This window comes from Physella acuta, unplaced genomic scaffold (genome assembly GCF_028476545.2).
Source record: "Physella acuta isolate Inbredline_101_S28 unplaced genomic scaffold, ASM2847654v3 ptg001937l, whole genome shotgun sequence".
Lineage (NCBI taxonomy): Eukaryota > Metazoa > Mollusca > Gastropoda > Physidae > Physella > Physella acuta.
The window spans coordinates 1-60000 of NW_026733442.1; the positions used below are offsets into that span (position 1 = coordinate 1).

General features: G+C 36.3%; 2 protein-coding genes and 1 non-coding gene across 4 annotated transcripts; 1 reads left to right on the forward strand and 2 right to left on the reverse strand.

Annotated features, from left to right (window-relative positions):
• Positions 1-3407: 3407 nt before the first annotated feature.
• On the reverse strand, positions 3408-13526 carry LOC131931289 (interleukin-1 receptor-associated kinase 4-like). Of its 2 annotated transcripts, none has more exons than XM_059288030.1 (10): positions 13439-13526; positions 12787-12984; positions 12255-12375; positions 11094-11374; positions 9594-9706; positions 8752-8915; positions 7716-7890; positions 6803-6900; positions 5451-5625; positions 3408-3818 (listed from the first exon to the last, which is right to left on the reverse strand). In XM_059288030.1, exons 2-10 carry the CDS (start codon positions 12960-12962, stop codon positions 3535-3537), a joined length of 1587 nt encoding a protein of 528 aa, XP_059144013.1. In that variant the 5' UTR covers positions 12963-12984; positions 13439-13526; the 3' UTR covers positions 3408-3534. The 2 variants fall into 2 exon arrangements, with proteins under 2 accessions (XP_059144013.1, XP_059144012.1); XM_059288029.1 differs by having other exon boundaries at positions 13327-13520.
• Positions 13527-13648: 122 nt separating this feature from the next.
• Trnal-cag (transfer RNA leucine (anticodon CAG)) lies at positions 13649-13732 on the forward strand. Its single transcript has one exon. It is a non-coding gene; the product is annotated as a tRNA-Leu (tRNA).
• Positions 13733-18161: 4429 nt separating this feature from the next.
• LOC131931286 (AMMECR1-like protein) lies at positions 18162-24053 on the reverse strand. Its single transcript, XM_059288026.1, has 5 exons — positions 23578-24053; positions 22268-22378; positions 21360-21474; positions 20858-20948; positions 18162-19985 (listed from the first exon to the last, which is right to left on the reverse strand). The coding sequence occupies exons 1-5, from the start codon at positions 23793-23795 to the stop codon at positions 19819-19821; spliced, it is 702 nt and encodes a 233-aa protein (XP_059144009.1). The 5' UTR covers positions 23796-24053; the 3' UTR covers positions 18162-19818.
• Positions 24054-60000: the final 35947 nt, after the last annotated feature.

The window sequence follows — 60000 nt, forward strand, 5'->3', positions numbered from 1 at the left end:
AAACCCGGCTCTACGATTTGTAAACATTTTGCGTGAACCACAGCTCACCAGACCATGTGGGGGTGGTAGTGATAGTGATAGAGAGGAAGAGAGGGGACTGCAAAGGCGCGCTTGCAGCTTGTTTCCTAACTGATCCCAGAAGAGAATTATATATACGAGCCGGCCCGCGGCATAACATACGCCGCTATTTAGTTGTTTTATTTTCTACTTTTCAGTAATTCATAATTTGTGAATTCGACAGTACCATTACCAATGCTGCCACTGAAAACATTTGCTTTAAAACACTACCCGCCCCCCTTCCCCTACCATACACCCCCCCTCTTAGTTACCTCCTGTTAGTTTAAAATCGTTTCAAACTAGATTATCTGCCCCTAATAGCCGTCACTAAACCCGGCTCTACGATTGGTAAACATTTTGCGTGAACCACAGCTCACCAGACCATGTGGGGGTGGTAGTAATAGTGATAGAGAGGAAGAGAGGGGACTGCAAGGCGCGCTTGTCGCTTGTTTTCTAACTTCTCACAGAAGAGAATTATATATATAGATAATTATTCTACTCATTTTAGTGAGGTTTTTATTCCTATCCAGAGGTAGACTGGAAGACCCCTTTGTAAAATAATATTAAAAAAAACACTTCATATCAGGACTATTAATTACTGATGAATAATGTAAGTAAAAGAAAACGGCCTAAACAACAGAACATTATTTTCTTTTCTCAGGTTCGCCTAACTGGCGTATTCGTCAACTACACCGGGTTCAGCCTTGACCTGACAAACACCGCCAACAGATCGGACGTTATCCTGCAGGTCAGACCTAGGGAAGACTTCAACACCAAGGTCCCAGAGGTCATCGTCACCAACAGAAGAGCAATGACCTGGTTCACTAACCAAAGCCTGCGAATCTCAGAATTTCCTTTCAACTTGGATCAGGAGTTCGACATCCATATCTTGGTGAAAACCGCAGCGTTTGATATTTTTATAAACGGGTTGTATTTCGTCAACTACACAAACTACTCACCGCTCTCCAAAATTAACTTTATTATAATCATAGGTAAAGTTAAACTTATCCAGTTAAGTTACTAGACTGAAAATGTTTAAAATACTATAATGGGATTAAGTTCAGTGTTTCTTCCAGATTTTTTTTCTCAGCGGCAGCGGGGGGCACTTGAAATTTTCGGGGGGGGGGGGGGAAGGGGGGGGCAGACTAAAAGTATATATATACTTTAAACAGTGACCGCCCCCCCCCCCCCACTCTATTTCTATATAAATTCCATTCCGTTCGGGGGGGGGGGGGGCGGTAGATGTTCTACCCCCTTCGAAGAGATGCCTGGCAGAAACTCTGATTAAGTTCAACGACTAGAGAGCTAATGGTTAACCCAAACGTCTAGAGTTCAAATCTCACTTGGAAAATATTTTACGTAACAGTAGATAGAAAATATTTTTTAATTTTCGAAACAATATAATGTGTAATTCATCTGCGGGAATGAACAGAGATAAAAGAGACCAACTTAAATATGTAATTTTTTTTTGTTAAGCGCGGGGCAAAGGGAGAGGGAAAGAAGAGGATAAGGAAAGAAGGAGAGAGAAAAAAGTGGAGGGAAAGAAGGGGGAGAGTATGGGGGGGGGGGGGGGGGGGTAAGCGCTTGCCTCAAAGAATTCAAGATTGGACCATTTTCTATTCTTTCCATGTTTTCAAGATATAAATTAGAAATAGGTTTTTAATTATAATTGAAATGTTTGTTTGAATGCTATTTGGTACTGATAAATAAGGGTAGCCTAACTGATAGTAGACAAGGTTAAAAATTAAATGTATCTTATGTATCTTACATTACATTAATCTAATGATCACCAGTGTTTCTTCCAGACTTTTTTCTCCGGGTGGGGGGGGGGGGGGGGCTTTTGAAATTTTCGGGGGGGGGGGGGGGCGGTAGACTTTCTTCGGGGGCGGACACTGTTAAAAGTATATATTCTGTATATAAATTTCATTTCGTTCGGGGGGGGGGGGGGGGGGGGTAGAATTTTTTTTTTTTGCCCCCCCCCCCCCCCGAAGAGATGCCTGGAAGAAACTCTGATGATCACCCTGAACCTAGTTAACATCAATGGTCATTATTGATCCCATTGAACCAAGTTAACCTCTCTAAACCTACTTAACCTCACTGAACCTAGCTGACCTCAAAGAACCTACTTAACCTCACTGAACCTAGTTGACCTCAAAGAACCTAGTTGACCTCACTGAACCTAGTGAACAACACTAAACCAAGTTAACCTCACTGAACCTAGTCGGCTTCACTGAACCTAGTTGACCTCAAAGAACCTACTTAACTTCACTAAACCTTGTTAACCTCACAATACCTTGTCGACCTCACTGAACCTAGTTAACCTCACTGAACCTAGTTAACCTCACTGAACCTAGTTAATCTCACTGAACCTAGTTAATCTAACTGAACCTAGTTAACCTCACTGAACCTAGTGAACAACACTAAACCAAGTTAACCTCACTGAACCTAGTTAATCTCACTGAACCTATTTGACATCACTGAACCTAGTTAACCTCACTAAACCAAGTTAACCTCACTGAACCTAGTTGACCTCACTAAACATAGTTAACCTCACTGAACCTACATGAACAGACCTAACAATGTGACTTACTTAATCTTAACACCCAAAAGTTAATAAAAAACATGCACAACTTTATTATGAGCACAATTTTTTTATTCATTTTCTATGTACATACATCAACATGTGTAAATAAATAAAGTTTATGCGCTTTGACAACTTTGATAATTGAACAACTTTTAAAGTTATAACATAAGTTGTTTCTTGATCCACAAGAGCTTTTTGTCAGCCATGACACATCAGATGTTTATATCTTGCCAGTAGTTGTGTATTACAATAAAATCCTAATCACTGTGATGAAATACTTTTCATGAATTCAAAGTTTAGTTAATTATTACTGTTTATAATCACAAAATTTCAGGCTAAAAAAAAAACAAAAAATATATTTAAAAAAATTAAAATTGTCCAATGAAGACACCATTTTTCCTTAATGAGCCTTAAACTCCATTAAAATTTTAAACATCTTAAAGAACACTTTCGGCATGAATTTTTTATATTTAATTAAAGTAAACATGCAATGCATTCAAAAATTTATCATCAATAACAGTATGACTTTGGTGCTCAGTAACATCGAGTAGACATTTTTTAAATCCAAGAAACAATAAGTTTTAACAAAAACTTTATCTTCTAATTTGAAAATTAATATTATACTTTTTTGTTTTACAAAAACTGTAACCAGAATTTTTAATTTGAAAATTAATAATACACTTTTTTTTTACAAAAACTATAACCAGCATCTTTTAATTTGAAAATTAATAATGTATTGTTTTTTTTTTTATTACAAAAACTGTAACCAGCATTTTTTTATTTGAAAATTAATAATACACTGGTTTTTTTTTGTTTTTTTTACAAAAATTGTAACAAGTAGGCCTATCTTTTAATTTGTAAGTTAAAATTACAAATAGTTTTTTACAAATAATTTAACTATTATCACTGTTAGCTGCTGCCTCTCCTGTCGCGCCTAAACTCTCCAACTCTGTTAAAATAACCGACATTTTCGGCCGTAGCTTGCGGTTACATTCCAGACAGCGACAAGACAAGGCGTACAATTTCTCCACAACGTCGGCATCCCACTCACCCCCGCGTTTATCTAACAGGTCGTGTATCGTGCCACACTCCTCCTCATCCTCCCCACAACAGCAGAACTCCTGCACGTACAATTTCAGATCTGCTGTTTCTCTACCAGGGTCACACACTGGGAGACCTAAACAACAAAAAGGCAAAAAAAAAATGTTAAAATTATCTTGGGGATGGCGTGGTCTAGCTGTAAATTTCTCCATTACTAGGCTGACAGTTGTGAGTTCGAAACCCAGGCTAGAGACTGTATTAGGTCCCCTAAACAAACAGTCCTTCATATACAAACCAAGTGCTGTGATGAACTGGAGAAGGAAATTAAAGCTCTGCAGTGTCTAGCTGCCCACAATATGGGTGTGTGAAAAGCCCATATAAAATAGAGAGAGAAAGTAAGCAAGGGGGCCCATAAGTTTGACAAGCAACTTTGCATTAACTAAATTTCATTACGATCAAGGAAGAGAAAATTCGCCAAGGTCATTGAAGTAGATTAACTCTACTTAATCTACCCCCATGTGTCTTGGATATGAACAGAAAAAGGTGATGATGAAGTGAAAATTCACAGAGAGTCAATAATTTTAAGCAGTGGACTAAATTCTTCAGATAGGGTTTGAATAAATAGGGAATATATGTATATGTACATAACAAGCTTTTTACAATGAAAAGAAACTTTGAGAAATAATTTGTAGCTTGGCTTTCTAAATATTTGACAAAGTATTAATGAAATTGTTTATTTTCCCCTAAACATAGTTGCTTCTATCAACTACGGTGTCAGAGCTTTGCAATCCAGATTTTAACCAAGATTAATACATTTTTTTTTAGCCATGACAGTTTTAATTTAAAATCTTCGTCATTACAGCTTCAAGAAATACAAAAGCTTGTATGTATGACAGCATTATACACGCTAGCTATGTTTACTCAATACAAATCAACAAACACTACCATCGCTTATTTTATATCATACTGTCAAGAAGGGGAGACAAGAATATTATTCATACCCTCTTTTTATACTACATTTTCAATGAAAACATTTACATACACTATCTTGTGGGTTCAGCACAGTGGCGTAGCGAGGGGGAGGGCGGGGAGTGCGGACTGCACCGGGTGACACCATTTAGAGGGGTGACACCAAGGCAAAAAAAAAAAATAGCAAAATATATAGAGAAAAATGATAATTCCACTTAATTAAGTGATTAAATCGAGTGTTAAATAGTCTTTTAAGAGCAAATTTGAAAATCTGACAAATCCTGACAAGGTTGGAAGCGGGAGGGGGGGGTGCAAATGGAAAGTTTAAGGGGGTTGATCCAGAGAGCCCGCCAAATTGAAAGTTTGTTCCCGGGCGCCGGGAAGGGTCGCTATGCCTCTGGGATGGTGACACCATCAAGTGCCGCACCGGGTGACACCCGACCTCGCTACGCCACTGGTTCAGCACTAATTAGAATCAAACACTAAAATTTATCTAAAACACTTCCAAAGAGAAAATTCTAATTCACTTCAGTTCACTATATAAATTTGATATCTAACCCCAGCTCACCTGTTAAGACCCCCAGTATGACCCCCAGCTCACCTATTAAGACCTCCAGTATGACCCCCAGCTCACCTGTTAAGACCTCCAGTATGACCCCCAGCTCACCTATTAAGACCCCCGGTATGACCCCCAGCTCACCTGTTAAGACCTCCAGTATGACCCCCAGCTCACCTATTAAGACCCCCAGTATGACCCCCAGCTCACCTGTTAAGACCTCCAGTATGACCCCCAGCTCACCTGTTAAGACCTCCAGTATAACTACACCAAAGCTAAAGCAATCCAGCCCGTTGTGAAGGGTAAAGTTGAACGCCTCTGGGGCCAGGTACGGGGCCGTGCCTATAACTGTGGTGGCCTTCATCACCTTTGTTGTCATGCCTGAGGGGGTGAGTTTAGCTGTAGCAAAGTCTCCTACCTGAATGGAGACACAGGGTCAGGTATATGTTAGGTAAGATTTAGGTAACCTTTAGGCAAAATTTAAACAAAAATTATATATATTAGGTAAAATTTAAACAAAAATTATATATATTAGGTAAAATTTAAACAAAAATTATGTATCACAAGGAAGGACAAGTAAGGTAAAACCACAAGCAATGTGAAATATGATCAAGGTAGTTGAACAGGTAAAAAAAATCTCTGGCTTGAAGTCTTATCAAAATAAAAAGAGTAGAGTTTATCTTTCTTCCATGTTCTTAATTGTAATATATTGAAGGAGATTTCCTCTGTCGCAATTAATTATTATGTAAGTCCGATTTCAGCCTGCTGTATTTTATTTCCAGCCTAGAACAATCTGAGCTGTGTGTTTTTTTCATTTTGGAGTTTTCTCTCCTTGAAAGGGTTGCTGTCCCTAGCTAATGATCCTGATCTGTCCAGGAGTCCAACTCGGAACTTTTGGTGTCAAGTAATTCGCTCTCCTGCTTGACCACACCGTCCCTTAGAGTTTTCTGTTTTAGCGGTTTTAGCGTTTGAACAGACTGAGTGGTCAACAATAAAACTTGAAAACTTTAATTTCTTCGATGTAAAATAACTTACAATATGTAATGTAGTATGGGTAAAGTCAAGGACTTAAGCACTGGAACTTAAAACTTTTGAGTTAGTTGAGCACTGGTGCATTTTACCACTTTGCAACTCATTCTCAATTATGCCACTTTGCCTCACAATCACACAAATAAAATGCCACTTTGCCCCACAATCCCACTAATAAAATGCCACTTTGTCCCACAATACCACAAATAAAATGCCACTTTGTCCCACAATACCACAAATAAAATGCCACTTTGCCCCACAATCCCACTAATAAAATGCCACTTTGACCCACAATACCACAAATAAAATGCCACTTTGTCCCACAATACCACAAATAAAATGCCACTTTGTCCCACAATACCACAAATAAAATGCCACTTTGTCCCACAAATAAAATGCCACTTTGCCTCACAATCCTACATATAAAATGTCACTGTGCAACTCTAATCCACAAAAAGATGAAAAAATTTCATAAACTACCACACAATATCTTTATGAATAAAACATTTTTACAAGTGTGATAAAGAACTATAATCAGTGCGAGTGTCTAGTGTAATTCATCTCACCCTAGGGTTAAACTCTGCATCAAGTAGAATGTTGGCACTTTTGATATCCCTGTGAATAAGACCCCCCTTGTGTAGAAAGTCTATCCCTCTAGCTGTGCCTGGGGGGAAAAAAATAACTTTTTAAGTAATAAATTTTAAAATTTAATCTTGGAAAACAAACAAATTTAAAAAATGTTTTTTAGTAAAAAACTTGTGTGTATTTTCAAAGTCCTATGTTACAAAGTCAGAAAAAAAAGATATGGCAGCAAGATATCTTTACCACTGCAAGTGTCTTTTATTTTTGATAATAGAATCTTTGCTAAAATTATTTGTGTATTTAATGTTGTTGAGACAAACATCCTAATACACACAAATTGCTGTAAATCCTTTTCTACGTCAAATACAATTTTTGAGAATTGATTACCCAGCTCAAAGCCTGACAACTATTTACTTTCAAATCTGGATAATAGATTCTCCTGTTCTTATAAGGTCAAGGCTACAGTGCTTTGAGTTTGCTAATCATCCATCATACTACATAGGCCTACATTAACATAAGCGATTACTAAAAATGTCAGCTTTAATTGCATGGTTTATTTTTTTTTTAAACCAAAATAATTTTTAGCAAAAACAGATAGTGAGCAAATGATAAACTAAATCAGGGGTGCCCACACTACGGCCAGCGGGCCGGATGGGCCTGCGAGGTCCTCTCATCCGGCCAGCAGAGATCATTTTGTCAATGGAAAAAAACATTTGTTGGTGATGGCTGAGGAACTTCACCCAGAAAAATCAAAGTCATGTCAGGAATAAACTGGCACCTGAAATTTGATAGTCAATGTGGCCCTCGGACTGAAAAGTTTGGGGACCCCTGAACTAAATAATAAAAATAACCAAGAAAACGAGAATGTAAAAAAAAACCAGCATAAAGGGAACTAACCTGTGAGAATGTGTAGCCTCATGTTATTTGACAAAGGGGGAGAATCAAACAAACATGCCAGCCTGTCCTCTAGAGACCCATTAGACATGTACTGATATATCAGGCACTTGGTGTCCCCATCTAAGCTGTACCCCAGCAGGTAGACTAGGTTCTCATGTTTGAACTTGCACAGGGTCTGGTAGGGACATTTACAACAGTGTGAGCATCATTGGATATTTAACTCTAATGTCAAGGCAGTTCTGCTGTATGGAGCAGAGACATGGAGAGTCTCCAAGGCAAGCACAGCAAAGATACAGACCTTCATGAATAGATGCCTTAGACAGATACTGAAACTGAGATGGCAGGACAAAGTGCCGAACTTGGAACTATGGAGGAAAGCTAGGCAGGAGCCTATAGGTGTGCAAATAAGAAGGAGGAAGTGGCGCTGGGTGGGTCACACACTGCGAAAGGCTCACACAAATGTTACACGCCAAGCGCTTGAGTGGAACCCCCAGGGAAAGCGGAAGAGAGGGTGCCCAAGACAGACCTGGAGGCGGAGTCTTCTTGGGAGATGTCAAAATTAATAGCCGAGGATAGGAAGAAATGGAAGGAAATGGTGGAGGACTAAGTAAGTAAGTAAGTAAGAGCATCATTGGAAGGGAAGGACACAAAATATACAGAAATTTAGAGTAAACTGTGTGAGGTTTGTTTAAATTAACGAAATAAATTTATAACAGTGTAGAATATCTAGTAGGTTGGTGTAAATAATTATCATCATCATTTCTGTCGACCCCTTGTGGAGCATACAGGTGTAACCACACCTCTCTAATGTAGTCGGTTATGGGTGATTGCACCAAGTTGCATCCATGACATTCCGCAAAAATTAGGGTCCTCGATATGTTAGGTGAGGGTCAATAAATGGCTTGATGTTTGGTATAAAGTAAGAAATAATTTAACAGCAGTTCAGAATATGTTGTGAGGTTTAGTGTAAAGGAAAAATGTATTATGTTAGCTCTTATGTTTATGGTGTAGGTAAGACTGACCAGCTTAACTTTACCTCCACTTCTGTTTTAAACTGGCCAGAACAATCATCAGAGTCATCTTTCAAACATTTAACAGCAATCTTAAACCCAGTGTTGAACATGCCAAGAAAAACTGTCCCAAAGCCTCCCTCTCCGATGAGGTTACCCCCATTTTTCAAGTTCCTTGTGTCAAAGTTATCTGTAAAACATCAAGCAAACACAGGTTTAATATCCATAACTAATTATTACATTTCTTAATTAACAAAGAGAATCTTAATTATACTATACTATAATAAAAACTTTTTCTATTTTTAATTATTACATGTTTTCAAAATACTACAAAGACTTCAATTACAGTTGTAAGAAAGGACATTGTACAATGATAGACACTATAAATATCCAAAATTTCTAGGTGAAATATTGGAACATGTGGCTACGACTGCTAACCCTAGATAAAGTCCAAAGAACGTCCCCAAGTCCACCCAGCCCTGATAAGCATGTCACTTTTGTTAAATAAAGTAAAGACCTCATGTCGAGGTCACAGAAACAGGTGAACTCTACTTTATCTGTCGCATAGATTGCCGCGTTCAGAAGTGTGACTACTTTTTCTTTCTTTTCCAGGTAATCATAAATTGAATGTGGTGAATCGATAAAAGTTATAACACTTTCAAGCTCAGATTATGTGTCTATTATAGATAGGGTGTTTAAGTAAAAAAAGGACACTTAATAACTTACCTGTTTTAATCAACAAGCTGTAAGATTCTATTTTATTCTTTATTTACTGACGCTACTTTAAATTTAAAGTTACACTAAAAAATAAAATTTATAATAAAAACAAATTCTAAACGGACAGAAAAACTGACAAAAAAAGACATACTTGTAATTTGGCGAAGAATATCATATCTAATTTCTTTCAAATCTATATCAGTGTAGTCAGGTACTGTAGGTGACTCCATTGGGGCACTGCCTTCTCCTTTCATATCACCTTCACTAAGTTAAGTTACAGGCATGAGATATGAACAAAAGGATTAAAACATTCCTCAAGAAATTTTAAACTATTAATTTGAAAATAAATTTTAAATATGTAGCATTTAGGTATTTAATGAAATGTAACGTTTTTAGCGCAATTTCCATTCTGGAGAATTGCGTTTATTAACCCGTCATTTCTGGATGGATGGATGAATGGATGAATGTGTGTCCGCAGCTTTAAGCCGTATCTCCTCCTCAACGAAGCAATATCGATGACTAGTTCCAAAAGCAATTATATTAAGCAAGTTACGAGGATGAACATAGGCCATAAAAATTCCGGGTTTCTTTCATGGATTTCCCGGAAAAGTCAAAAAACCTCGAAAAGAAGCAGTTTTTGGCCCATATCTCGGCAACCAGACCACTTAGCGACTTGAAACATGTACCAATCGATTCCTGCCTTAATTTAGAACAATATTGCAAAAGAAAGTTTTCAAAAATATCCTTTCGTTCGGTCACAAAAATTTTTTTGAATTTATTAAAATTTGGACCGAATTAGTAGGCATTTTATGCAACCACACCACACGCGTCATCACGTTCAATAGCTGCGCCATCACGCTCAATGGCTGCGACATCACGTTCGGTAGCTAGGCGCGCAATGGTTTTTAGTCATGTTACTCTATTGTAAATAAAACATTTAAAATACTGAAATTTTTTTTAATAAAAAACGTTTTAATAACTAACCAATGGTTTTACTAACCCTGCTCTTGATTTACGCTACGACAGAGCTATTTTTAGATAACATAAGGAAATTGCACTAAAATTGTCAATAGACTTTTTTTAATTACTTGTTTTTTAAGTATTTGTATATATAAAACAATTAAAAAATATGTAAATAGTTATTTAACAGTATTATCTGTGGTTAGGGTTAGGTTTAACGTCTTATAATTAACCATACACAAAAATAAAAGGTTTATTCATGATTCTGCAAAAAATGATATCTGGAATTCAAGTTGGGACTATATTTGCAGATGAAACATGAGATTTTGTTTAGGGATCATACTGATACAGGCAACTCAGTCTGACTAATCAATAAAATTGATTTTGTTATTCTTTATCAATAGCATGCACTATTTACATTGCTTAAATAAATGTCTATTTTTTTACGGTTACACAATCATACTCCATTTCAATGTACTTTCACATAAAAGATATTGATTACAGCTTACTAAACATAGCTATGTTAAGTATAGCTATGTTAAGTAAATGTTCCACACACCTGTATTATTCTATAGATATCGTTCTTGCGATTAGCCACCCCCCACCCACCCATCATGTAACCCAATTTTTCAGGAATGTTGGAAACATTGCCCATCTTAAACTATCAACTCTACACATCCATAGGGCCTACCTTTTAACAGATATTGTAGTAATTGTCTGCCCAACAGGATCATTGTAGTTGTCAGGTATCTCAGGTACGCCCTGTGACTGGCCGTTACTGTTAGGAACTGGACGACAAACACCTGTCACTTGCTCATTGTAGTTTGACGCATTGCTGGACGGCAAGCTAGGGAGGGAACGGGTTCGTTCACTAGGGGATGGTGTTACACTACTGGACATCTGACCATGGCCTGCTGTGACAAGCTTTCTTAGGTAATCAGCAGCACTCACAAGCTTGGCTTGGACTAAGGCCTGCAGTGAAGTTATTAAAGTGTGTCAGGTGCATCTGTTTTAAAACATAAAGACATACAATCTGTTTATAGCAATCTTTCAACAGTCTTTTAAACTTGTTTAATAAATGTGTGGGATGGTGTCCCTGAGTACATCCAGCGCTGATGGGTAGATAACTCACATTAGGGAAAGTAAAGGCTGCTGGACATAGTGCTGAACACACTATCTTTTCATATGCCGAGGTCAAAGAAATTCTACTTCTCTTGCACTGAGGACTGTTTTTGAAAAGGGATCTTTACTTACTTTACTATGGGATAGTGAGGTTGGGTGTTGGAGCAATCAATTGCCTTCTGAAAAGTGTCGAGTTCAGATCTCAGGCTTGAGGCTGTAGGATGTCCACCCAGCTCCGATGGGTACCAGACATAGACTTGGGGAAGTTAAGACAGTTGGACATAGAACACTAAGATGAGGGCAGTTCAGTCTCCAACCTAAGTTCCGAAAACATAACTTTCCAGTTAACAGCATGCAGTCCAATGGGACTGCATCACTGAGTGCTCGACTGCAAGACTGAAGTAATTAAGAATGGATCTCTGCCCGTACACATGATTATAGCATGTCCCTGAGTCCACCCAGCTCTGATGATTACCTGACTCCCTTTAGGGAAAGTAAAGGTGGCTGGGCATAGTGCTGACTACGCTATCCCTACATATGCCGAGGTCAAGAAACTTGCTATTTACTTCAACTGCACGATGGATCATTAGGTCTGAAAGAGGAACTTGTAAGCGCACCATCTACAGCTATTACATGCCATCTCTGGTCATGCTTCACTCTACCATGGAGACAAGATCATCCATCTACCCCATTAAGTTTATGAGTGGTCTACATTTACCGACTCACTAACCTCTATTAGATGCTTGACCTTACAGTTCTGTGTCCCCCAGTCCATGAGAAGAAACTTTGTACAGCTTCCACCCCTTGAGTAATTTGTTCTAGAAATCTTCTCAACATGGGCTTGTGTATATCTAAGGATTTATTTAAAATCATGAGCCGACAGAGAAAAACAAAATCTGATCCCATTTTCTTCGGTATGATATCATTTAGGCACTACCATGACGCCTCTTAAAAACAGGTAAAATCTACTTCACCAGCCCTAACAGATGACCACAAACTTTTCTAGTTAAATTAAACTGACCATATAGTACAACACCATGCTTATGAAACCACTGACTTATAATATGAATTTCTTTGGTTAAAAGGTCTTACAATTGGAAGTTAGGAACTTTTAATTACATTATGGTAAAATTTAGACTATTATATTGATCTAGGCTATACTAGATCTAGTTTTTCAATTCATCACTATGCACCAAAAATACCAAGAACAAAGCTGTTACTATAGTATATAGTATATAGGCTAGTATATTTTTAGTTTTTACCTATGTACAAAGTTTTCATCTTGATTGTTGAATAGAAGATCTGGTTTAGTTGGTATCCTGACAGCAAGTTGTTCCCAAAGTCCATCAGTATCAAGCATTGATGACAAGTTTAAAATACTTGAAAAAGGCAGATGCCTGACATATGAGTCTTCAGTAATTATTTTTTTATCCCCCATGGCCTCACCCCATGAAGAGTACCTGAAAATAGACATATTAATAATTAAAAGGCCTACTTATTGAAGATTATAATTATAGTAATAATAGTGGAATTGATAAAGTTTTGATAAAGTAAATGTTAAATGTTACATTAATAAATGTAGTCTACTCAGTAGTATTGTAGATCTAGACTAGTAGTAGAGTGGAGCTAATTGAATCTAGATCTAGATCTAGTACCTAAGTTTAGTAAGTAGATCTAGATCTATATCTAGTACTAAGAAGTAGATCTAGATCTAGTAAGTAGTAAGTAGTCTAGTAAGTAGTTAAGTATTAAGTAGAGTCAAGAGTGGTGTGAAAGTCGCCAACAAAGTTGTTAAAAATTACCAAGAAATTAGCCTAATTCTAATTATTGTCTAGACTAGATCTAGATTCTAGATCTATTTTTAAAACAAGAATCGCTAAGGTTTCTTTTTCCAAAGTAATTCGGTAAACCAACAGTTTAAGTTCTAAAAATGCTTGTGTTAGATCTGTGACTAGGGAGAAGAGAACGATGTAACACTACAGCAAATGTTGTTATTATTACAGGAAGTTCCTGGTTTATATCTGGAAATTACCAATCCTATTTTTATTCAACCAATAAAATAACAGAATGATTTTATAAAGGTGTTTTGTGAATAAATATGAATTATGTCTCTCAACGAAGTAAGTCAGGATGGCCGAGCGGTCTAAGGCGCTGCGTTCAGGTCGCAGTCCACTTCTGTGGGCGTGGGTTCAAATCCCACTTCTGACAAACTTTTTTTTTTGTTGTTGTTTTTAACATGCTCTTCTTATATTGGATTGTCGCTAATAATAATAATAAAAAAAAAAAAAGGTAATCTATCGTTTTAGGTACGTAAAATCGCCCGCGACTAGTAATGTGAAAAACAGGTGACTCCTTACATTTTAATAATTATTTCACATTTTGAGGAGAATTTATGTTTTGAAAAATACAAAAATGTTTCCTTGTTTCATTTATGTACCTGTTTTTAAACAATTGAATTAAAACTTTTCAGTAATAAATGAACACCAGCGATGTTTCCAACAGATGCAACCATGCTCATTTACTATAGAAGCCATCTTGTTTAAGTTTTATTTTTATAGACTTAAAGCGCGAGATTCAGGCGGAAGTCACTCTATTTTACAAATGGCTGCTGTTTATATAGCAAATCTTGCTTGCAGACACTGCCGTTTAAAGTTAATTTCTGGCCTATATTGATATATTTAGCCATTGATTTGGGTTTATTATTCATTTATCTATAATATTTGACACAAACATATGACAATATACTTCTATTAAAGCCTTGACAATGAGGTAACGTTTTCGTACATTAATAGCCGCGGGCGATTTTACGTACCCAAAACGATAGATTACCAAAAAAAAAACCAAAGGAAATTTCTAGATCAATGTACTGAGTGTTGCAGCAATGTTTCCATTAATATGTCAATAGGCCTAAAGATTCCCCCCCCCCCCCCTACCAAACACCGTTGCTCACTAGAAGCTGCCCTCTCAACACCAGCACATTAAATCAGCTCTAACTTTTCACACTAGTAAACACAATTCTAAGAACAAGTCTTTTAACAGGTGAGTGTTTTTTTCTACCACCTCTCATCAATACCTACCAACCCAAATATGTGCTACTGTCTTAACTAGCAAGATAAGCAATGAGGCTGGGTGGTTTGTCAGAGCTGGGCAGGCATATTATAGAGGTTAAAGTTCCCCTTTCAAACCTGACGGTCTATATGGTAAGTGAAAGTTCACTTGTTTCTGTGACCTCGGCATATGAAGAGATAGTGTGGTCAGCACTGTGCCCAGCCGCCTTTACTTTCCCTAAAGTGAGTTAGGTACCCATCACAGTTGGGTGGACTCAGGGACGGTCTACTGACTTTAACCCGGATTTGAACTCGAGACCTACGGTTAGCAGTCCAGCTCTCTACAGCTAGACCACTCCGTCTTACATAAATGCTTGTTATTAGTTAATAATTATTATAGAGGTGGGTAGACCTAAAGATTGGTGGACCGACAGAGATGGATGGGTATAGACAGGTGGTTAGACCTACAAGAACCAACTAGGTACTAAACTGGTGACTTAAGTTGGTTTTGTTCTGTAGGCTACCACAGAATCTAGCACAGACATTTATTAAATGTTTATATTCCATTGACTGAATAAATATTGGGGATCTAATATCACTTCGACGTGACCTGGAAGAAGACACCATGAAGGTTGGATACACCTGGGGACAAATGGAGAGACTAGCCCAGGACAGAGACGTCTGGAAAGCTCTTGTCAGCGGCCTATGTCCCAGTAGGGACGACAGGCAAACCTAACCTAACCTAACATCACTTCACAAAGATAAAGGTCAAATAAAACAGGAGTTTGTAATAATATTTGTATTTATTACATTAGGTTTACATAGAATATGAATATTTTGAATTAAAAGTCATAAGGCTGACAATTCACTACCAATTAACATTTGGAAATATTGATATAAAATCTAAAAACCAGATACATGTCACTAGCACGTAAAAACAAGTATGAACAGATTTGCTTCATGCTAACATACAAGAAAAAGTCTTTCTCGCCCAACTACAACCTCAAGCGCAAATTTATTTGGTGTTTACAGCTGATGAAGTGAGGTAAAAAGAACCTACAGTGCTAGATTGTTGATATATTCCTATTTATAAAAACAAAATGGAATACAGAAATTATTTCATTATAAAAAGTGTTATGTACTAGATTAGGACTTTTGTAAGAATTATGAATTTAAGCAGCTGTCTTTATTATGGAGAGCTAAAGCAGGCTGCTAGTATAAAATTGTAGAATCAAGTATCTTATTTATTAGAATAAACATCGCAAAAAAGAACTGTTTTCCAGAAAAAACAGGAAAAGTAGACCAACAACTAGCAAATTGATATTGGAACTGTTTTTGTTTAGGTTAAAGAAAGTTTACCAACATAGCATTAACTATCGCAGATAAAGAAAAAAAAAATGTAATTTAATTTTTTTTAATATCATAACTGCATGAGTCACCCAAAGAAATACAAACTACACATTCTTATTACTCATAGTAATAAACAATACATACATTCAAATCACCTTTTAAATGAGTCACAGACTATTTTTCAACAAAGCTAAAAAGCAACAAAGTTATTAGTAATCATACTAAACCGAGCAATCAAATAGTTATTAAGACTTACCGTATATATTTAATTAAGATCACAAGCACAATGAAAGTGATTTCTGGCTTAGGTGATTCTTTAAAGTTATACAAATTACAAAGTATAATTATAACTCCAGCTGTGATTACATTTAATAATTTAAATTTTTTGTACTTACAGGCCAAGAAAAAAAAAGCAGCACAGCTGTTACCAACTTTCAAGATTTCATAGTAAAAATTAAAATTATTTTTTGTTCAAACTAATGTAAATAGTAAATATACTCTGCATTCTTCAACACTAGCTCAGACCTACTAAGTCGGACCATAGCAAAAATAGAATCATTTCTTTTTCATTCTTCAAAAATAAAATAATTACATTAATTTTCCATTGGAAAATAGTTAACCTTATGAAAAAACTCATTACAAAGGTTTATGATAATGACGGATTTATTAAAAACAGCAAATACAATTACATTTGTCATTTCCTATACAAACACCTATATGCTAAAAGTGCCACTGTCAATCAATTAATATTTCACACTTAAAAACAAGCAGCATGAAAACCCACGGAACAATTAAAATACCATACTCTACACAACCATACAAGCTTATTGGAATTTTGAATAATGAAAAAAGAAGCAATACCTGATGAGTATCATTATTCATGCATGTATCATGCTAAATACAAGTATCCTTCACCCCCACTGACCAAAATATATACTCTACAACATGAATTTATATTAATAATAGCAAAAGAAAAATAGTATAGCCTAACTTGTTAATATATTTTACTCCTGGCATGCATGCTGAATTATATAAAAGTAGTTTTATTTTTATTTCAGATATATTAACACTAACATTCCCAGTACTTCATTAATTATACATTTTTAAATATATTTATAATGTATTTCATACAGTAAGATTTTTAAAAATTTTGTGCCCGAACTGTCACAGCAAAGTAACTCAAACGTTTATGATAAAATTGCATTGGATTCGTTATTCAGATGTGGATTATGAGAAAAAGCTTGGGAAAATGGCTGTGAAAATACTGTATTAGTTAAATGAGATCCAAAACTGGTTCAGGTATACATGCTGTGGGCGTGTGTCTGAACATAGAAGAGTAAAAATACTTGAAAATATCTGAGCAAGAATTACTTAAGAATTAATCTTGGCTAATATTGATCCCATTTATACATAAAAACACATAATTACAGGCACACCCTAATTCATGAGGCAATACCATACTTTTTTCCACTTATACCATAATTTGTTCCTTTACTAAATCATAGTTTTATAAAACTTGCATCATACAATATGAACATAGTAATATGACTATGAATATTAGACTACACAAAAAGGGATATTGTTAGAAGTTGATTACACACCACACCAATCAAAGCATACAAGTTTGCCAATTTTTGATATGATTACAATAAATTCTCTAAAGAAGACACCAAACAGAATAAATGAAGGAGTGACAGAGATGAAACCTGTATGGTTGCGGTAGAGCCATGGACAGCAACATACCAGCATCAATTATTTCAAATGTCCCAAGTTCCGATGAAAGAATTATAGATCTTCAAAATGATCTTCACAAGTTTTGACAACCCTGAGTTTATCATTACAAAACAAGAACTGGTATAAAATAAATTATTTATACTTATAAAATAAGTATATACCTAAATAAGTGTATACATGTTTAAGTAATAAAATTTGAGAGAACTATAAAAAAAATAATTTAAAATCCAAAATAGCTATAGTTTTAACAAAGTGAGAGAAATATTTGATCTAATTACCAGAAACTAAATTGACAGACCCACTTATTATGTATCTTATTCTTTATCAGCAATGAAGCAAATGTAAAAGAAGTTATTTACTTGCTTATGTTGAAATGCCCTTGTATTAAAAATCAGTTCTAAAATTAGAACGACAGCTATTTTTACAAAGCAACTGCATTGTTTATTTAAATAATTTTAAGTTAACAAAACATTTCTGTAATCATAAACAAACTTCCATTTTTTAAAAAATCTAAAATTTGGAAAGTGGATAGAAAATCATGTCTGATATGGATAAAATTAAATTTGATTAAAGATAATTTTGACCTATGAATATCTAAGGCCACCAGAGTTCAAAGAAAAAGTGAAACAACACTAAATTATCACATCACATTTTCTAATTATTTTGTTCCCATTAAATAAAAAGCCAAGCTGGGAAGTGAAAGATAAAAAGTAACTATTTAAAAGCTAGTAGCAATAATGTTAAAAAAAAAAGAACCTCTAGTTTACAGGCCATGCATTAAAAACAGTTAATGAAAAATTGTTTCCGTCGGAAAAAGTCACTTTGTTCAATTAATTTTAATCTCAAACCTACCACTTATCATGGTATAAAAAATAGGTTAAAACAATTTTATCCCTAGTCTTATAAAAAATTATAAAAACGAAACAAACTTAAGTTGGGACAGAAAATTATTAAACATACAAAATGTACTAATGCAGAGAAAAAGGTCAAAAAAATGTATTCAATTTTACTAAGCTAAAGTTTTAATATTATTAGTATGTTTATTCAGCATATAAAAGCCAAGTTCTATATAAGCTGAGAGGCTGTAGGTATTGAGAAATATAAAGATATTCAAACAAATATTTTCTTCTGTTTTATCTATCTAAATTATATTTTCAATGATAAGAACCTAAATTAACAAATAAATATATCTTTTCAAATGCATATTGAGAAAAAAGCTGCATAACTAATTTTGAACAGTGACTTGGGTAATGATGATATGAGTTTCAATTAGCATTTTAATAGAGAAGCACAGATATAGCTATTACCATTACCAAAATAGCAAATTTGAGATTGCATACAAATAAATTTCGAAAATGAAAGATAATAACTTACAGTAATAAAAAAAATGTAAGACAATAATTATTGAAAACAATAACAAAATATTTTAAAAGAAATGCAGGTATTGGAAGTATAATTTTTAAAAACTCAAAATCAACTACAGTGTGTATGTTTAATGTGCTATAAACCTACTCATTACAATATTCAGTAGAAATTTCATGAAAGCAGCTATTTTCTGTGCCTGATTCAGCAAGTTTATTAAAAATATTTTTTTTGATGTCATTGACAAAATGTTTGAAGAGCAAAGTAGCAGAAGCACTAACTCAAATGTAAAAAAAAATTCTAAAAAAAAAAGAATAATATTGCTGCAGCTATATAAAATTTTGTGATAAGTTTAAAAAAGACATTTTTTTGCAAGTAAAGATTACTGAGTCATGTGAAACTAATTATCTGACTGATTTACAATTTACTTGAATGAAAACTGCTTTACTGAGCATGACAGCAATTGTAATTAAAATTTTAATTACATTGGTTAAAAAATCCTGAATGAATGCTAACAGTAGAGCATTTCATGAATTTTAACTTAGTAAAAAAAGAAGCTTCACTGCAGATAATGACTATCAGATGAAACAAAATCTGTTTATACTAGGGTTATTATTTAGAACAAATATTCCCTATACAGCAACATACTTAGCGTTAAACAGAGGCCTCAATAGTCATAATAATAAAAACAATGTTGACAAGTGTGAAAATGGTAATGACAACGCTGATGGTGACGATGGCGGTGCTGGACTGGTGGTGCTGCTGCTCAGAGTGCTGCCTGATTTCGAGGCTGGCGTGACATCATGCATTCCCATTCTGCTTCTGAGCAACATAGTCACTGTAGGCAATGGTGATTTTCTCGCTGCGATAGCGGGTCAGTCGTATAGATTTGCGGACTTCGGGGGTGATTGGTCCCTTGAACCCACCTTTACGGAGAAGGGAGTCAATGGTCTGGACTCTGTCCCAGCCTGTAAATAAATTTAGTTACATGAGAGTTCTAAAAATAACCACTGTTATGATGTATGTTTGATTAGGCTAATTGGCGCGCATGATTGATGGTGCTGCTGTATATTGAACGAGTGAAAGTGTGACGCGGTACGCAAGAAAGTGACGCTTTAGTGTTAGTTTATTGTTGCAGGGTAAGAAGTTAGAATGGAGTCTTGTCCTAGTAGCCTTGGAGTGATGTCGTATATGTAATCAAGTATTAATATCATTTGTACAAGTCATTGCATGTATTAGTATAGTGAAATAAATAAGAGAGCTGACTAACGTCTTCTATCAAGTCATTTGGATGGTTTGATTTTGTCATACTGTAGAAGGAACTAGCAATTGGCTAAACCGAGTATAGTGGTAGTGCTATAACCTCACATAGCAGTCTTAACAACCCCCACCTATTAAAGTTCACTAATGATAATTTTCATTCATCAATTTTTCATCTAATAAAGCAGAAGGTCAAATCCAGCAGATCTGGAGCACTCTTTGACATGACGGGAATCTCTACCAGTTTTTCATTCCTTTAATGGTGCATTTTTCCATGTCTGATCTACCCCACCCAGTAGTATTATTGTTAATGGTTTCAAAGCTTGTCCTACAATAGTTTACTGATTCAGGTTAATGCCTAAACTACCCTCAATTTTAGATATCCTGGTCTGATATAGATATTCTGTCATTGTCCAAATTTATGTATTACATACTGAAATTTAGTGAACACCAAATAACTAAAGGGTCTGGAATAGATTCTTTAAAACACTACAGCACTGCAAGGAGTAAATATTAAAAACTGAAGTGTATGTACAATACTGTTTTATCACGCAAGATGAATTGAATTTAGAACACACACCTTGTTCAACAGCTACTTCAGGAAGATAAGTTGCTGTCTTTTTGTGACCTTTTTCGTTGATGAATTCAATACGAATACCATGAGAGCCCAGCTGCAAATATAAAAAAAATTTTGTGACATATCTGGAATGTAGAACAATTTTAGATGAAGATGAAAATAAAAAACAAAAATCATTCTTTAAAATAAATAAAGTACCCAATGATTAATGAATCATACCTTCTAATTATTTTAAAACCAAGAAGGCTTACTACCCATTGTAATGAGATGTAATGAAAAAGAAATTAGCTTCTCTCTTACCTAGTTCCAACATTACTATAAAGAACTAAATGTTGTATAATTATCTGTTATTTGACTTCTTCAATCTTTAAATTACCCAATACACCTCACCTATGCTTATTCTATCAAACTGCTCTATGCACTACCTTCCTCCATCTCACTATGTTATCTCCCTCTGTCCTCCTCTTACTATCTCCGCGCCTCTCATTCACTCACTCACTCCCACCTCCCAATCTAAGTAATCCATGGCATCCTCAAAATGAGTAAGAAGAGAAACTGAACAATGAAGTTTAGGAAATTCCTCTTTGGTTATTGGCTCAAACCGACTGTCTTTAACAGCACTGAAACATAGAAAGAAATTGTTTTAAAAAAAAAAGGCACAAGCCCTTATCTAAACCAAACCAGGTTTTCAGCAGGGCTGGATAATTATTATTTACCACTGGTGAATTATTTTTTGGTCTATTTGAAGTAAAAGCAACAGGTAGTTGTTTAAAATTCATAGCAACTTTAACGTAACATTTCAGAATATGACTTTTCAATTTCATGCTAATTACTTTTGTTAAATTATTCACACATTTAATAAGAGAAATACCATCTGTACTGTAAGAATATGATGACAAAGGTAACCAATAAATCCTTTTAAAGAAAACTAAAGTATTAACTAAAATAATATTCTCTATATGTTGACTTGCCAAAGAGGAAAAAGCATACACTTAATTGCATTTTAAGTAACTAGAGGGGTTTAAAATACAAATTGGGAGGTCGGCGTGGTCGAGTCAGTGAAGCTCATGGTTGCTTAACCAAAAAATCTCGAGTTCGAACCCTCGGGCAGATGAAATCTTGAGTTCGAATCTTCAGACAGATGAGGCTCGATACCTGGGGACATTTCTAGGAGAGACAACTAAAATGAAACAACTGATGCCTTGTAGTTTGTTCCTGGTTTGACAAAGGCTATGGAAGCAAATCCAACACAAAGAAGCAGGCTGAAATCGGAGTCCACTGCCTATATGGTGTATAACAAGTTGATGTGTATACTTAATTGTGTTGGGTGGAATCCCTTCCAACACTACATTTAAGAACGATGAAGAAAAAATACAAATGGTCTTGTTTAACTGCATAAAACAGCAAACTTACCTTGTAACTGCATATTCACGAAGACCACTATGTAGCGAGGTGGGTGAGAATGTACCTATACAACCACGCAACCGTCTTTCTCTTCCCAGCTTCCAGGTCACAAAAAGAGGGCTAAGATGGAAAAAAATTCTAATAAAAATACATTTTTCACATTATAATAATAGATATGGCAGTCTTTTTTTTAAAACATGACCTTTGTAACTGCCCCACCCATATGAATAATATCATATGATACATAAGTAAGAGTATAACATGGAGTGAAAATCATAATTGTGTTGTGCATTATAATATTGAAATCAGCTGTTTTTTTTTTATTTCATATAAAAATGAATAGTGAGAGAATATACATTATTATAGATCACTAAATATATTGGTGATCAGTAGGCCTAATACAAAAATTTTCAGCAACAATATGATAAAGTTTAAGCTAAAATTGAATTGTCTTACATTACAATAGCTTGCCAAACTAGTAACTAGAGTACATAAAATTATAGCAGTGTTGATACTGAGCAGTAACTGGGGAGAAGTCAAGCAGTGTGATTGTTAATGTTATGTAACATAATGTAGGCCAAGTTCATAGGCCTTCTGTTACTGATCTACTATGCTAATATTATTAGGCTAAAACAGTAAAAGGCCACTTAATATTATTTATTAAGATTAGGCCCTAAGGTTTTAAGATAAAAACAAAAAAAAATTGGCATAGTTGACCCTATTGGCTAGGTTTAATAATTATTATAAACAACCAAAATATAGACAGTCGTCACATCAGACTTGTAACCAAAATTAAAGAAACATATTTGAAAAGAAAATTTTAATCTCTCTAAAAATAGTAGTTTAAAAAACAACTCCTTTGTTTAGGCCTAACTTTATTTATTTTGGCTGCTTGTTGTCACGTAAATGGAATTTTTTAATGAGCTTAATAAAATCATGTTTTGAAGTAGGTAAATAAATTGGTATTTAACAATACGTCTGGATTAATGAATTTGTTTAAGTTCTAGTGAAAATGTAGATCTATAGATTTCCAGAATCTAGATCTAGTAGATCTATCCATTGCCAGAATGCAGGATCTACATTAATTATTACACATCCTGTTGCCCCTTGCGGATCAAAATGAGACAATCCACATCCAAAAACCAAGTTGACAACAATGTGAGAAATGGTGGTTAAAAAGGGGCCTAAAATAAAATTAAGAGTGCTAGATATTCTAATAATTTTATTTGTTATAATACATACGATTTTAAATCAGCTGAAAATTAGCAACTAATATAATTTGAGGGTGACTTTGTTCAAGTAAATTAGGTCATACTTACTATGCCTCATTCGTAAAGGGTGGGACAGGTCTAGGTGGATCATAGTTGTGAAGATGACTGTGTAGAACGTCAAAACAAAAATAACACATTTCTGGAAGGACTACAGAATAGCCATTTTTATGGTAACTAGAATGACCCGCTTGTAAATTTCCGTTACATATAGAAGGCATTGAGTTGTTGAGCTTCTGTTTCTTAACCCCACAGCAGCTGCTAGCCATGTTTAGATAAAACGTCACGTCAATTCTCGCGCGATTTGAGTGTGTTGTGGCCTTCGGTACTTTCCGGTAATTTATGTTTATTCCGAATAGAACTAGCTTGAATTTTGTTTTGATAAATTATGTTTACTAGAATCTACAAGCATTATGGTATAGTTATATGATAATTAGACTTACATTACAGTTATTTTACGTGCGAAAAATCTCCTTAAAACATTCACTGGTTTAACTAAAGTATTAGACTTTTTTTTTTTTTATTTGACCAACTATTATTCATACAACGATAACAACAGCCTGAAAAAATAGACTGAGTTATCTTTCTGTTATTTTGCATCAACATATTTACGCGACAAACTGAGCAGATGACCTTAAGATTCTGTGTGAAGGTTATAGATCCAATAGAGTACACATCCATGTTGCATGAATCAAAAACAGTAAAAACAACACATAAATGGCAATACTTTAGTTTTTCAACCGTTGGCCTACATTGTATCCTTATGGGAGAAACAATAAAACGCACATAAAAACCTGTAAATGCACACATATACCCCCCCCACCCCTAAAAATGCATAAACTCTCCTTAGATATATTGGTAACAGAGTTTCTTCCAGGCAGTGTTTCTTCCAGACTTTTTTCTCCGGGGGGGCACTTGAAATCTTCGGGGGGGGGGGGGGGGGCGGTAAACTTTCTTCGGGGGGGCGGACACTGTTAAAAGTATATCTTTTCTATATAAATTATATAAATTTCATATCGTTCGGGGGGGGGGGGGGGCGGTAAAAATTTTTCGGGGGGGGCTTTCGAAGAGATGCCTGGAAGAAACTCTGCTTCCAGGCATCTCTTACCGCCCCCTTGAACGAAATGAAATTTATATAATTTATATAGAAAATATATACTTTTAACTGTGTGTCCCCCCCCGAAGAAAGTCTACCGCCCCTACCCCCCCCCCCCCCCTCAAGAAAATTTAAAGTGCACCCCCGGAGATAAAATGTCTGGAAGAAACACTGATTGGTAAAACTAAAAGCGTAGATCGCGAAATGAAAAGATGTCATGCGTGATTTAAGCTTTTTTAAAGACCTAGATTCTATATCTATAAGTCAATATTTGTATAAATTTATTTAAAAAATAAGTTTATAAGCTTTTTGTAATACTTATTTTATAAGGTCTAATTAAAACTGTTTAAAAATTGTAAAGATGACGATTTCTCTAAGAAATTGGGTGGGGGGGGGGGGGGGGGGGGGGACTATAGTTAGAGTAGGCCTTAACTTAATATTTTCCATAGCTCCAGTTAATATAATCTACTTTAAACCTTGTAATTTTTAACTAGTCGTAGTTTTTTTTTGTTAACTAGTATGTTTTTGCACAAAAAAACAGCTTGTTATGTTCTTGAAAGTTTCTATTTTACAATATAATAGGCCAGATCCCACATCTCTTAAAAAAAAAAACAATTTTCCAAAGAGCGTCAGTTGTTTCAAGGGAACGATTTATTTACTTACTTGGCTCTGGGGCCTTAGAACCTCGGGGGCCCAGAGGCGTAGCCACCCTTCCCGACGCCCGGGGACAAACTTTCAATTTGGCGCCCCCCCCCCCCCCCCCCCCGCCCCGACAAACTTTCAATTTGGCGCCGCCTTCCCATATATTTTTTTTATATTTATAGTGCAAAACTGCAGCTAAAATGAGCTTTTAATTTTTTTTCAACCCATTTTGGCGCCCCCTAGGGTCGGCGCTCGAGAACATATGTACCCCCCCCCCCGCGCCCCCCCCCCCTCGCTATGCCTCTGCGGGGGCCCGTGGACTTTGTCCACCTTTTTAAATAGTTGTTACGCCACTGGCGAGGAGGTGGACAAGCCCTCCACCCACCCCACCACCCTCCCCTCTGATGCTTGAAAGAAACAATACACTCAACAGCCCCATATTAGAATACGTGGTCGAGATCTCGGGTGAGAAAATTTTCATTAACCTGATAACCTGACTAACCCAGTACACCGACTTCTTAATCTTGCTATCTTCCTATTTGTTATTGAATATAGAATTCTTTGAAATAAGAAAAAAAAACCAGTGGCGTCGCTAGGCCGAGTGTCACCCGATGCGGCACCTTATGGTGTGACAGCCCCCCCCCCCCCCCCCCCAACATGTCGGGATCGTCAATTTCTACTTAAACTACTTTTAAACTCTAATTAATTTTCGCTTGAACTAGAAAAAAGCGTTTTCTTCTATATATTTAATTTGTTTGTCTTGGTGTCACCCCTCCCCTAAATGATGTCACCCGGGGCGGTCCGCACACCCCGCCCGCCTCTCAACGCCTCTGAAAAAAAACAATAAAAGAAAAGAACAACGTATCTATTAGTAGCGGTATTGCTTTACATTTAATATCAGGCCCGATAAGATTTTAGTGTGTACTTCTCCTAACTATTTTTCAACTAATTTTGGTTGTTGACAATATAGCAAGTCATTTTTATCGGTTTTAGGCCTATTTTCCACGTCGGTCTTTTGTCCGTGTCGGCCTGTTATTCATATCGGCTATTGTATTTTTTAGCGCAATTTCCAAACGGACATTTGCGATTATTAACTCGTTCTGGATGGATGTGTGTCCGATGTGTGTCCGGTGTGTGTCCGCAGCTTTAATTTGTATCTCCTCCTCAACGAAGCAATATCGAGGACTAGTTCCAAAAGCAAATATGTTAAGCAAGTTCCGAGGATAATTGTGGGCCAAAAAATTCCCGGAATTCCTTCCTGGATTTCCCGAAAAAGCCAAAAAACCTCGAAAAAATGCAGTTTTTGGCCCATATTTCGGCAACCAGACCACTTAGCGACAAACATTTACCAATCGATTCCTGCCATAATTTAAAACAATATTGCCGAAGAAAGTTTTCAAAAATATTCTTTCGTTCGGTCACAAAAAATTAATTAAGGAAATTGCGCTTAAATTGTTACTAGACTTTTTATTAACTTGTTTTACTAACTGCATTGTTTGTTTCTGAACGAAGTCTAATTTTTTGTTTCTCGATTCCATTCTCTACATTGATGAATTATGCTAGAAGCATTTTAAATACAGACGGGGGGGGTGGTGGTTGGGGGTTAGGGAGCTAATCCACTTCCCCGCTCCCCCACTCCCCTCCCTGGAGCCACCGTTTCTTCCAGACTTTTTTTTCTCCATTTGCTATTTCCGGGGGGGGGGGGGGGCCCGAAGAGATGCCTGACAGAAACTCTGCCTGGAGCTTTTGGGGCTAGAAAACCCACTTCACGGATCGCCAAAATGAAGCTACACATTGGGCAACAGTTAGTGATTGTGTGGGGCTATTGGGCAACAGTAATTGTGTGGGGCTACTGGGCAACATAAATTGTGTGCAGCTACTGGGCAACAGTGATTGTGTGGGGCTACTGGGCAACAGTTATTGTGTGGAGTTATTGGGCAACAGCTAGTGATAGACTGTGATAACCTGGCCCGTTTACTATTAATGAGCCGATCGTTTGAATATGTTACATAATACTTTATGACCATTTTTATGTAACCATTGTGTCCATAACACCGTTTAAAAATACTATTAAAAAAGCCTATGAAAATAAGCAATCGACTTTGAATTTTATATCGACGTCTATTGTTTTTTCCCCACTATTTTCGTTTTGTTTGCGTATTGATTGTGCATCTAGTAGGGAACACTCTTGTCGGCCCGTGGGATAAACTTAGGTAACCTTGGAGTTCTTGAGTTCTTTCAGGTAACAAAATCGTAGGAGATGAACTCGGCTGGGCAAAGAAGTAGCCATTATTAACCAGAGGCGTAGCGATGGGGGGGGGGGGGTGGGGGGCAGTGGGGTACATATGTCCCCGGGCGCCGACCTTAGGGGGTGCCAAAATGGGTTATAAAAACAAATTAAAATGTCATTTGAGCTGCATTTTTGCATTATAAATAGTTTGAGAGGGGGGGGGGGGTGCAAATAGAAAGTTTGAGGGGGAGGGGAGGTTGCACATCGAAAGTTTGAGGGGGGGGTGGTGCAAATTGAAAATTTGCTTCCGAGGGGGGCGCCAAATTGAAAGTTTGTCCCCGGGCGCCGGGAAGGGTCGCGACGCCTCTGTTATTAACCACATTATCAGATACGGATAAAATCTACTTCATGTATCCTATTTTGTTTTAGGTATCGCAAAAGGTGACAAGCGATTAATGAAATCAATATTCAATTCCTGATCAGTGGTTTTCGCTTTGTTACAGCAGACTTGTAAAGTAACAAAGAGGTCAAATTCAAAGTATATGTTACAAAAGCATTTAAGTAAAATCGGTTGTTTTAACCAGTTAGCATTATGTTGTATTACTTAAACCAGAAAGCATAATGGTGTATGCTAAAGCTAAACTGTAGTCACTTAATATACTAATGTATAACCATGGATCGGACACATATCGGACACATATTAAGAAAAGAAAAAGAACACATCGCAAAACACGCTTTGGATTGTAATCCCCAGGGAAAAAGGAGGGTGGGCCGGCCAAGGAAGACATGGAGAAGAACGGTTGAAGAAGAGGCGAAAACAGCTGGGCTCACATGGGCACAGATAAAGGGAGCAGCCCAAAACCGATGGAGATGTGCAGCCCTTTGCTCCAAAGGGGCCACAAAGGAACGATGATGATGATGATAACCACGGTCTTTCTGCGTATTTATTACTTAATTCATTTATATTTGTAAATAAATTTTATACCTGCTTATCTTCGCACTTTCCTACAGTAATCAGCATTACCTTTTATTTTTGTAGCGAACATTATAATTTAATGTTAAAAACTTAAAAAAAAACAACTTTTGAACAAATAATGTAAACACCTAACCAACGAGCCTTTCCGACGTCAGTTATTAAACAAGTCTTTAGTAAAAAAAAAACACAACAACTTTATTTTGTGACATTTTTATTAGTTAGAGCCATTTATGAAGGATACATTTCTAGAAAACAACCAATTACGATAAAGCGATTTCTTTCAGTTTGAACATCCTTGTATCAAAATTATTTTATTACATTCCATGTTCTCTGCTCGTCCTGTTCTGTGTTCGGTGTTTCTTTTGTTGTCCATCGTAGTGTTAAAGATAGGCTAAATATCATTTAGAAGAATATCAGGAATACGTGTATTAACTTCTACTAACTAAATAGTATGTTAGATCAAATTTATTTCAAGAAGATGTAAGAGATAAATTATATAAAAATGTATGACATATTTAAATGTAAAAAGCACACAATAAAACCCATAAGTTGTAGTTTTACTTGATGCATCACAGAAAGATTGACAGACGTAAAAAGCCAATTACAAACTCATAAAGATTACAGATAACAGCTTTGTTATAACAAAAACATGTGTAAATCATCTCCATTTCGTGCCCCAGATACATGAGACAAATGAAATAGAGTCCATTAATTTAAATGATCTCGGGATATAGAGAAGAGGGGGGGGGGGAGATGTGTGTTCAGCATTATGCCCAGCTGTCATTAATTTCCCTAATGCTAATCAGATGGCCAAGATGCGCAGATAGTAAACAGAAAAAAAATGAAATATTTTTTACGTAAGTCTACCCAACACTGATTAGTACCTCATTCATGTTACGGGGTGTAAAGACGGTTGGATATGAACTCTACTTCACCTGCCGCATTGACCGTCAGGATCGAGAATTTTTTTTTTTTTTGTTTTGTTTAGCTAAACACGATGCGTCGACCAAAGACCCGTGTGAACTCCTTAAACGACCTGTATCAGGATTTTATCAACATCCGGGGGTGGGTAAGTGTAAAGTACAATGATAATTCTACCAATTCAATCGAATTATTTTTAAAAACAAAATCAATACAAATATTTATGAAATTACAATTGTTAAAAAATAAAATAATTATGTAATCTAATTTCACTTCTAATTATAAAAATTATACAGCTTACAATTTAATACAACTGTATTCTTATCCATACAATTCCAGTGTATTCAATTAAGTATTTTGTAAATTTTAGATTGAAGCTAGTTACATCAAAATAATTTACAGATTTTCTTTATTGAAACTTGATTCCTGTATTTCTTACCAACTTAGACACTTAGCTCCTCTGCACGGAAGCCGCCGTTTAGTCGGATGTACCTTATTTTAGCCACCTCTAGAACATGAGCAAAACTGTAGCAGAAGATCCCATCGATGAAGATCACAAAAGCAGGAGTGGAGACGATGACGGTTAAGTTATGGCTAGTGTTGAGGTCATAATACGAGAGCGTGCAGTTCATGATCTTCTCGCTTCCCCAGGCAGTGTTTTCACAGTGTGTGGCCACGCTTTGTTGCGAGTAAAATTTGATTTGAAGGTTGCTGTCAGTGAGAGGTTTGTCTTGTGTGAGGTCCATCTTAATAATACTCGCACTTACAACAGTAAATTTTAAAAATACCTGCGGGTGTACAATACAGTCAATCATAAAAATTGGAACACAGCTACACTCATAAACAATATGTTAAATAAGAAACGAAGAAAAAAAATTATGTTTCGAAACCTGTTATCTACTTCTAAGTATATAAAGGTATCAACATATTTTATAGTACTTTGCTACACAGCAGGTGCTTCAATGTGCTAGCGCCCGCGTCAGGGGAATAGAACACAAGGAAAATGCCCATTGGCCGCAAAGTTCACGACACGTGGGTGAAAACTGACCTCGAGTGACCATTGCCTTAATTAATCTACACGAGCCGACCCGCGGCATATCATACGCCGCTATTTAGTTGTTTTATTTTCTACTTTTCATTAATTCATAATTTGTGAATTCGACAGTACCAACGCTGCCACTGAAAATATTTCTTTAAAACACTATAAGTAGCTCATTAAGGACGATACCCCCCTCCTCCCCCCCCCTCCATAAGAGTAAACTCCACTTAGTCCCCCCCCCTCCCCCTACGTTTAAAATCGTTTCAAACTAAATTATCTGCCCCTAATAGCCGTCACTAAAACCGGCTCTATGAATGTAAACATTTAGCGTGAACCACAGCTCACCAGACCATGTAGGGGTGGGGGTGGTGGGGAACAGCTTGTTTTCTAGCGTCTCCCAGAAGAGAATTATATATATAGATATTGTAAAGTTATCGACGACATCGATGAAACTTTGTGAGGTCGAAGACCAAAGCCTTGGTGTCACCGGAAAAAAAATGTGACTTGTCGGGGGAAAAATCACTAAAACTAATATAGCAAATTTTAATTAAAATAAGGCAAATTTTAACAAAATTAATCAGGTACTTCTATGCAATGCATGCGACATATTATTTGCCATGTGGGCGGCTAAAGGAATTCCTTTAATTTCTTATTCGCTAATTTTAGATTTACTTCGTGGTGCAAAAAAAAAAGTCTTACCACATCTCCGTAGGTTATCCCCCCTGGAACATCAATGTATTCCATGTTCACAGAATTTGTTGTAGAATTGATTGGTACATTGCTCGTTATCAGCTTTCTCGTAAGGTAGAAGTTTACGTTTTGCCGAAGTGAATACCCGGAGCTTTGTTTACAATTGTACTTCCAGCATTTTGGTCCAGCACTGGCGAAGCTAAATGCCGAACAGAGAGAATCATTAGAAAAGTCAATAGCACATCCTAACTCCGATCGTACACCCGGTGATGTTGATAAGAAAGAGGGACACACCCCTAGCTTGTAGTATGGTTTGGTGATATAATTAAAACATAATATGTTTGTTTTGTTGCTACACGTCACGCCGCGGTTAAGTTTTATAAAAAGGCTCTGTACCATCAACAGCCAGATGAGGGTAAATTTAGATGGACACATTGCGTTTTGCTGAAAATTGAAAAATAAACAATATAGTTACATGTGTAAAACATAGTTCTGCGTATATCTTGCAATACATACGACAAGTTTTAAACAAATTAAATATTATTATGAATAACAAGAGATGTTATATAATAAAAAAAAATTGTAAAAAATATTTTCGAGAACAAATGAACCATCGTTAATATCAAATATTCTAAGAAGAATCTGACGAGAAAATTTTTTAAGCGTAATCTATACTTTTCTTCACGACTTTTTCTAGTCTGTCCTCTAAATCTTCACGATTTTGACTTCTCTACTCTGTCCTCTAAGTTTTAGCGACTTTGACTTCCCTATTCTATATTCCAAGTCTTCGAGAGTTGACTTTTCTAGTCTATCCTCCAAGTCTTCGAGATTTGACTTTTCTAGTCTATCCTCCAAGTCTTCGCAAGGTACAAATAGACTTCATCACGAGGTTAGCATAATATATTAAAGTCACGTGCCTTTGCACTCAAGCACGTGACTGCATGCGATGGTCATTACAGATAACAGAAACTGAAGGTGAGAATATTTGAGTAGCTTTTCTTGTGCGGTTTTTAAAACTCCCTTGAGGTTTTTAAAATTTGATGTTCTTCAACATATTTTAAAATGTATTATTATGTTTACAGTTACGTAAAACCTTTCAAAACTATATAATTTTATATCCTATTCTTATAAAGCATGTTCTAAGAACAATTTGCTTCATAAAAAACAGTTTTGTTACAACCCTGTATATAAATTTTACAGGCTGATTGCACCGAAAGTACTGTCCCACCTAATACTATTAAATAAGAATAATCGACATAATGCTTTAGGGAGCACACTCCTGCTCTCCCCCCCCCCCCTCCCCAACATTGTTGAGCATTTGATAGCTCACCTTTCATTCATATACCTGAAAGTTTTACTTTTTTTCAAGCAGTGACAGCAGTGTTTCTACCAGAAATTTTCCTCCGAGGGGGCACTTTAAATTTACGAGGGGGGGGGGGGGGCGGACTAAAATTTTCAAGGGGGGGAAGCGGACTTGTTAAAAGTAAATATTTTCTATATAAATTCCATTTCGTTCGGGGGAGGGGGGGGGGGCTTTAGACTCTCTTCGATCAGTGTTTCTTCCAGACTTTTTTCTCCGGGGGGGGGGGGGCACTTGAAATTTTCGGGGGGGGGGCGGTGAACTTTCTTCGGGGGGGGGGGGGGGCGGACACTGTTAAAAGTATATATTTTCTATATAAATTATATAAATTTCATTTCGTTCAGGGGGGGGGGGGGGGTAAAAATTTTTCGAAGAGATGCCTGGAAGAAACTCTGTCTTCGATGCCTGGAGGGAAACACTGAGTGAGAGCTCTATTTACTCGAAAAAAAAACAGTTTCAACAATCTTCTATGCAATTATATAGCCTACATTAAAATTCCTTTCAAATTACTGATTCAATTCTTAATTTAATAAAACTTAGAGTTGAAAATATTGTATATGTATGTAAAAAAAAGTAAAGTTTCCCTTTCAAACCTGACGGTTTATGGGACAAGTGAAGTAGAGTTCACTTGTTTCTGTGACCTTGGCATATGAAGAGATAGTGTGGTCAGCACTATGCCCAGCCGCCTTTACTTTCCCTAACGTGAATCAGGTACCCATCAGAGTTGGGTGGACTCAGGGACGTCCTACTGCATTGAACCCGGATTCGAACTCACTAGACCACTCCGTCCCACTCAGTTATGTATGTGCTATGATAATATTTACAGTAACAAAATAAACTTGCTTCTCAAGCATTACTTAAGAAGATAAGAAACATTGTAACAGTAAATGACCGTGACGGCCAAAGGGGCAACATATAGTTTTCTGTTGGATCAATACTTCTCCATTTTTAAGGGGCCTCTACATGTAAAAAATGCTAATTAAGGTTGGAAAAAAATATTTTTAGGAAATTGATGTTTTAATAAATTTCATATTCCTAGAATCGAAAACAGTTTCAAGTACACTTGTACGATACATTTTTCTATTTTAATTATAATTTTAAAGACACCACCCTCTGCTTAAAAAATCAACTTTTTAATCAAATTTCTGAAATTTTGAGTTGATTTTTATAAAGCAACTAAAAAGAAAAATATAGTATATTATATATCATTTTTTTCGTCTGTTTGAGCCGTAAACGATACTCTACATTCGAATACAGTTATTTTACTTGCAAATGTGATATTTCAATAAAAGATTTCGCAAATCCAGCGATTTCATTGGTCCGATTTGTATTCTCAAGCCGTACCTTAGTAATGACCTTTCTGCGCATGCGCAGTGATCGAGTTCGACGGATTTTTGTCAACAAACAAACATGGCTACGTGATTGTCTTCATATCAGTTTTTGCAATAACAAACCATTTGTTTTCAACACGACGTGTAAATAATGCAGTTATTGCTCGAAATAACAGATACCATGACAGGAGTACATTGTTCAGCGAAAGAAATTTGAAGGTAATTTTTTTTTAATAACTAGACGCTAAATCTAGATCTAGTGAAGTCGCCATGCCACCACACGGCGATATCTCACTGACTTCACTGACTGACGCGCTGACATTAGTTTCTAAATCTTCTTATATGTTGTCTAGTACAGCTTAATTCCTTTATAAGAATTAATTTAGTTAACTATTTACCAATGTTAAACACGCTTGTCAATTACTATTTTTAAATAAATGAAACTGTAGAACCCAGTCATAACTTAACTAAACGTCCAAAACGACCCACGAATCTAGTAGACCTAGAATCCTAGATCTAGAATTTTCTAGATCTAGTCTAGAATAGTTTAGATTCTAGTTGATAGTAGTTGTATATTTAGAAATTAACATCTGTGTTTGCTGAGTATTGACTAAAATATAAATATTGGTTAAATTTGAGTATAAGTATAAGTATAAGCAGTTTTCTAAATTTATGGTTTGATTTATTCCTTGTGTTTTGATCTAATAAGCCCTATATTGACTATTCATTATGATTAGTTTTTCAAAATACAATTTTGTTGACTATGACATTATTAGGTTGTTACAATAGGATGAGTTACTGCTAATATTAGTCATTCTAGTTATGTATATTATTAACTTTTTAAAATTAAATAAAAAGTTGTTCTTTTATTTTTATTTTACAGTCCAACAATTCCTACAATGAATGCCGAAAAAGCTGGTTGTGTGTGAACCCAAATCAGTTTTGACTGCAAACAAGAATCAAAAAATATAACTGTCCCTTCCATTATTTGCTTGCTGACATCAACATATCCAGAAGATATGCCACAATTAGGACTGTGCAAGCATTGTGGATAAAACTTGGGGCTTTCCGCAAGGAAAAGTGATGTCATGAAATGTAAATTTGACCTCATGGTTTACAAGAAGCTCACTTTAGATACACCTACATCATGATGTCAATATTAGAGCCATGTTATCTATAAAGACAGTGGTGTTAGTTTCTCAACATTCAGATGTTTACTTGGTGAATGGATTTGAAAAAAAACAATGAATCTCTCATCATTTTACATACTGTTGCGCAAAGTTTTGCTGCGATACTACTAAGTAAGTACGCTAAAGCTGCTTATGTTTTTATTAGCAAGATAAATGCTGTTTGTACTAGAACTTAAGAGCAATACAGCAGCAAAGTGCCCATCTACTATAAATAACTTATGATGTCAAGTTATTGAGCTCACCCTCTTCAAGCAGAATTGTGAATGTCGTCATAAGCTAAAGTTGTATGTGAATATTATTAGTACATTATTTGTCAAATTTGTATTAAACTATAGTTCAAATATGCTAAAATGTACTATATCAAGCTTGTGTTAGTCTGGGAAAAAGACAATAGCAACTACACATGTCAATAGTTGATCAGAAAGGTTTAACTTTTAGTGAAAGTAAACTGCGGAATTGTGCACACTTAACCACTATAAGATTATAAGTGGTAAAACTTCAGAAGAATGTGCAAACTATAGTTGGCAATGGTTTATTTTTCAACTGCTTATGTTGAACTTTGAATACTAAAAGTTTCTTCCTGATATTGCTGATAGATTTTTTTTTATGGCACTTTAAATGTTTAAAAGTTAATTTTCTCAAAACTTGTTTTTTCAAGATTTTTGCTTATTGTAACTCTAATGTTTTAGCTGTTTGCAGAGATAATGTCTTGAAACTTGGTGTACTTTTTCATTATTCATGTTATGGTGTAACTATACATGTGAGAATGATGTGCATTGTGTACATTTTTATTTTTAAGAAATTTCATAACTTGTATGCCTTGTTTTGAATGGTACATTTTTTATAAAAATTGAAAAAAATGTTTCTTTTACATTTTGATGAAAACAAACTGCTACATTACACTCTAGAATGGTTCAAATTAAATAAACAGAAATAAAACCATCATTATTTGTTCAAATTATTGAAACATTAGATTTGTAAAAAAGGTGTTTTTTTCAAGATGGCCGCCGTTACCATGGCAACCATGCATAATTAGGTCCTCAGAATGTGGAATTTTTATTTACAGTTGCTAACCATTAATAATAGTATATTGTTACTTGCTTATCTCTGCTGTGGGCTAGTTTGGTTTTTGCAGTGTAGAGGCCCCTTAATATAAACTTTGAGCAGTCTACGACACACTATCCTGTCGAACAAAGAACAGCGGGAAAGTTGACATCAGTAAACTCAGCAACTCATTTATTATGCATGCACTATTTTTTAACGACGTGACTACTCGGAAGAAGATTTTTCTCCCCAACGTCTCCACTTAGTCGGCAAAAGATAGCTCTGCGCATGCGCAGTGACCTATGGCTAGGGTTAGGGCTAGAATGAGGGGTAGGTTTAGGGTTAGAGATAGGATTAGGGCTAGGGATAGGATTAGGGATAGGGTTAGGGATAGGATTAGGGATAGGGTTAGGGATAGGATTAGGGTTGGTGTTCATGCGCAGTACCATCGAAAACATCGCCGCGAAGGCAAGTCGTAGTTTCTCTCCATTGCGCATGCGTGTCGCATGCGTATCTTATTCCGGCTAGCATCGGCAATTTTTTAAAGCTTCGTGATGGGGTGCTATTCTTTACATGACGATGGAATATTTTATTCTAAGAGATGAACTAAGATAGTAATACATTAATGCTCAGGCGAATAAGAGCCTGACTTTAAAGCCATTCGTTTGTTCGTGGTGTCACGGTTTCATGACAAAAGTGTCAGGCTAATTATCTCAGGTAAAATATACCAAATTAAAGATCTCACAGGTGATTAACTAGGAAGAAATGCGCCATTTGAACATTTTGATCGATGGCTGTCGTATCGTATTGTGGTATATTGCTGATCACAAAGGCATAGCGACCCCTCCCGGCGCCCTGGGACAAACTTTCAATTTGCCCCCCCCCCATATATTTTTTATAGTTATAATTCAAAACTGCAGCTAAAATGAGCTTTTAATTTGTTTGTTTTTTCAACCCATTTTGGCGCCCCCTAGGGTTGGCGCCCGGGGACATTTGTACCCCCCTGTCGCTACGCCCCTGGCTGAGAATTTGCGTATTTAATGTAGTATAATGTTGAGAAACACTAAAATAACATTGAACATTGAATGACTGGAGGGAGGGGGGCTTTTACCCGAACATACGCAGAATTTTGTGAAAGTCGTAGTTTCAGATTTCAAAAGTAGGGGAAATAAGTCTTTTCCGCCTAATACCACCTTAGTCCCCTTTGTTCCTTATGGAACATAGGGCCTCCACCATTTCTTTCCAATTCATCCGATCCCCGCTATTAATTTTGCGGTCTCCCAAGATATCCCTGTTTTGCTTCATTTCTTCGAGAAGACTCCACCTTTAGGTCTGTCTTTAGGTCCTCCGCTTTCCCTGGGTGTTCCACTCAAGCGCTTGGCGTGTCGCCTTAGGGTGAGCCTTTTGCAGCGTGTGACCCACCCAGTGAGGGGAAATAAGTGACACCCCTCAATAGTTCTGTATACTATTTTTTACTTCTTTCCAAACAAGTGTTTGATATTTTTATATAACATTTTTTACTTCTAATAATCTTAGATGTATTTTTGAAATTTATACTAAGCATTGAAACCATGTCGCATCTTTACAGAAAATGAATTGATATAAAAGCGCCCTATTTACATTGTCCATAACTAAAATGTACATTTCGTTGAAAGTTGAATGTTGCATCCAACGTAATCTTTTCTAGAGTGAGTTGATGACACAGTCTACATTGAACCTTGTAATTTTTTACTGGTCGTAAAATTTAAACTAGTATGTGTTTTTGCACCAAAAACACAGCTTTTTACGTTCTTAAATTTTTTTATATTACAATAGATCACACATCTTTTTTCGGGTACTAGTAATTAAAAAAAATGGTTTAAATAAGTCACATATTTCAAGGGCTTGATTTATTTGCCTTATTAGCTCTGGGAGTCTGGAATTCCTCTTATTTCGACAAGCTTTCTAGCGATAGGTTCTTTTAAAAAACACTAAACACTGGCACTTTTTAATGTTTTTTATAACGACAATTTTATGTAGATCCCCAAGCTTTTTTTTTAAAAACTTAATTCCTCCGTCATCATTTCGTCGAAATTCGTAAGCAAAACTTGGATCACCTCTACCAAGACGATTTCTTTCAAACTTATCATGTAAGTCAAAACCTGATGTCAATGCAAAGTGACATAATATTTTACCTAATTTGATGTTTAATTAATTTTTAAAAAATAATTAAATTTTTCAAAATAAATTACTATTTTCCCACTTAGGTTGCTTTCACTTGATGCGCAGTTCTTTTTAGCTGTGATTCTATTTTATTTTAATTTTTAAATTAGTAAATAAAAATATTTCATTAATAAGTTTCTATATAATTCTTCATTATAATAATTATAGTGCATCACTGTTCAAATAATAAAAACGAAAAATGTTGGTAGCAGAGTTTCTTCCAGGCATCTCTTAGGAGGGGCTCTGCCTCCCTCCCCCTTCCCGAAGAAAGTGTATTAATAGTGTCCCCCCCCCCCCCCCCCCCCGGAAATTTTAGTCCACCTTCCCCCCCCCCCCCCCCCCACCCCCCTACGGGAGAAAAAAGTCTGGAAGAAACACTTTTTGCAAGCCGCAACAACTAGCGGAGTGTATGCCTCCGGATGATAACTCTACCAACTATGTTTTAAAAAACAACAAGCTGTCATGGGTAATAAAAACGATACCGTTAACCAATTAAATTCAACAATTGTATTTGCATTTTAAAAATGTAACTTTATTTCAACATATCGTGTCACGTCAGGCATCGAAATGTTGGTCGAACGTCCAATTAACTGTATAGTATAATAGCTGTTTTCTTGATGACAGTATCGTGGGTTAAGGACTGGAAAAAATAATTACCAAAAAAAAGCAAATATGTGCAATGATGTGTGAAATTGCAAATTTAACAAAAGTTAAAGACAAACTTAGTTAATTATTTTATTAATAATTATATATTAATTTGCCAATTCAAGCAGTTTCCCCAACCACAATACTTACTAAATTTTTTTTTTAAATCGTTCAATTTAACTTCGTTTTAATCTATACAATTTGACTATATTCAATTACGCATTTGTTTCTTTTTGTTTCAAGCTAGTTAAACACCTTATAGATGTACTTTGTTTAATCTTAATACCTGTATCCTATCCTAAACTAAACGCTTAGCTCTTCCACCTTGAACCCGCCATTGATTCTGATGTATCTCATCTTAGGGACGTTAAGAATGTGAGTAAAATTGTAGCAGAAGATCCCATCTATGAAAACCACGAATGCAGGATTGGAGACAATGACAGTGAAGTTGTGGCTGGTGTTGAGTTTATAAGAGAAAGAGCAGTTCATTATCTTTTCACTTGCCCAAAGACCGTTTTTACAGTAAGTGATCAAGTTATACCCAACGTATAATTTGATTTGAAGGTTACTGTTAGCGACGGGGTTGACATCTTGTGCGAGGTCCAACTTAATCATGTCAGTTGTCAGAAGGTAAAATTTTAAAAATACCTGCAAATGCAATCAGAAAAACAAGGTAATTAAAAAGTCTAGTGACAATTTTAGCGCAATTTCCTTATGTTATCTAAAAATAGCTCTGTCGTAGCGTAAATCAAGAGCAGGGTTAAAAAAACCATTGGTTAGTTGTTAAAACGTTTTTTATTAATTTTTTTCTTCAGTATTTTACATGTTTTATTTACAATAGAGTTACATGACTAAAAAAAATTCATAAAAAACGTTTTAATAACAAGCTTTTATGTAATGATGCACTAAAAAGTAGAAAATAAATTATAGACTACTATTTAAATAACTATAAAGAAAAGCGTGGGTCACTTTAGTATCTATTGGATACCTTTACTAATGTTAAGGAAGACACCCACGCTTTTATTTATAGTTATTTAAATAGTAGTCTATAATTTATTTTCTACTTTTTAGTGCATCATTACATAAAAGCTTGTTATTAAAACGTTTTTTATGAATTTTTTTTTCAGTACTTTACATGTTTTATTTACAATAGAGTTACATGACTAAAAACCATTGCGCGCCTACTGAACATCACGTTCAGTAGGCGCGCAATGGTTTTTGAACGCAGCCATTACGTGATGGCGCAGCTATTGAAGGTGATGACGCGTGTGGTGTGGTTGGCTAGACATGCCTACTAATTCGGTCCAAATTTTTATTAATTCATAAAAAATTAATTAGGCATCCAATTAAGTCAAATTTAGTTTCAGATTGCATTGTCTTCATGTCTTGACCCACGTGTCAAATGTGAATCGTATCGGTCAAGTAGAAGTTTCCGAATTTTCACTCCTGCGTTTCTATCTAGACTGACGACAGACAGACTGGCGACGACAGAGGAAGTGAGTTAAATAAAAGCTTGTAAAAAATTCATAAAAAACGTTTTAATAACAAGCTTTTATGTAATGATGCACTAAAAAGTAGAAAGTAAATTATACACTACTATTTAAATTACTATAAAGAAAATCGTGGGTCACTTTAGTACTTTAGTACCTATTGGATACCTTTACGAATATTTGAGAAGAGACCCACGCTTTTCTTTATAGTAATTTAAATAGTAGTGTATAATTTATTTTCTACTTTTTAGTGCATCATTACATTAAAGCTTGTTATTAAAACGTTTTTTATGAATTTTTTTTTTCAGTACTTCACATGTTTTATTTGCAATAGTGTTACAAGACTAAAAACCATTGCGCGTCTATTGAACGTAATAGCGCAGCTATTAAACCTGATTGAACGTGATGACGTATGTGGTGTGGTTGGATAGACATGCCTACTAATTCGGTCCAAATTTTAATTAATTCATAAAAAATTAATTAGGCATCCAATTAAGTCAAATTTAGATTCAGATTGCATTGTCTTCATGTCTTGACCCACGTGCCAACTGTGAATCGTATCGGTCAAGTAGAACTGTCCGAATTTTCACTCCTGCGTTTCCATCTAGACTGACGACAGACTGTCGACAGACTGTCGACAGACTGTCGACAGAGGAAGTGAGTTAAATAAAAGCTTGTAAAAACCATTGCGCGCCTAGCTACCGAACGTGATGTCGCAGCCATTGAACGTGATGGCGCAGCTATTGAACGTGATGACGCGTGTGGTGTGGTTGGATAAAAATGCCTATTAATTCGGTCCAAATTTTAATTAATTTAAAAAAAAATGTTGTGACCGAACGAAAGGATATTTTTGAAACCTTTCTTCGGCAATATTATTTTAAATTATGGCATGAATCGATTGGTACATGTTTCAAGTCGCTAAGTGGTCTGGTTGTCGAGATATGGGCCAAAAACTGCATTTTTTCGAGGTTTTTTGGCTTTTCCGGGAAATCCATGAAAGAAACCCGGAATTTTTTTGACCTATGTTCATTCTCGTAACTTGCTTAACATAATTGCTTTGAAACTAGTCCTCGATATTGCTTCGTTGAGGAGGAGATACGACTTAAAGCTGCGGACACACATCCATTCATTCATTCATACATCCAGAAATGACGGGTTAATAAACGCAATTCTCCAGAATGGAAATTGCGCTAAAAAGTTAAGTCAGACTCCCAAACAAAAGATGTACACGTTCGATCGTTTAAAATTCGTAGTACTTTAAAAAAAAAACAACATTCTTTTCACTCTCTGGTATGCAGACAGAGTACAGGGGAAATATTGTAATTGTGCACAAAAATCACATGAAATATTGATAATTTTCACCTTTTTACACCACAATACTTCATCATATACGGAGAATAGGGGTCTTATTTTTATCGGACGAAAATTATTAATCCAGATAAGTACCGATAAAGCTAGGTCAAGGAAATTTTATATATAAGTATTATATCCAATTGGTAGTTCTGTATAAACTTTTAAGCGATTACAAATTACCAGAAGTGGGACTTCTTCTATGATTTTTAGTCGTGCAACTCTTTTGCAAATAAAAAATGTAAAGTGCTGAAAAAAAATTCATTAGAAACGCTTTAATAACAAGCTTTTATGTAATAAAGTAGAAAACAACTAATTTTTTAAAAATATATAATTATACACTACTATTTAAATAACTATAAAGAAAAGATAAACTATCTAGGTGAGAATTCGGAGTAAACTGGCTAAATGACGCATAACATATTGTTATAATAGTTAAGTATTTTATTTTACTATCTACTTACTAGCCGTAGGTACCTGTTACTCGTGAATAGCAGGTCTATATATTTTAATAATGCTCGACTTGTTTGTGAAAAATATTTTCATAAAAAAGATATTGGTCAAAACGCAATGTGCTTTACTACACGTTGAACAATATTAGTGACAAAGCAAAGAAAAAACTAAATAACTAAAAACCCGACCAATTAAAAATAATACAGGCTACGAATACCTATTAGAAAAACCAAATTATGTACATTTTTAGTTAACACAACATCATATTAAATGCAAACATTTATTGAGAGAATTCAATGATTTCGTTAAAACCCGACTGTTCAATGTTATGTTATTTTTACTTTCTCGTATACACACACACACACACATACACACACACACACACACACAGACATACGGACAAGATTGCAAAACTATGTTTTTTTTCGACTCAGGGAGGTGTAAAACGTCGAGATATGCAAAAATCTCGATTTTATTTTTGTACGATTACAAAACTTTCTCTATACTTCGTATATACGAGAAAGTAAAAGTTAAAGTAATAAAAAAAGAATTAACAATATTGTCTATTTCCCGAGTTGCTATCCCCCGTTGTGTTATATAAAAATATTCGAGAAAGTTTAGGGGAGATCACTTCCAGTTTATTTAAAGTAATTTCTATTACTTTTGGCGGAGAAATTTGTATACATTTCATAGCGTAGGTCTTGATAAGTAGATCTATGTATCCAAATCAAATTTGAATGAAATAGTTTATTTCTTCTAATTCTAAAATTGGAAGATGACGCAAATTAGTTTTGTGTCCTTTTAGTAGTTTAAACATGTGGCATGTGACATCATTGGCTATTACGTTCTTGTCACGAAAATAAACACTTTTTCGGGCGGCATAGTTAAAAATGTGTTTCTACATTCGAATATGCCTTTAGTTTTATTTTCCAGCTTTAATTAAAATTTAGTTGATACATTTATAACATCCACCGTATTATTTTAAACAAAAGTCCGTGTCTTTATGTTCTCCATATATCGTCTAAAAATATTGCGAACAGAGAGAGAGAGAGAGAGAGAGGTGCACACGTGATCTTTAACGTTTATATATTAGTATGGATTTTATTAGTTATAAAATGATAAAAGTCTTACCACATCTCCGTAGGTTATTCCTCCTGGCACATCAATATATACCATATATATAGAATTTGTTGTAGAGTTGAACGGTACATTGGTTGTAATCAGTTTTCTTGATAAGTTGACACCGACCTTTTGCCCAAGTGAATACCCGGAACTTCGTTTACAATTGTACTTCAAACATATTGGTCCATTACCGTCGAAACTGTACGCCGAACAGAGAGAGTCTTGGGAGCAGTCGATGGCACATCGTAAAACCGATCGTGCATCCGGTGATGTTGACACGTAGGTGGGACACACCCCTAGCTTGTAATATGGTTTGCTGACATAGTTATAACAGAATATATTAAGACTAGTGTTACACGTCATGGTGCTGTGAAAGTTTATAAATAGAACTTGTGCCACCAACAGACAGAAGAGAGTGATATTAAATGGACTCATTGCGATTGCTGAAAAATAGGAAAAAAAACAGTACAGTTACATTTGTTCCGAAATATCGGATAAATTATAAAAGGCATTAAATAAATAAATAGACGATCAAAAGAATCTAAAAAAAAACAGTAATATTTTTAAAAAATACATATTAGTTAGCAAAAACAATTGTAGAATCATACAGAGATATAATAATAAATACAAGTATCAATGTTGAAAAAAAGTCTTCAATTTTCTTCAAGCCTCTACTTTCTCCACTTCTATCGCTAGTGTCTGAAAGTCTTAGCAATTTATAGGCGACCACTCAGAAATGTTAGCGTTAAAGCAAGAATTTAACATTTGATTTGTTTGTTCCATCAGAGGCGTAGCGAGGGGGGGGGGGGGAGGGGTTGGGGCATATGTCCCCGGGCGCCGACCCTAGGGGGGCGCCAAATTGAAAGTTTGAGGGGGGGTGCAAATGAAAAGTTCGTGGGGGGGGGGTGCAAATCGAAAGTTTGAGGGGGGGGGGTGCTAATGAAAAGTTTGAGGGGGGGGTGCAAATTGAAAGTTTGAGGGGGGGGGTGCAAATGAAAAGTTCGAGGGGGGGGGGGTGCAAACCGAAAGTTTGTGGGGGGGGGGGGGGGGTGGTGCAAATGAAAAGTTCGAGGGGGGGGGGCGCAAATCGACAGTTTGTCCCCGGGCGCCGGGAGGGGTCGCTACGCCTCTGTGTTCCATTTAACAAACTTTTCACCTAGCTACATTTTTTTGTAAAACGAAAAAGGCGATTTTTAGATAACGATGACAAACACAAAGAGGAAATAGAAGAATAGTCATTCAAGTGACGGCAAACATGACGCTGCCATTTTCTCGAAGGTTCTCAGAAGCATGGTTGGGATGACGCTAGTTTAGTTTAGAGGCAAGTAGATGGTAGAAACAGACAATAGCTTTTTAAGTTAAACAGACCAATGGAAATACAAGAGCTGGCCGGTCACGTGGGACATATTTTTATATACCTTATACAGGGGCGTAGCGAGGGGGGGGGGCGGGGGGTGCGGACCGCACCGGGTGACACCATTTAGGGGGGTGACACCAAGGCAAAAAATAGCAAAATAATTCAGAAAAACTTGAGGGGGGTGCAAATCGAAAGTTTGAGGGGGGGGGGGGGGTGCAAATCGAAAACTTGAAAGTTTATCCCCGGGAAGGGTCGCAACGCCTCTGGCGGGGGGTGACACCATTAAGTGCCGCACCGGGTGACACCTGACCTCGCTACGCCACTGACCTTATATATTATATATTTTCACGTTCAAAGGTGAAGAATATAGTTGGTTTCAAACATCTCTTCTGGGGAGTTGGGGGGGGGGGGGGTGAAGGAGGAGAAAGACCATGACACCCCGCCCCCAACTACACAGAACAGATGTCGGAAAGTGACTATATTCTCAACCTTTTAAAGTTTAAAAAAAAAACATTAAAAAAGCCTTTATAGCAATAAGCTTTTGAATGCAATGGAAAAATAAGTAAGTAAAGTTGTTTTTTGCTTTCTTTAATAGAAGCTTTTGTTGCGAAATTTTTTTTTCCACTTTTTAATGATTTCTAATTTATAAAAACGATACGACTAAAAATACTTACTTTAATACACCATTAGTAGCTCGTGAAATCTGAAAGACGATTATCTACCGCTTGAATGTGCTCGTTAGTGATCAAATTTTACAGGCAACGGCAAGCTGGTTTTGTGAAGGATAGTTCTTAATCTTCCTACCTTCCCTTAGTTTAAAATTAGTTTAAAAACTATATTATCTGGCCATTAATAGCCTTCACTATTTCGACCCGGCTGTATGATTGTAAACTTCTCGAGAAGCACAGGTCACCGGACTGATAGATTTGATCGCGTCTAGCTAGTTATCTCCCATTCTGTTATTGAATATAGTTATCTATCCAGTGATTTAGTTTTGTTATCTCCTCTTAAATTCGAACCGTTTAATTAATTTTTAATTAAACATCTAATTACATAAAAATAGATAGCCTTGTATTGTCATTACAGTGGAAAGTACATGGAAAGTTTAAACGAAATTGCTGCATTAAAAGTGGGTCATAATTGAGTTACGCGATTTGTCACAAATCCACAAACAGACGTTGCGAATTATTAAAAGCTTGTAAAATGAATAGGCACGTTTTTATAATAATAAATGTGAGCGACTAACGTATGTACGACGTTATACTGCACATGGCAAGTCGTTTAACAGTTTTTCTGGCTCCATTAGTGGAGGCGCCATGACAAAAAGTTTGGAAACCACTGATCTAGAGTCTATTTTCTTTTGTAGACAGGCTCATCACTTTGTTTTAATGTAATTGCAAGAAATGTAAAGTGACATCTGGAATATTTGAGTAGTTTTTTGTTTGCCCAGCTTTTTAGAACAATCATGAACATTTAAAATTCGATAACTGATTTTATTGTTTGAACACGTTATAAGTTATCAATATTTATAACATAACTTGGCTTCTGAACATTAGTTTGTCATCACAAGAAAATCACGAAGAAAGAATTATAAATTATGTAACACTGTTTTCGACATACACTACAACAAGTAAAACAAAAATAAACAGAATGTTTAATGTATTCAGTGCTATATTAATTTAAATTGACTTATAAAGAATGGAAGATTGCGTTTTTTTCGAAACAATAAGCGAACGTGTGCAGCAATCACAAAGCAGCATATTTTTCATTTATAATGTGCACACATTCATGCAAATAAAGACGACGAAAAGTAACAAAAGTGATTGACAAGGCATTGGTTATTGAAGTGACTGGCCTCAAGGGAAACAATAGCCACCTATGCAAGTGGTGGTAACAAAAGGTGAGAAAAACACATCACCTATGCAAGTGTGGTAACAAAAGGTGAGAAAAACACATCACCTATGCAAGTGTGGTAACAAAAGGTGAGAAAAACACCTCACCTATGCAAGTGTGGTAACAAAAGGTGAGAAAAACACATCACCTATGCAAGTGGTGGTAACAAAAGGTGAGAAAAACACATCACCTATGCAAGTGGTGGTAACAAAAGGTGAGAAAAACACATCACCTATGCAAGTGTCGTAACAAAAGGTGAGAAAGTCATATCACTTATGTTCCTGATGGTAACACAAGGTGAGATCGTTATGCCACCTAAGGTCACGGTGGTAACACAAGGTGAGATCGTTATGCCACCTAAGGTCACGGTGGTAACACAAGGTGAGATCGTTATGCCACCTAAGGTCACGGTGGTAACACAAGGTAAGACCTTTGTGTCACCTGAGGTCACGGTGGTAACACAATGTGGGACTGACAAAGCCTGCGTAGGATAGGTGACTGGCCTCGGTTGAGGCATTAACAGCCTGTAGAAATGGCGGTGGGTCAGTAAATTGTCTATTGGATACCTTATTGCTATTTAAATAGTAGTGTATTTTACAATAATATATTTAAAGAAAATAATTTATTGTCTACTTTTTAGTGCATTATACAGATAAGATTCCATTGCTTCTAGACCAATGAAACTCTTTCATCTGCACTACAGACCGTAGTCTTGAACATGAGCAAGTGGATTTTAGAATTATAGACTTTATTATAGTCAAATTATTTTTTTAGATAAATCCATTTAAGCAATATAGAAATTAAATCAGGAAGAGTTTGCAACGAATTGATTTTTATTTAATTACATTGAAGACGATTAAATCTGGGTTAATTAATGTACACAGAGCTGTCTTCGCTGGGAAATTAATGAAACTTTCAGGTCAATGAAATGTGCAAATCTAAACATTTAGGTAAAAGAATGCGTGCGTTTCAAAGCCTGAAGTAAAGGCAAATCAATGAGTGTGTATCTCAAAGGACATATAAAAGGTGAACAAATGTGTATTTAAATATTTGTGTGTGTAAAAATTGAACTCCGCCGTCTCGCACTTTAGATTTACAATAACATAAAGATGCAACGTAAAGCTGGTTAAAGTAGTTTAATCTAAGGATTAGAGTTTGGGTAAAGGCTAGTAGTGCACGAATAATATTTGAAATGTGTAAAGTCGAATTTAAAAAGGTTTTGGTATTTTCAATACATATTTAGATCTAACACTTTTACAAAATAGAGTAGAAAATCGCGTTATTTATATTGTAACCAGTGGTATGTCTTTCTAATGCTATTAGGATGGGCTATGTGTTCAGCTGGGAATTGAGGGGACCAAATGTAATTTAGCAAACGTTTTGTATATTTTAAACTTAAATAAAAGCATTTAAATCTTCATTTCATTATAAATAAGGTTACTTCGAAACAGGAATCGAATTTGTAACGTTATCCAAAAGGGTAATCCGGATTTCTATAACGTGTTAATGGTAAATGGGTGGAGTTAACGATTGTACTAGTTATTTTTGTATAACCCATAAGAGATACATTGTTTAAAACCCTTCAACACGTCTGACTAAGTTCATCAATCTCAAAGATATAGTTCCTCCACAAATATACTGCCTTTAATAGCTAAGTATTTCACACTACTTATAGGGAAACGGTGAGTAAACTTTTCACAAAAAACACCATCAACAAAGATGTTGCAGCTGACAGTCGAGATGTATATTATCATGACGGAGCTCTTTTCTGTCATGTGAGGGTAACCACACAATGTTGCTCTCTCACTTCCCCATGAAGGACCCTTCATGTTGACGGTGATGGAAGGTTTGCTATAGCTACCTTTGACTTCCAGGTTGATGGTTGATTCCATGATATCCTGGTCCAGTCGTACTGTAAACGTCCCATTCGAAATCACGGAAAACCTCAGATATATCTGAGGAAAGAGTTTTAAATGTAGTAATCCGCTGAAAAAACAAAAATCACTGTAAACATCAAAAAAAAAATTAAAAATCGGTTACCCAATTCACCTGTCTGAATGGCACATGCAGTGGCACCAATTATGAAGCGGAAATCACGGCCATCGTGGCCACACTCAAGAAAGTGGAAAAACTTATAAAGAGTGGGGAAGTCGTAGATGGAGGGGCGGTAAATTTTTACCGACTCCATGTCTACCCCACAGGCTATGGAGAGCTACAATACTTCCTCTATACTTCGTACACGAGAAAGTAAAAAAACAGGAACTGAATTATTTTCTTACCATATCTCCATTACTCAAACTGCTGGGTAGTTTGACAAAAAGACTGTCCACCATATTTGTAGCTTGATTCACGTGGACACTTGTCACCACAAGACTCCGCGTCATATAAAACGACCCCTTGATCCCTACGAGATCTCCGGTCCCCTTGTTTGCACATAAACACCCAGCAGGAGCCGCGGCCGTCTGCAAATTCAAAAGCCGCGCAGAGCACATCTTGCATGCACTTTGATGCACAGTGCGTAAGACAGGTCGCCAAGACTTTTTTCGGTACACAGTTAAACAGAATGGAGTCAGCCACTTGGATGTAGTTCTGTTCGCACGCGGCTGATGTTAAGGGACTGCAGTACGAAGATGCCTCGTGAATGATTAAAATACAAGCCAATGCCAGTATAGCCAATAACATGGTGTAACTCATCATGGAGGCAAAAGGGGTCGGTGTGGTCGAGTAGGTAAAGCTCGATTTTGAACCCTCGGGCAGATGAGGCTCGTTAGCTGGGAACAGCAACTCTTCTAGGAGAGTCAACTCCAAAATCAAACAACTGCTGCCTTGTAGTTTGTTCTTGGTTGGACAAAGGCTATGGAAGCAAATCCAAAAAGAAAAGCAGGTTGAAATCGGAGTCAATGGCCTCAATGGCGCATAACCAGTTGACACGTATCCTTAATTGTATTGGAGGGGGATCGCTCCCAACACGAAAATTAAGAATGAAGAAGAAGATGGAGGCAAAGTGTCGCCAGACGACAAAAACAAGCGTAGTGCATTTTTCTCTTTATCTATATACTACTGAAAACCGCCAATCATTCAGAGTTCTTGTGACCTAATACCCACAGACTTAACATAAATTATTCATTATACTCGTCATTGTATAAATTTTTCAGAACTCAGGTTTTAAGCTCCTCCCATTAAAAAAAGCGGCAACAGTTTCACCCCCTATTTAGCATGAGATTGCCATTATCCCTAATACCACTATAGTTAAAAAGAGGGTTGAGTGTATTTAACAGTAATTTTACTTTCCTTACTCCAAGACCCACCACCAATTCGTATTATTTCTTAATCTGAAAAAAAACTAAATGATTTTGCACATTTAAGTTTCATTTGTAGTAGCTGTGGCAGCTTTATAATATTTTCAAATTTATTGAACCAGACACCAGACAGACAGACAGATCTCTAAAATTAACATTTGAAATCTATTTATAGTACAATGTATAATTATGTTTAAAATATTTAGCGTACTATTCTACGAAGTAAAGCATTTTTTGTGTAAACGAATTCAGTTTGTACAATCGCGAAGACTTCAAAGATACGAATGTAATATATTCATACCTTTGAAGTCCCCTCCATTGTACAAATTACGTAATATCAAACAAAAGTTTTGTTAGATATTCATCAAGCAACGATGTCACAGTCTGGTGGGGAAAGGGGGACGGGGTGGGACTTAAGAACGGTGTGGGATGAGATCGTGGGGTTGTTTCAGAATGTGTGACGTCACTCTTTAGCATTTTTGTTACAACCTGAAATTTAGCCGTAATTTGCATTTATAAAGACTATTTTTGTAAATGGAGATAGGAATGTTTTAATATTGACCAAGCTCTGTTAAAATTTTATGAAGAAAACACTGTTTTAAAGAACAAAGTTTTCATGTTATCGAATGTAGAATGGGGGGGGGGGGGTCTGATTTCGTGTGATTATGGTGGGGAGGAAAATAAAGTCAACCCTACAACTAAATCTAGTTGTGCTCCAGTATTGTTGTATCTCGGATGTAGCGTGGTCTTTGGAACTTAATTATTGTGTTAAGTCTTTAATAAACAGAGCGACTTATTTTAAAATGATACTTAGCTTAATTATCAACGTAACAAAAAGAAAGTGATTTTAGAAAGTTTTGTTTATATTTTTAAACATTTTTCTTTGTAAAAGTGGGTTTCTGACAATCTCATGATCTCAAGACTTCTTGACTTCTAGATTCTGCTCCATTTAAGGTACGGCGTGGTCAGATAGTAGAGCATACGAATACTAACCCGAAAGTCTCGGGTTCAACTCCCGGGTTCGTCCATAGAACGTTCCTGATGGAAAATAAAGGCGAGCATAGTGCTAAGCACATTACCTCTTCATGCGCCGAACTCACTGAAATAGGTAAACTACTTCATCTGCTCAATGGACCGATAGGTACTAGAGGGTACTTAGCTGTTTTTGTGATAAGCCTATAATATACAAAGTATGTTTTTTTTATCTCTCAATATGATACAAATATTAAACTATCATAGTAAGTCATTAGAAAAGAAAATGTTTTTAAAAATACATTTTAAAATGTACAAACATTCGCCACAGGAAAAGTCAGTTTCATGGTAATACTATGATCTCTAAACTCTAGATCAAATATCGAGATTTTTTACTGTTAGATTTTGCTCCAATTAAAAATAGGTGAATAGTGAAGATCGGTTCTTCTTCTTCTTCGTTCTTAATTTTTAAGTGTTGGAAGAGATCGAGGCTTATCTGCCAGAGGGTTTGAACTCGAGACTTTTTCGAATTTATCAACCATGCCGACTCGACCACGCCTCCAACACAAGTTAAGGACACGTGTAATCTAGTTATGCGCCATTGAGGCCGTTGACTCCGATTTCAGCCTGCTTTTCTTTTTTGGATTTGCTTCCATAGCCTTTGTCCAACCAAGAACAAACTACAAGGCATCAGTTGTTTGATTTTGGAGTTGTCTCTCCTAGAAGAGTGGCTGTCCCCAGCTAACGAGCCTCATCTGCCCGAGGGTTCGAACTCGCGACTTTTCGGTTTATCAACTACGAGCCGGCCCGCGGCATAACATACGCCGCTATTTAGTTGTTTCTAATTTTGATTAATTCATAATTTGTGAATTCGACAGTACCAACGCTGACACTGAAAATATTTCTTTAAAACACTATAAGTAGCTCGTTAAGGACCATAACCCCCCCCCCCCCTTCCTTCCCTCCTTCCCTCCCCCCCCTCCCCCCCTACGTTTAAAATCGTTGGCTCTGCTTGTAAACATTTAGAGTGAACACAGCTCACTAAAACCATGTAGGGGTGGGGAGGTAGGGAGCGCGTTTACAGCTTGTTTTCTAGGCGCGTTTGCAGCTTGTTTTCTAGCGGCTCCCAGAAGAGAATTATATATATAGATAGATGATCTTCACCGACTCGACCACGCCGACCTCTGGAGATCGGTTAATTTTGTCATCGATCAGGTTTTTATTTTAGGGAATTGATTTTGAATCTTTTGTATTTTTTAACAAGGAAACTAAGTTTAGTCCAAAGTGGGACTTCTATTAAATCTATTATTTTGTTCAACACATCAATGATTTAATATTGAATAGCGGTGACTATTATTATAATCAGACCATAACGTTATAAAATTAGCAATGCAGGTACCTCAAGTAGATATTATTGAAATGATTCAAAATTTTTGTGAGATGCTTGAAAGTTACAAGAATATTCGGTAAAAAAACGCAAGTGGTTAAAACATCACATGTCACAATAACATTGGAAAAAATGCTGTTAAAATAGATTAAAATTAATGATGAATTGTGTAATGATAATTTTTTTCAGGACGCTTATTACGTTTAACACATTAGTTGTCATTACCCGTTATAATCCGTTCGTTTAATTATTATTCATTTATGGAATAGTTAAAAACCTTAAAATAAATTGCAATTATTTTCAAATCAGCCAGAAAAATATCAATTTTCAAGGCCATATTATAAATGAAGTCATTACAAGTAATATGTGTGACACTCTACGTAAAACGTGTGCATGGCCATAATTGGTAAACGGATCTTTTATCTAATTTAGTTAACAAGCCGTCAAATCATTATTGATATAATTAGTAGAATAATCCAATACAAGATTTTTTAAAATTCACGTGTTCAAATTGATGCGAGCATTTTGTGTTTAGATTTGATTGCAGCCAACTATATTTCGTATTGGTCCCCAGGAAGATACTAGTAGTGTTGGTTCTTGTTAAGATAATTGTTCTTGTGTTAGGGCGGATACGTTTTGTAGCTTCACGCATCATGCCTGGGTTCAGAGATTTCGTGTCGTGTGCTCTGCTAGTTCTAAGTCTTACAGGCGTTCTTCTAGGACGTGCGCACGATTGTGTGAACACGTGTGGGGAGATGAGTACCGACTGCGGCTGTGACGTCCTGTGTCTTGTGTACGGGGACTGTTGTGAGGACATGGAGAACCTATGTCCTGAGATCGCAGATGAAAGCAGAAGGATGTACAAAGACTTGATTGGCGTTGAAACGTCTTGCAGAAACTTTGTTTGGATGATTTCGTCTTGTCCTGTACGGGGACAGTCTACAATAAATAGCCAAACTTTAAAAGATCTGATCATCTCAGCAAACTCTAAAGCTAGTCATCCTACCAACCGGGTCTTCCAACCGTCCTCAAGTGATCAATTTGAGAAAACGAGCACTCAACAACTTGACATCCGCAACCAACGAATGTTAAATTACCTCACAGTTTTAAACTACACCCGTGTTAAACATACCTTAGAAAACAGACCGGTGTATGACTTGAATACTGGACTTGTCTTCCAGAACTGGACAATTTTTAAATGCTGCAACATGAACAAGTCAAAACCAATTTTCTGGCAACCGGTTGTTCCAGCCGAACTTTTAACAAGATCGTTCTCGCTTGATGTATACGAACATTTATTGACCGAGAACAGCGTTGTTGTAGACGATATAAGAGATGAATACATCTTTACACTCGCCTTCAGGCTCAGGACTTGTTACCAGGTTCATGCAATGAAGGACACGACGAGAAACATGTCCAGACTCCACGAAGAGTTTGTGGATCTGTTCAGCAAAAACGTGGGCTTTGACTTCAGTCTTGATGCAGACTACAAGATGGTAGTCCTGATTCTTTCATTGGACTTTGTCAACAATATCCAGTCTTCTACAGGGGCGGCGCACGTGTATACATGGCAGGTGGTGACGTGTGACTTGCAGCACAGACATCCAGAGGCGTGTTCAGTCAACAAATGCAAGGACCCGTTCACCTTAAGGTCCAACGGTGAATGCCGATTTGTCAAACCTTTCGCGATTGGTCTAAGACCAGAAGAGTACTCTCTTTCCCAAGACGATACGACTCGCTTACCTGAAATGATTTCGTGTTTTCTTAAGGAACATCTGCATGTGGAAAATGTTCATGCGTTACCAACATTCGCTGTCATTGATTTACGAACGAACACCTCCGTGTTTGTAGTTCAAACTTTTATTTCTACTCACCCACAACATATTGATACACCTGAGGACGCCACCAGATCTCTGATTATGGGTATTTTGGCAGCACTTAAACGACGCCAAGCATTGAAAACTTTTACGAAAAAAGACATGCATTACTACGGCAACCTGCAGATATTCGATCTCGTTTACTCTGAGTTGCTCCATCTTCCTACACAGCTATCACCAGCCTCTCTTAACAACAACAACACACTCTCATTCTGCTACTTTAAATGCGAGATTACGCCGGGTGATTTAACACTAACACCACCGGTGGAGCTACGGTGTGTTGAGAATGTTGTGTACGACCCATCAGAGCTGGGAGTGGAATCATTTATTCGATCTTCGTGTTTCTCGAACATGAGCAGTACAGGCGCAGCACAAATCTCACGCATGTTGGTGACAGGTTTTACCGTGGCTCTGTCCTGCTCAGTGTACTCACTATTTTAATTTGTTAAAGTAAAAGGACATTTGTAAAACCATTTGTGTATCGATGAAATAATATTTTTTTTAAAAAGATTGAACAACCATAGAGTCCACGGATATCCAAGTCACCTCAACCATCCACTAACATCTCAACTCAAAGTTACAAATCTTTGAAAATTTTGCTATGTCAAGTGTGTCTAGCTACACCATTTTGCCAAATTACATGTGCCCAGATACAGTATTCCCCCCCCCCCCAGCTACAAACTTTAACCTAATCAAAAAAATTCCTCCTTTTGCTTCACATGCCCAACTCCAATTTGCCTCGATACAAGATCTGTCTAGCATCGACATATTGTCAAGATACAATTGTTCACCTATGTTCATTTGACAAGCCGATAATTTTGACAAGGTAAATCATTTTAACCAGCTTCAAAACTTCGACAAGCTAAAACTTTTTGATCACGCAGTCTTTTGACCATCTACACGTTTTTAAACAGCAACTTTATTGTGACCAACTGCAAGATTTTGAACAGCAACTTTATTGTGACCAACTGCAAGATTTTGAACAGCAACTTTATTGTGACCAACTGCAAGATTTTGAACAGTAACTTTATTGTGACCAACTGCAAGATTTTGAACAGCAACTTTATTGTGACCAACTGCAAGATTTTGAACAGCAACTTTATTGTGACCAACTGCAAGATTTTGAACAGCAACTTTATTGTGACCAACTGCAAGATTTTGAACAGCAACTTTATTGTGACCAACTACAAGATTTCGAACAGCAACTTTATTGTGACCAACTGCAAGATTTCGAACAGCAACTTTATTGTGACCAACTGCAAGATTTCGAACAGCTATTTCATTGTGACCAGCATCAAAATTTTGAACAGCTACTTCATTGTGACCAGCGAGAACGTTTTAAACAGCTAAAAAAATGTTCTCATATGAAACAGACCCGCTAGTAAAAGCTATATTGTAGCTTATTCAAATGTTACACCAAACTTTCACTTCCTTTTCTCACAGGTCGTTCAGCTGGGCTGAATGGTCTCTCCCAGCATTTAAATCACCCAACTAACTAAACAATATTCTAACATCGTTCTGTTTGAATTAAAATATGTAACAATCATCATGTTTTTTGTGTGATAAAAAAAACAACGTTCAATTAAAATGTTCTTATTTTATTTTTGGAGTTAACATTTTTAATAATTATTGTTTCGTTACATATTCGATACTGTAAATTGTACTCTTATAGGTGCAGTAAGTTAATTCAGGAAAGGTTACTGTTGTTGGACAGACGACAAACATTCTTTTACAACTACTTTCTGTAACACTGTTTTCGATTAAATTATACTAACCCACAAAATAACTACTACTTTCTGGAACACTGTTTTCGATTAATTTATACTAACTCACAAAACAACTACTACTTTCTGTAACACTGCTTTCAATTTATTTATAATAGCCCACAAAATAACTACTACTTTCTGTAACACTGCTTTCGATTTATTTATACCAGCCCACAAAACGCGTTTCGTTTTTAAATTTAGAAAGTGAATAGTTTTATAGTAGACAAACTATTTACAAAAATACATTTTTAACCTAGAACAACATGACGAAATATAACTGTTTATAAAACATCGAGTGGACACTAAATATTTATATAAAAACAATATTAAAATAATTACAGCTGACGTTTATTCAAACAATAAATGTGCCGCGAAAATAACAATAAGGAATTGCTGCCAGATAACGTTTATGTTGCTATGACAACCATTTAACACAGACATACATTTTGATTGGAAAAAATCTTGAACGATCACAAAGTTACGGTCGTAGGTCAAAGACACACAATTATACATCAGCGTGCGATGAACGCTTGGAGTCGTTACGCTGAAACATGAAGTTACACGACTAAGGTTTGTGGGCGGGGTTACTTTATTTACCGTGTCATTGGAAAAGATAACAACGTTCTTCAGAGGCCACACCACAGCCGGTGTGGACCGAATTTTCTGGAACTCATTCAATGCAGCCGCCATGTATTTAATATTTCGGCTTTGGTTTACCCCCGTGAAAGGCTCTGAAGATAAATACACAAACATTTCAACTAGTGTCAGCGTTTGGTTTGTTCTGTCGTCAAAAAGAAGACGTGGTCCAACCACTGTGTTTATTTTCTTCCCTAATATTTCTTGGATCCAACACGAGAACAGATCTGAGAGTCGTGTCACGTGATGCGCAGATAGACCCAGCTCTTGGCTAACCACCCCCAACGTCAGGTGGTACAGCTTAAGACATTTGCCTTCTGGATGGAGGCTAAAGCCTGGCTGGCACCCCAATACCTTGCAATCTCCGCCCAATCGTCTATAGTCAACATAAGAGTTATTGATTTTGCAGGTAACCTCAGTCCATCCATCCCTGTGGTGGGCATTGTTGAGTACTGAAATCTTCACAGCATCATTTTTGCTCAAACTGAATGTGGTACTAAACTTGAAATTATTCTTCGCGTAGTTATTCTCCACGAATGTTGCTTTGTAGTCTCCCTTATGGCAGTAGTAACAGTGTCGGTTCCTGTATATTTCAAGTTCAAACTGTACATACGATAAAACCATTCGGCATTTTCGTTGAATGTCTGATTGTGTGAAACCCCCTTTTTTTGGACAGTCGGACACGGCATGCGGCATACAGTTTTGGGCATGTTTCTTTATTATAGGTGGCTCGTACTGAGTTAAGTCAAGGGCCACTGATTTGACTGGACGCATTTTGCTTACAGGAGACACGGGCAGCCAAAACATTGCGTTAGATATGTTCATATTGTTACACTTAAAGAAATGAAGGTTTTTGAACACAAGTTTTGTGAACGTGTCCGTCACTGGGCGGTTAAGTTCCACGGCAAGAAGATAGTCGAGGCTGCTGGCATTGAAATGTTTCTGTGAGGATCCAAAGTCTCTGTTGGTAAGTTCGTCTTTAGGACTATTAGCTTTGGTGGCTTTTCTCTCAAAGTGGTTGTCGTTAGTAACTTTATCGTAATTTGCTTCAGTAGTGTTAGCGTCGGTAGTATTAGCGTCATTAGTATTAGCGTCAGTAGTATTAGCGTCAGTAGTATTAGCGTCAGTAGTATTAGCGTCAGCAGTATTAGCGTCAGTAGTATTAGCGTCAGTAGTATTAGCGTCAGTAGTATTGGCTTCAGTACTATTAGCGTCAGTAGTATTAGCGTCAGTAGTATTGGCGTCAGTAGTATTAGCGTCAGTAGTATTAGCGTCAGTAGTATTAGCGTCAGTAGTATTAGCGTCAGCAGTATTAGCGTCAGTAGTATTAGCGTCAGCAGTATTAGCGTCAGTAGTATTAGCGTCAGTAGTGTTAGCGCCAGTAGTATTAGCGTCAGTAGTATTAGCGTCAGTAGTATTAGCGTCAGCAGTATTAGCGTCAGTAGTATTAGCGTCAGTAGTGTTAGCGCCAGTAGTATTAGCGTCAGTAGTATTAGCGTCAGTAGTGTTAGCGCCAGTAGTATTAGCGTCAGTACTACTAGGGTAATCTGCATCAAAATAATGCCGAGTTTGATTTAACCAACTCGAGGCCGTGTTTATTTCGTCGTGAGTTCTGTTCTGGCAGGACGAGATGACCAGCACGCCATAGTGTGTGCACGTGACCTCCAGGTCGAGCAGGTGCTTGTAGCGAGCCATACCTTCCTGGTAGACGAGTGGGCAGTCGAGCTGGAAGTACTCACAGCAGTTCCTGTAGACCACGCACATAGCGTTGCATGAACACGGAAGGTGAAGACGAGGCTCCCCACAGAACCGCTGACAGCTGAAATAACTCGCAGCCTCGCCGTGAGCAGTAAGATGCATCAGTATAATCTGAATGATCATTGTTATTGAAACACGTCAGCTTTTAGTTGGTTAAAAATCGGTGAAAGAGCAAGGACGTCAAAGGTATAGCATAACTGTGTCTGGATTGTTCAAAGTAGTCCTTGAATTAGAAAAACTTTAGTTCGTGGTTAAATTTATAGATGCGATTTTCAATTATAACATTTTGTAATTATAATTAACAAGTCATGAATTATAATTTGAAACATAATCGTAAATTATTAAATCATTTTTTTAGATTATCTAATTAGCGTGGCCTTGAAGGAAGCGAATACAAATGTGTTAATGAATCGCTTTATTATATCGATTTATAACTTAATGCCAATTACGTTGTTGTAGTTTCTAATTACATTAATAAAGCCTCTAATTACGTTACTGTATCGGCTGCTCTAGATAATAAGATTTCTTTACATGTAACAACCGACTGCTAATAACTTTTCACTCCCTCGCTGCTAAGTATGAGCATGAATTGTGTTTTTGAGCTCTATTTAGAAACATGACAGCACATTTTTCTCGTTCAACTTAAAACTTTTTTTTACAGTTCTACTCAACAAATAGGGCTACAGTTCTTTAAAGTTGAAGCATATGGGAAAATTACTTAACAGCCCATCCTACAATGACCACATACATCCCCTACAAAACATTACAACAAACACACACATCAACACAACAACACATCCTAAAATTAACAAATATACCCCACACACACGCCCTAACAATAAACCCTACAACCCTTTCTACAACTAAGACATATACACACCACAACCACCCCCCCCCCCCACACACACACACAGACACACACAACTTTCTGACAACTTTGGAAGTTAAGTAAAAAAAAAACAACCACAAAAAGTCAAACTTATCAATAGTCTGAAAGCCATAGAAAAAAAAAATCCAGGATGTGTTATGCCGTCTTAAATTCTTTTTAACACCAAGTAAGGGAAATGTTAATAGCGGGTAAAAAACTTTAACAAAGGGCAGTAATGCAACGAACTGAATGCAGTATTCACGGAATACTTTCCCTTAACTAACAAAATCTTTTTCTCTTTAACACTACAGGTAGGGCTGGTTTTCGGTTTAGAAGAGGAAGTAACTCAATAAAATAGAGAACACAAAGTGGTTATACAATTACTGTCACATAATTGCTAGACCTTATATAAATCCCTTTGTCAAACTTAAGATGAAAATAAAAAATTTAAAATCGATGGAAAGATAGTTGTTTGTTGTCGAAGATTTAATCAACGTTGGGTTTCCTCGCATTAAGCAAAATATTTATCGTTGCAAGCAGAAATTGAAGTTGTTCTTAATAAAAACAAATAAACCGGGAGTGATCTCCTCTAAACTTTCTCGAATATTCTTATATAAAATAACAAGGGATGGGAACTCGGGCTATAGACATGATTTTTAATCCATTTTAAATACTTAAAGTTTTAAAAATAGAATAAAATCTCGTAGACAAATTAATTGCACACCAAGTGAACGCCAAATAAAAAAGCGCATAATAGTGCGCAATATTATTAGTACTTTTAAAATTTACATTAGTTTTTTGAGAAATCGGAAGTAGCGTAAATTACTACTTCCGGTCAACGGAAATTAATCAAAATTTAACAGAAGGTAGAGAATTAAAA

What these genes read in the sequence shown, in the direction of transcription:
- LOC131931289 (XM_059288030.1), bottom strand. Translation starts at nt 12,962, where the DNA reads ATGGGGGATAAAAAAATAATTACTGAAGACTCATATGTCAGGCATCTG. An exon ending in AGTTTAAAACAGAAGTGGAG is followed by an intron (nt 7,891 to 8,751) that starts GTAAAGTTAAGC and finishes TGTCCCTACCAG; the next exon opens with ACCCTGTGCAAGTTCAAACA. An exon ending in GAGGCTACACATTCTCACAG is followed by an intron (nt 6,901 to 7,715) that starts GTTAGTTCCCTT and finishes TTTTCCCCCCAG; the next exon opens with GCACAGCTAGAGGGATAGAC.
- LOC131931286 (XM_059288026.1), bottom strand. Translation starts at nt 23,795, where the DNA reads ATGGCTAGCAGCTGCTGTGGGGTTAAGAAACAGAAGCTCAACAACTCA. An exon ending in CCCTTTACGAATGAGGCATA is followed by an intron (nt 22,379 to 23,577) that starts GTAAGTATGACC and finishes TTTCCATCTTAG; the next exon opens with CCCTCTTTTTGTGACCTGGA. An exon ending in TGGATTACTTAGATTGGGAG is followed by an intron (nt 20,949 to 21,359) that starts GTGGGAGTGAGT and finishes TTATATTTGCAG; the next exon opens with CTGGGCTCTCATGGTATTCG.